Genomic DNA, 72,089 nt, shown 5'->3' with positions numbered 1-72,089 from the left:
CACTCCTGTGATCCCTTTCCTCTCGAACCCATCCTCGATATGTTGGGTCAGGTTCAGGACTTGACCGCACCACGATTTGCCTGGTCGGAAACCTGCCTGCTGTGGGATGATCTGTTGTTCCAGGACGCTTTCTGTGCGACTTAGCGTCAGGCGTTCCAAGATCTTAAAACAGTGACATAGAAGAAGTGGTCATATGACCTGCAGCAACAAATCCCTCTCTAGCATGCATCATCAGTCTGCCATTAAATTGTACCTCGTTACAATTCCATCTCAGTAGATCACCCTGTCCACTCTCTATTATCCTTTAATGCAGATGCATGTAAGTTTAGAGGCATATGGTTCTCTGTTTTTCGGAAAAGTGTCAAATACGGTAGTCAACCCGCGTGTATCACTGTTACCTCCATAGACACATAGTAGAATGCTGCCTCAACAGAAAAAAGAGTGACTGTTTCCCTGGTCCCTTCGCTTACATATCGACAGGTTCCTCTTGCTGTTGCATGCTTGTTCCCATGTACAAGAATAGTTCTGCGCCAACCAGAAGACACACAAGTACATCCTCAATTTTACTTTCCCTCAATTTAAACATATTTTCCGTCATTTTTCACAATTCTATCGATTTTTGTATGCAACTTCTACCCATGCAATCCTGACATAACCTCTTGTTCTGTGTTCTAAAATTGATTGTAAATGTAGTATAGCTGACAACACCTAGCACAAATGCACTATTTTTCTGATCGGGAGGCATAGATTAGTACTGTACTCGATTGCATCCAGTCACCTCCACAGATTCCACATTTGCCGTGCATTTGCTCTGTTTTCTGTATGTCTGTGTACACGAATGTCTCACAAACGGCTCCCAGGACCGCAGTAGCCCCATGTTAGCGTTCCAGTGTGGATCCTTCACATGTTATATCTGGAGTAATGTTGGGATGCGGATCCACAAGATGCCACGTCCAGGATAGGGTTTGAAGGTGGATCCGCTGCACACTATATATCCAGACTGATGTTCAGAGGCAGGTCCACCACTCATCGCATCAGGGATAGGGCTCACAGGTGGACCAACCAAGCGCTACGTGCGAAGCCATGCTCTGCGTTCGGAGTTGGGTCCATCAGCGGGAGGGTCAGGTCATGGGAACCATTCGCGACACAAGCTCATACACAGACATACAGAAAACACAGCAAACGCTACTAGATGCATCTGAGTACAGTGCTATACTACGCCTCCCAATCAGAAAATCAGTGCATTTGCGCTAGGTGTTGGCAGCTGTACTACATTTACAAGAAATTTTAGAACACGGAACGAGAGGTTATTTCATGATCACATGAGTAGAAGTGACATAAAAAAATCGATAGAATTGTGAAAAATGACAGGAAAATACGTATAAATTGAGATAATCTACACCGAAATGCGAGGAAATCGAGGAAGTATTTGCGTGTCTTCTGGTTGGCGCAAAACAACTTCACTAGGTAACAAGTATGTGACAGCAAGAGGAATCCGAGAAAACTTTGACATGCAAGCGAAGAGAACAAGGGAAACAGTCACTTTTCTCCATCGAGGCAGCATTCTACTATATGTCTATTGAGGTAACAGTGATACACACGAGTTGACTACTATATTTGACGCTTTTCAGGAAGACTGAGAACCACCTGCCTCTAAACTTACATGCATCTGCGTTAAAAGGATAACAGAGAGTGGACAGGCTGATAGATTGAGATTGATCTGTAACAAGGTACGATTTAATGGCGGACTGATGATGCATTCTAGAGAGGGAGATGTTGGTGCAGGTCATTTGACCATTTTTTCCGCTGTTCTGTCAGGATGCATCAGTCGCGTGACAAAGCCTGCATTCGACTCGTATACAAGCATGTGTTCTGTATGTTACAGCACTGTCTTCTTGTGCTTTTTAACAGCAAACCTCTCGGTCGTCAGAGAACTTCCATCTCATGTGTGATGAAACGTGGTCACCCTGTTTTGACATATTCCTCTAAATGAACGAAGATTTATGCGATGTTCTCCTTCCCCCTGTCGCATCTTAAGTGAAAAATCGAGACTTCATTTTCATAATTACGATGATTCTAAGTTAGCGATAGGTGTTTGTGAGATGAACAATTCCCGTGTGTAAATCTGGTTGACAGATGTGCTGTTTACAGAGTTAGTGGTGGCGTGACTTGTAATTCACATGTCGGTTGCTGCTGCTATGCGTTTATGTTTCCTGGTAAGAGGTATTCTCCATTACTCATGATCACTTTTATATAGGACTGATGTGGGCATAGTATAATTTCTGAACCATGATCGGATGTGAACAGTGGATGCTACACATCTCTGGAAAGCTATATTGTGCATGTATCAAACAGAGCCAATGTTTTAAGGAAGTATTTTTTTTCGTTTTACAGTTTGTTACCATAGTTTATCTTAGAGAAATCTGCAAGAAGGATATATCTCATGCGCTGGAAATATATTTCTTGCATTGGAATACTAACGGCGCTGCATTCCACATGACTGATAGGTTGGAAACTCAAGCGATCTAACATTATAGCCTGTTTTAAGTGCAGAAACGTGTAGCATTAGGAGTGCATGTGTTTATATTCTCTCGTACCAATATCCTCCTGGTACTGATCCCAGGCACTAGAACAATACTATAAAACTGATAGCATAGTTGATTTACGTAAAATGCTTCGAACTCCATCGGTCTGGAGCTCCATCATCCATAAAAACTACCCATTTCTTGTTCTTCTTAACTGTCTACTATTACGACACTTTCAAATCTGTTACTATGCACCGATGAGGTCTTCTAATCTCCTCGACATGTGCACACCTGGAGAAATCTCGTACACTTGGATGGGCAAGGACTCAGCAAGCGCCATTCATTCATGAGACGCAGAATGTAGCAGCCTACTTCTGGTCAGCTGCACATTAAATTGGTGCTGGTGCTGCAGGGTGGGTTGGTAAAAGGCACTGCGATGGAGTCTTTCAGCCTGTAATTTCATCCTAAGACTGCGAGAATGCTCTGTGACTCCCATCCGCATAGAGATAGATCGTACATTAAGCACTATGCTTGAGGTGCTAGAAATATATCGAGGACTGTCTGGTATACTTTGATGATGTATACATTCGAGAATTAACCATGAATGGACATACTGCACACCTATCTACAGTCGCAATTATACTCGCAAAGGGGAGAATTGGCAGTTTAGCGATGACAGTGAAATTTGGAAACATGCTGTCACATCATTGGTCGGTGTTGAAATTGCTGTAAAATTGCTAAAATTGTTCGCACTATCAACTGTGATGCTTATTTTTACAGCACAGCGACAGTGTCTTCTCGATCTCTTCTGTCCACATAATGATTGACTGACATCGCTTGATTGACATGGAGAAAGAGTTTTCGTGGAGGGGCAACACCTTCTGAGGATAGCTAGCACCGAAACAGTGATAGCGTACATAAATGCGATAAAAGAAACCAGTCGAAATGGAACACAGAGCCATCAGCTATTCCATCATTGTGATAGATGAGTTTAAATCTAGAGGTTGTCAATCATCTTTGGACAGCAGTTTGGAAACGCTCCACAACGCTGCCAAACTTTTCCGGTTTCCTTATGTTGTAACTGTCTTTCTTGACACAGACCTGAAAGTTGTGGCAGAAAAAACAAAATGTATGCCAGTGTACAAAGCATGTTACAGCAGAAAAAACAATGTTTGAAACCACGACACACGGTCACAGGGAGAATCTCTTGCGACTTACAGTATAGTTTGTGGGATATGGTCATCCTCCTACAGTACAGGCAGCACAACTTTACACTGGTCTGTGCAATGGATATTTGTATATTTAATAGGATCGTCACATGCGCTCGATGTTAGCATGCAGACGTATTTGTTTTCGATATATGCAGTAAAAATCTTATCGAGTTCTCTATCAGATGAAGTTAGTGGAGCTTATGTAGTTAATAATTTTTCACTGTTGGATGGTACAGAATAATAATGATAACATGTTGGGGTGACAGACGTGAATGGGCCCTGAGGGATCTGGATCTGCTTCAGACAGCAGTACCTGTATGTAGTTTGAGGACCCACCACAAAGCTGTAGCAAAATCCTCGTCCCTCTTCCAGTTCCCGTACTGTCTTTTACACTCTCATGTTGCAGGAGCAGGTTTCATTTGGCGCTGACTTCACACATTATACACTGTTGGCAGAGCTACGACAACTTGTTCCCATTTCCACTGAATGGTCAACACGCGATCCTGTCACACTAACTCAGGTCACTCTGTTTCTAAATGGGTTTCATAAGGTGGTACATATAGCTCTCTCTGACTTCTGCTCAGTTCCCACTTAAATTGGAACGATTACATGCGCAAAACTGCCGAAATGGCAGCAGTTGCAAGAGGCATATGGACTATCTAAAATTTTACTGTAGCAGATAGGTTCGAAAAAGGTGACTTGTTGTGAGATATGACAGTGCTATAAATATGATTCACTAGTGGCTGTAATCACTAAAGGACTTCTCCATCGGATACAACACAGGTATGAAGTTGAAAGGAAAGACTTTATTCCAAATCATAGACATCATTTATACCAGAAAGCGTAGCACTAGAGATCTGAAAAGCTGGTGTACATTTCTTACGACCTCAATCAGCACACAATCTACCGTTTGTGATCCTTCTCAATCAGCCATCAACTATAACCCAGACGATACATCACCAAACCTCTGACATGGCATCGAGACAGAATGTGTTACAAATACTGGAGAAATATCTAGCGGCAGCGTGAGGGAGTTGCATATACCGGCTTCGTACCACGTTCCTTAGCCGAATCACTTTCTAAATTCGGTGATTTTACCACGAGGTTGCACCGTTGGTGACGTGTAACCGCACTGTTGTTCTGATAAAATACACTCTGGCGATCACCGTCTATATTCAGTGTCGCAGTATTTGTCTGGAAAAACCACTTCATTCGGAGGTAATGCCGTACCTCGATTTATAAAGCTGGTACAGCTTTTAACATGGATACTTGTGTGCACCTGTAGAACCAAGACTGCTTGTGATAGTAATATGGCCATGTTTTTTGACATCTGGCAGATTGTAAGACGGTTACATCTCTCTTACTAAGACACAGTGGTACCACTTACAAAAAAAACTTCTGAGACATCTCCACCCACCGCTGATTTTCGTTCGGTATTATATTTTATCGCCAGTAATCAGTTACTGGTGGAGTACTATACTTAGTAGTAGGGTATGCGTGATAGTTTTGCCTTGAGCATCATTCTTATAAAGTATGTATGTGTGTGTGTGTGTGTGTTCCGACATGGGCAAAGGGAATGACTATGTCCAGTCGTAAAGAAAGTATGGATTTGACTTGGAATACTGTGATAGCAAAGGGGAAAGTATGTCAAGTCATAAGAATGGTAGATATATTTGTATTTCGAGAGCCACAGCCAGCAGTAGCGTGTATTACCAATAATTCGCTCAATGTCAAATGTCATTCAGTTGGGACCGTGAGCGTAATATTCAATTGTAAGTACAGTGATAAAACATATATGGGGCCGGTTTCCTAGGTTGATTCTGTCTGTTCGTTGGCCTGTGGCAGGAATGATTCACATTTCCAGCTAACGGTAGGCGCTGTCCGAATGGAGAGACCTGTCGGGATGCAGGAATGTAGCTGACTTAACCGTGTCATCCTCTAGATGGCCGAATAGCGAACTGATACTTAGTATGTGTTGGATAGCTTTCACGATCATGTGGAAATTTGAGAAGATTCAATATGGACATGTGTTTGCGCTGGACCATTATTCCCTCCCATGTAAATTGTCTGGTTGACTGCTTTTACACATTTCGCACCTCTAGGCATGAGAACCACCTTAGTTCGTTTTGTAAATGTAATTTGTCTGTTACATCACAGACATTGGTATTCGTGAGTGGAAATATCTGTTTCCTCTGTTTTTTTCGAGTTTTCACGTAAAGGTCTTTGCAGACAAGATAAGTTTCTACTTACTCAGTGGTTTACAGCACGCTCCACCTCGCTAAAGTTTCGGGTTTCTAGATAAATAATTTCCAGTCTATATCTTCAGAATTATGTTGTGTGAGCAATACTGCTATGCAAGCGATATTGCTATGTGCTTGATATTGAGAAGTACCACGTATATGGTATAATATTCAGGCAAATCATGTGAAAATACATGTGTTCTTGTAATCCCAGAGTTGGAGATTGGTGTAGAAAACAAGCAGGCAAGTAGGTCGTGGCCAGAAACAGTAAGGCCTTTGAGCCGAGGCGAACCGACCCTGACTTTGTACAACAGTTCTGAGAGTTACTTCAGTCCACTAGGGCGCTCTGGTCACACGTCGGTACCAGATGACTTGTGACCATCGGCTGCGGTGGATGATCGCCCAACCTAATGGGAAACATCTAGTGCAGCGAGGAGTATACCTACGGTGTATGTGCTTATGCTGTCTGTTTTCATGGTGTATGTATGTGTGTCTGGCAGTCGATAGCTACATGCATGATGCAAAAGGGGGAATTTTGTATGGCGAAGGATACGAATTACATGTTTACTATATAGACATGGTATGTGTAACTTGTGACAGATGGTGAGCCTCGTTAGGACCGTCAGGAAGAATGCAGTTGGTGTTATTCTAGGCTATTTTCGTAAACAGCTCTAATTAGGGCAAGAATTTCCATACAGACAAGCTGAGACATCACGAAAGCTCCTGCAAAAGTGACTGTTAACTATTTCTGCAGCAGTTTACAATTTCTGAGAGGTAGACTTGGCTTTTATTTACATAGTCATGTGACGTCAGTATAACATTGAGAACCTTTTAGATGTTCCTGCACAGTTGAGCCACTATGCAGACATCTCTCTCTTGATGCTGCACTTGCAGGTAGACATCAGTCACAGTTAACATGTGTGCGGCTGAAGGCATCTCTCATGTCCCTTTAGGATCACTAGGAACAATGCACCCTGTGCTATTCTGGGAAGCTTTGCAAGAGATTTCTATAGCGTGACCTGTGATGTCAGTATAGCATTGAGAACCTTTTAGCTGTGCCTGTGAGGGTGAATCGCTCGGCAATTAGGTCTTCGCTGCACCACAGGTAGAGGGGCATCACACCAGCAATGGTAAACACTTGCGCGTCCAGAGGGTGACTTCGCTCTCATTTACATAGGCATGTGATGTTAATATAGCTCTCAAAGAATTCTAACTGTATACCCGAAAATAAACGCGACTTTCACCCACTGGCTGTATGCGGTAGTGGACTGACAGTAATATCTCATCCCCCCACCCTCTGCATTAATCTGTCTGGCTGTGGTTCATAGTGGTGGCGGTATGTACGCACATTGGGAGCCTCTGATACATTATGGCTGACAATAGTTCGAAAGTGTTTTTTTACATGCAATGAGTGTTTGTGCACTGTGTTATTTTCGACTGTTTAAGCGTTGTGAGCATGTTTGCAGAGGCTTTTCAATGTATTGTTGTTTGCGTGTCTGTACATCGGTGTATTGCATTATTTCGATGATTTACGGGTAGTTTGCAGGTATGTAGGCTGTGTACTGCATTATTTCGACAGTTTACAAGTAGCAAGTGTGTCTGCAGAGCGTTTTACATACATTATTTTGACAATTTTCCAGTTGTTTTCATGTCTGTAGACTGGGCAATGCATTATTTTCGCAGTGAGCATGTCTGCAGAGCGTTTTACACGCATTATTTCGGTGATCTAAGAGTAGTTTGCAGCTCTGTAGGGTGTGCAATGCATTATTTCGGTAATTTACGAGTAGTTTGCAGGTCTGTAGACTATGTAGCATGACCCCAAGCATGTCAGAGTGAGTGTTTTGTATCAGTGTAATAAATAAACTACATGAAATCCATCCCTAAATAAATTGTTCCAAAATATATAAGGTACACTCCCTTTATCCAGCAGCCCAGAACAGGCTGAGTCCTTTTCCCGCCATTTTTCACACAGACGGCCATCTTGGATTACGTCACATAAGGGACGACAGCACTGTGCACTAGGTTTGTCGGACTCCAGACCTCATGGTGAACACACTGGATGGAGCTACTGTGTCAAATTGTTTAAATAAAGACTGCCTGCAAAATAAAGACTTATGTTCATCCTATCCAGCAGCCCAGCACAGGCTGAGTCCTTTTTCCACCAATTCCTAGGAAGAGGTGGCAGTCAGATGACATAGGTTAGTGGAGGTAGCCCAAGTGACCTTTTTTCCACCAAATTTTGAACTTCCTGGCATTTTCTGGGGGAGGGATGGGGGAGGAGAGGGGGTTTACCAGAGGGGAGAGGTTAATTATTTTATCAATTTAATTAAATAGTTAATCGATATCAAAAGTGTACCTTCAGCAGTGAGGGGGAGGAGGTGAGTTGGATTTTTCCTGGGGGAGGGGAGTGGCAGGGGGATGGGGCAACAATAGGTCAATCAAAAGGAAGGTTCCTTTCAGCAGAACAATATATTAAGCACCTCTCAATTAAAGGAGAGCAATAGGTTAAGTACCTGTCAATCAAAGAACAATAGGTTTGCCCCTGAATGCGTACCTGCCCCTGATGTAGGCAACCCACATTAACAAAACGTGCTGGTACGAAGTTTGCCCTGCTACTAAGGGGACCCAAAACCCAGGGGCAAGGTGAAGCTGTGGAGCCACTAGCTCCCAGGGAAGGAAAAAAAATAGTGTAATCAGGTATTTTTCTTTCAATAAAATGATTTAAAAGTCTGTATTATACACCTTTTTAGCAGGTTCAGAACTGGAACTTTTTCACGGCTACTTACTAGCCGCCATTTGTCTTTCAAAATATTAAAATACATCATACTCCCAGGGTCTAAGCCCCATCCTCCCCAACGTGCTGTCATATTGGCGCCCCTGCTGCCAGGCTTTCTATCTCCTGTTCCACTCACAAATGGAGCGAGGGAAATCCGACTGTCATGTATCTGTACGAGCACTGATTTCTCATATCTCACTTTCGCTGTCCTGGCGCGAGATGCGTGTTCGTGGCCATAGGATTGGTGAGCCGTCTGACGCAAATGCCAGTGCACTAAACTTTCTCAATAGTATTTTGTGACCAGGATGCCTTTTCCTCTACAGGAAATCCCATTTGAGGTTGCGGTGCATTTCCTTATTGATCGAGCCTGCAGCTAACAAATCTAGCAGCATGCCTCTGGAGGGCTTTGACGTCTTTCTTTAATCCGATCTGGTGGGGATTTCAAACAATCAAGTAGTATTTAAGACTGCGTCGCATGTAGTCTCCTTTAGGGCTGAGGTACACGTTCTTAGAATTCTTCCAATAAATCGAAGTTGACCATTCACTTTCTTTACAACTGAAGTGCTCGTTCCATTTCATGGTGTTACGTCCAGATATTTTGACCAGCCTGACTGTGTTGGGTAGCGGATAGTTTCAGTGGCTTGACTAGTGTTTATTATATTGATCAGATAGCAGTTCAACAATCTAAATACATAGCATTTGTTAGTCTTTCAATTAGTTAAATACAATTTTATTTAAAGGTTTTGATGGTGCTGAGCCACAGTCATACTGCCATTTGACTGTATATAAATATTTTTTTTCTGTACGATCTAGATTTTTAGTTTTTACGCCATTTTTAAGTACAATGCTAAAAAATTTTACACCATTAATATGTCATATTTGGTAGAGTCAGTCCAAAGTCTTGTTTATCTGCTTTGGGCTTGCCTTAACAGATATGACGTGTTAATGGTTTAAGAATTGGAGCATTGTACTCCATACCAGCATAAATGCCGAAATCCAGAAAAATGCAGTAACATACAGACCAATGGTGGTGTATTCTTACTCAAGTAAAATGATATATTAACTAAAGTATTAATACCTGGAGTACTCGCAGAATTTTAATTATCACTCTGCAAAATTAAGTTACACAATTAATTTCCTGTTTCTTTGTAGGTGTATGTCTGCAATCGAACAGATTGAAATCCTTGCACCACAGTACTGTAGCATGTCACAAGTTCCAAAGGAAAATGGCGCTGAACAGCGATGAAATGCATTATAATGCAATAATTCGTCTTCGGTAATGGTGGAACAGCTGCAGCTGGGTCAGGCCAATCTATAAAGCCAATTAAGTCATTTGAATTGGCGTGTCAGAGTTGCAACGTTCCTGCTGCTTGTGAAAACCAATTACTCCACAATACTCTGCCACATGTTAATTTCGCTCCTCTGGCGGCGTGCTGAGGTTCTGTGGTGCAAGGATTTAATTTCAGATGGAAGTAAATCATAATTCCATACAAGGCTCTCGTTAACTAGATTAATCAATATCATAGATATTCAATTAAATCGTGAGAATGCATGCTACAGCAGTGCTCTTTTATAGTGAAGTTTCTCAGAAAGTTGCCAGACCTAAGTGTGATCAAACTCTATCCTTCAAAATGTCATGAAATACTGTACTCTTCATTGTTTTCTATACATCTCCCATGTCTCTGGTAATATTCATGTTCATCAATTCTTCATTGTTTTCTATACATCTCCCATGTCTCTGGTAATATTCATGTTCATCAATTTTTTATACAACAGAATGGCATTTTCCAGACAGGGAAATACTCTGCTCTACTCTAAACTACATGGAACAAGAAGAAATGAAATGATGCGAATGAATAAAGGAAGATTAGGGATAGAGCATAAGTTTGGATGGCACAAGAATGCAGAAGGAAATAGGCTGCAGCATTTCCAAAAGAACTATCGGGCCAGACACCGTAATTTATTTAGGAAAATCACAGAAAATCTATATCTGGATGGCCAAATGGGAAGTCCAAGACTTGTCAAACAGATAAGCAGGATGCCCCCTTCCGAAGTCCATAGTAGCAGCAGCAGTTTTGCATTAAGGCGTAATCCTCATGCACAAGAACAGCATAACTGACATTCTTTTGGTATCTTAATACGACTGCATGTTTGCTAAATTTTTGCAGTGGTCCCTTATCCAATGCTGAACGAGCATTCCCTCAGTTTCTATCTAAGGCATTAATGGAGCTGTCCACATTATTTTCTTTGCTGCATTACCCTTTGGCTAGTGTTGCATACAGCTTTTGTTTCAGCTTTGAATTGCATTGTGACCTGCTTAAATTCTTTAAACCAACTGAAATGTATAACACAATAAAGAATGAAATGTCAAACAGGCTTTACCAATTTTGCGATGTACAACTAACATTGTTTTTAAGCTGCAATAATACATGGCGTGAAATTCTTATTTATTCAGATCCATACTGCAGATAACACTGTTCGCACAACCATAACCAAAGACTGAACAACTTTCTTTGAGTAGAAACCATATGTTTTCATATACAGTGTGGTCAGAAACAATCTGTAAAGTTTGTAAAGGTGGTGCAGTGTAGGTTGTGCTGAGAATTAATTGTTAAGAAAAAAAAATTTGATACGTTGTGCCATTGCAGAGTTGATTAGCATTGATGTTGTTAGCCAATCAGGCTATTGCTCATGCAAAATCAAGCGGCCCGCCAGAGATGGGATTACCAAATGTGTTCTTTGTTTGGTTTCCTAAAACCAAATGAGACAGCGATACAAAAATTAGATATGGTATGGTAGTAAGGATCGAACCAGAGCCAAAGACTGAGCAGTCTCGTGCACTACGATATGTATCGAATTGTTTTCTTAACAATTATCCCTTAGTAGATCTATCATGCAACAACCTTACAAGCCTTTTAGACTGTTTCTGACAACGTGTACAAGATTGAATGTATAAATGGATCTCACAACCAAGACATCGACTTTTGTTTGAATGACACAGTACAGTATCAGGGACCCCAGTAAGCTGTGAAATATTTCACGGGCGTACTCACTGTCTGTTTCATAATGCAGATCTTGGTTCGGTAGGATAAATAATGGCAGACTGTTACTCAAAATACCCGCCTCATATTTGGATTGTACGTTCACATAATATGCGAAAATGAAACTATGTGCCAGCATAGAGAAGTTTACTAACCATCTACAATGGACCCTGTATGCACATTACTGTCTTCCATACACTGAAGACACTTTTTGTGTATTGCGTTGTGCCCTGATTGATTTTCACAAAGGATTTTTTCGAATCCAGTTGATTAGCCAATTGTAAAACAAAAATTATTTTCCTGTCTCAGGATATGCTGGAAGATGCAGTTTTCCCATTTAGATGTAGCCCATTTGTAAATCTGGAGAGAAATGGCTTATTTTACCAGTCACTATTTCTACATTCTTGTTGAAACTACCAGACAACTCATCACTGGAGGTTCCTCACTCAGTCTGTCTTGAGCAATACGTAATTAAAAGGTTATAATTTTTCTGTTATGCTAGTCTGGCATGTCCCATAATTAAACATTCACAAAGCCAACTTTCTTATATACATCAACACTATAGGTAATAATGATAGGAATACAATCTTGCACCAAGTGAGCAAAAAGCAAAAATTAGAAACTGAAATAAAATTTTAGATATCTAACACATACATAACGGAAGGAAGGGATTTTTGGCTGTAATAACCCATCAGCTTAAAAGGCAGAGGACAAGCTACAATTTGATGAGACAAGAAAATGTCTGCAGTCATGATGGTATACACCTGTTGTGATTTAGGAGTACCATCAGAAATCTAAATACAACTAGTTAGACCGAAATTTCGCCTCTCAAAGGTGAGTATACCTTCTGAAGTACTACATTTGACACACATAATTCAGTAAATTTACAGTGAAATTCTTATTGCGTACAGATGTACTGGTAGTACATAGGATGGATAAAGAGTAGTGACAGATTTTATCAACAGACATTCACCGTATTACATACCGCCAATATAATCACCCCACATCTCAATCACCTTCCCCTTCACAGATGCAAAACATCACAAACCAGTAGCACATCCATCTCTCTCTCTCGATGTCTCACAAGGACTGCCCTATGGCACAGATGATGTGTCTCTTGTGTTGTAGTACACGCCATGAAGAGTTTCCTTCATTTTGACTAACAGGTCATAACCGCATGGACTTGTATCGGATGAATGCGGAGGATCTTCCAGTAGCTCTGACCCCCATGTACACCACATCTCCTGCATGGGGTTCACCATGTGGCATAGTGGATTATCACAAAGAATGAGGGGGGGGCAGTCGAACAGGGATCCCCATACAGCAGGGAGCTCTACTGTCATGTTGTCCATGGTGAGATGTCCCAAACAAGACAGATCTTGAATGACATCCTTGCCATCCCAAAACACTTTCACCCATATGTAATATGACAATGCCGCACCATCACACAGTCCCTGAAAACGTTGGGCTCTCTGATCCTGGCAGGTTGTCTGTGTTTTGTAAGTGTACTGTTAGGAGCGCTTCACCCGGTCTCCCGCACTTCCAGACAGTACACACTGCAACTGACTCGAACACAGCCATTGCTGCTCACTGCACTACAATTGACCTACTGTGAGCTACAGAAAGTGCACATGCCATTTGATGCACATCCTTCATGTTATAGTAGTGATCTCACTACTTTTTATCCAATCCTAGTATATTAATTCCAAAGCACAGGAAAGGAACTGAACCTGAACATCCAAAGCAATACAAAAACTCAGCAATGAGTTGTGTTTAAAAATGTTGAAATATTGATCTAAAACTGTATTAATACAGAGATAGCTTGTCAAAGTTTAACAGAAACCATGGACTAGAAAAAGTCTGCTTCTTGCAGCAACAAGGCTTAATTCACAGAGCACGGTAGTCATAGATTAAAATATAATTTCTAAAGAAAGTGAGACTGAGTTAAGCATTACAGGAGCTACATTAAACCTACACAGCACACACTTAAAGGCAATCTCCAGGTAGCATATCAATATACAGCAGCAGCAGCAGCAGCAGGAGGAATAGTAGCAGGAACAATAGGAGCAGGGGCAGCAGCATACTATTGCCCCCCCCCCCCACACACACACACACACACACACACACACACACACACACACACACAAATTCAAGCTTTCGCAACCCACAGTTGCTTCATCAGGAAAGAGGGAAGGAGAGGGAAAGAAAAAAGGATGTGGGTTTTAAGGGAGAGGGTAAGGAGTCATTCCAATCCCGGGAGCGGAAAGACTTACGTTAGGGGGAAAAAAAGGACAGGTATACACTCGCGCGCGCACCCCCCCCCCCCCCCCCCCCCCCCCCATACACACACATATCCAAATCGCACATATACAGACACAAGCAGACATATCAACAGCAAAAATAAAAAGTTACCACGCAGTATACAAAAGTGTGTGCCAACCACTGAATTATAATTTAATTAAGAGGCAGGAGTTACAAGGGAAATTTCAGCTCCAACAGAATAAACCTGTAAACTAAAAAGCAATGAGGAAATATATTTAAAAAACAGAAAAAATAACAAACAATAAGGAAATTAAGACCGAAATTTTCTGGACATTTGTAACCAATGAAATTGATTTTCATGTATCTCTGGTACAAGTCATTAATAACAAATTGTTCGTAGCAACCACAGCTCACAGGTCACTTCACACCTATTTGTTGGAAATGTCAGGAATGACCAATGCTGGGTGACTGCACTTACCAGCAGTCAGTATGCCTCTACCTGTAGCAGCAGTGCATGCACATGCGTGTTTGGCACGCTGTACCAGAACCAATGTTTTTGCCATCGTCGTTTCAGTGACAGGACACGTAGGTGCAGATTACTGTGTTCTCACGTCAGAAACAGGAACAGCAGCCTACAATGCCCAACGAGCAAGTCTGCCAGCAGTGCCAGCCTAGGCAAATATTATGACATTTAGTTGAAATGGAGAGGGCCACAAGCCACATTTTCTTGTGGATACCTGCTCAGAGGTTTGTTTCCAAAGCAGCTGCAACTGGTTCACTCATAGGTACATATTGGTTTATGAAGATCATTTGAGTGATGTTTTATTATCGCAGACATAACTAGTGCTATAATCGGCTGTATTTCCCGTCCTATGATCTCTTTCTGGATGTAAGAAAAGCTTCCATTTTGGATTGGGTTATGTTACTGAACAATGCATGCCAGCCCACATAGTGCAGTAACCTGTCAGTACACTTCCTCTTGGCATGGTCGCCACTGGCACAACTGCTGAATGAGTTCTCCCCAGTCACACTATCCACCTGAGTGCCATCATCCTCTCACCACTCAACAGTGCATCACGTCAGGACCACAACCAGTCCTCCCATTTTCTAAAGGCCCAGATGGCTGGCCCCTGATAAACTGCATATCGCAAAAGCAGAATTCGATGTAATGGTCTGCGCAGGCACTGCGTGGTTGCCAGGAAGCAACTAGGCCTCTTCCCTTCACCAGGTACCAAAAAAACTAGACATCTAGCACCCCTGGGATGACTATAGAGGACTCAGTGCCCAGACAATAGTTGACCAGTAATCTGTGTGTTACATGAGAGATCTGGCTTGCCAACTGACGGGATGTACCATTTCCTCGACATTGGACTTGCTGAAAGCCTACCACCAAATATCCATGGCAACAGCGGACACTCATAAAACTGCAATAACTATGTCCATTGGACTATTTGAATACCTATACATGTCCTACAGCTTGCAGCACAGACTTTTCAGCACTATCGAAGTTTTGCAGGGCTTGGTCTTCTGTTTTGCATACATTGATGATGTTTCAGTGGCATCATCACCCTCGGGACAATGTGAAAAACATGTATGCATTTTTCCCCAAACGTTTGAGGACTGAAAAATCTCCACAAATCCAGCTAAATCAGTACTCAGGAAGTGGTGTTCCTTGGATTTCGAGTTACTGCTACTGCTTACCCAGCCCCCAAAACAATGCACAAAGTGCGTTGCAGGTGATAATCACCTTTTAGCAAAATGTTTCACACCGAGCTGCTGAAGCCCAGGTGCCACTCCATGTCATCCTCACTGCCCCCCAAGTGTGTGGTTCCACACTTGTCACTTGGACTGACTAAATGCATGCGGTATTTGAAGCCTGCCAGATGAGCCACAAGCAAGCTATCCTTACGCATACAATCCCTGATGCCCCTTTAGCAGTCATCTCAGATGCCTCATCCTACCCTATTGGTGCTGCTCTACAACAGAATGTAAACAGGCAATGGTAGCCTTTGGGTTTCTCCTCCAGGATTACAAGAAGCAGTGCTCTTGGACACCATTTTACTCAGAGCTGTTAGCAGCCTATGAAGCAGTTAGATCCTCCAGATTCATGGTGGAAGGGCACAACTTAGCTACATGTCAAGGCCATCAGACACAGATTTCCACGTTTTTGCAGCTATAAAATAATTTACAACACAAATTCTGCATATAAGTGGTTTGCAGAATGTCACTGTTGACACCATGTCTAAAGCGGAAAGTATTTCACCTGTGAATTTGATCAGACTGGCAGCAGCAGGAAACGGCGATGAGGAGTTGAAAGACCTGTTGAAAGCAAGACAGCTCTGCACTTGTGTCACATGCCATTGCCAGATACTGAGGGACTGATATACTGTGATGAGTCAAGCAGGCCTACAGCTGCTGTATGTACCCACTCTTCTATGACAATGGGTTTTCAATTCTCTATACAGGTTCAGCCATCTAGGAATGTGGGTATTAGTAATGAGGGTATTAGTAACACAGTGTTTCATGTAGCCCAGTATACAGAAGGACTGCCGTACATAGATTCTGACCTGCATTGCCTGCCAAAAGTGCGAAGTAACACGTCACGTATGAGCTCCACTTGCAAGCCACTGAAATACAGGGCACCATAGGATGCAGAACAACCACTACGATGCAGCAACACAAGTTGACACACCATCCAGTCCCAACAGAATCGTGTTACGGAAGGAAAGTTCAGTTCCATTTCAACCCAGCAGAATTCATAGTTCAGATCAGTAAAAACTTTTTTTTTTTTTTTTCCTTTTCTTGGGAGGGGGTGTGGTGTAGCGACATCAGCTTACAGGTCACTCCATGCCTATCTGTCCGCAATGTCACGAATGACTAACACTGGGAAGATAGCACTCTCCAGCAGTCAATACACCTCTACCTATCGCAGTGTGAACATTGGTATGTGTGCGGTTACCAAATGCACAATACATGGCAATAACAAGAGAGACTGCAATAATACACGTGACATCAGTTTTGTATCTCATTGTAGTGTTGATCAATAAAACGTTATCATCTTAAAGTGAAGTGTGTCGATCAGTAACTACCTACATGTTAAGTAAGTTAAAAAATTACAGATACACATTATAAGAGGAGAGGACGAGGAAGCAGCAGACAAAACATATTTAAGTTGTGAAGTATTAAAATTAGACGAATGACTACATAGAAATAGAACAAGAACAGATATTAAAGTGGTCCGAATAAAGAAAAAAATGACACAGTAAAATAGATGACACTACTGGAGGAAAAGAAAAACACCAAATAAGAAGGAAGTGAAATTGGCACACAACAATTCAGAAAAAAATATATGGGTCTGAGTACACACAACAAGGGCAAGCTATTCACTATGAGTGAATAGTTTAGTTGTATTCCTTGATGTTTCCGTGAGACTAAAATTGGCAATCTTTCCCTGTGATGTGGTGCAAGATACTTTAAGAGACCTTATTGCAGTTGAGATTTAAGTTTCCTTTGCCTGCTTCCACCACTCTATGGTGGTGGAATAGTGTATGCTGAACATCTAATCGCAACTGCAACTATAACTGGATACTTACAACCTCTCCCTAAAGTTTTCCTGATGGGTACATGAGCAGCAGTAGTTCTAATGGAAAACTGCAAGTTATGTAATTTTTTAAGTAACATCTTCTTGTTACTATTAATATATATTGACATTGTCTCATTCCTAATGCTTCCATACTTATAGTATGTACAAAAACACACTGCAGAATCCACAGACGCTGTGTGTACATGCCAGCTGATAGAGGATGCCATACAAAATAACAGATGGGCTGTTTCCACAGAGACAATGGTAAAATAAGAGGACCTGTTTTACAGTGAGGAATAGTAAATAGTCTATGTTTTAACAGTTTTACAAACAATTTTAATACTGGGAATCTTCTCATATGTTTATACATAATATTAAGGGTTACTTTCTTTCTTCTTTCAAAATGTGTTGAATTAAATGCAATTTTTTTGCTTGTTCTGAGGCTGAACCAAATTCTATTGTTTCATTAATCACATCCCAACCATAGCACTTCCAAATGAAATATAAGTCAGGAAATTGATTTAGTTACTTTTATCTGCTTATGGAAAAGATTCAGCTATCTATGTCCACTAGCTTCCTTGAGAACTTGGAAACCTTCACAGCAAGTATACATGGCTATTACAAATGATTGAAGCGATTTCATAAATTCACTGTAGCTCCATTCATTGACATATGGTCATGACACACTACAGATACGTAGAAAAACTCAAAGTTTTGTTCGGCTGAAGCCGCACTTCAGGTTTCTGCCGCCAGAGCGCTCGAGAGAGCAGTGAGACAAAATGGCGACAGGAGCCGAGAAAGCGTATGTCGTGCTTGAAATGCACTCATATCAGTCAGTCATAACAGTGCAACGACACTTCAGGACGAAGTTCAACAAAGATCCACCAACTGCTAACTCCATTCGGCGATGGTATGCGCAGTTTAAAGCTTCTGGATGCCTCTGTAAGGGGAAATCAATGGGTCGGCCTGCAGTGAGCGAAGAAACGGTTGAACGCGTGCGGGCAAGTTTCACGCGTAGCCGCGGAAGTCGACGAATAAAGCAAGCAGGGAGCTAAACGTACCACAGCCGATGGTTGGGAAAATCTTACGGAAAAGGCTAAAGCAGAAGCATTTCTTAAACAGGAGATTGGAAAACCGATGGATTGGTCGTGGTGGAGATCATGATCAACAATTCGTGTCATGGCCTCCACGCTCTCCCGACTTAACCCCATGCAATTTCTTTCTGTGGGGTTATGTGAAAGATTCAGTGGTTAAACCTCCTCTACCAAGAAACGTGCCAGAACTGCGAGCTCGCATTAACGATGCTTTCGAACTCATTGATGGGGACATGCTGCGCCGCGCCGAGTGTGGAAGGGACTTCATTATCGGCTTGGATGTCTGCCGAATCACTAAAGGGGCACGTATCGAACATTTGTGAATGCCTAAAAAAGCTTCGAGTTTTTGCATGTGTGTGCAAAGCATTGTGAAAATATCTCAAATAATAAAGTTATTGTAGAGCTGTGAAATCGCTTCAATCATTTGTAATAACCCTGTACTTTTGCAATTGCACTTATACTACCACTACTAGTCACATCTGCTGAGCTGTCATCTTTCAGTTGTTTCTTAAAGAACTGAACAAAGTTATACCACAATTGGTGGATATACAGCGTTGTCTAATGGACATTCTTTTCTTCAGTATATGAAATCTACCATACAACTTTGATTCCATGAATCTTTCTTTCCCCAAGGCACTCCCCCAGATAAGGCAATTAAGAGAATAATAAAAGCAAATGTGTCACTGGCTGTGATCCTGACATTTAAAAAAAGCACGCACCACTCAACAGATCAGATGAATATGCTATAACGTATTCTGAGACCACTAGAGCATTAAATGTCCAAAGTAATCTATATGATGTATTTGCAAAATATCATATGTCAAGTAACATACAACTCTATGACAAATAAATATTCCTAAAGCAAATTCAATCTAAAGTCTGGTGGCTTATCTCTGTTTATAATAGTTCCTTCTATAAGCTCTTGACAAGAGGAACATGGGGGAACATATCAATATTTCCTTATTTTCATTTTTCAATAAGAAACACATTCCAACAAGATATTCCAATAGGCTTGGATGTGTTGCAGATCTGATGGAGAGAGATAATACGACACTGTTAAAGGAGATAACATTCCCCACATATCATCTAACACTGAAGGAGAATGTGACACAGCCGCTTACTTGTATACACCATGAATAAAATATCATAAATAAAAATAACTAATCAAATTCCATAAATTACCATTTGGCAGTAAACACAGATGCAAAGCAAAGGACCTTTTGTAGGAGAAAAAAGAACCAGTTGGAAAAAAGCATGACCATTCAGACATCGCTTCGAAGATCATTAAGTCTCTAAGAGCCAACAGAGAAACTGTGGAATACAAAAGGTTATCACAGTCAAAGGCTGGAAAAGATCAGGATAAAAAAATACGTAAATTTAGAAGTAGCAGAGGTCAGAGTTAGCTGAAAACAAAGCCGGGACTGATCAGAATGCACACAGATAATATACAGAGTACCCCAAAGGCAAGCAGAAAACGAGTAGAACTATATAAGCAACTCGTCATACAAAATACAAGAAATTCTACAGCACACAAAACTATACCAAATGAAGAGGATAGGCAGTTATAAAACAAGGAGTTATTAGTGTAATTAGATGTCACACAAGTGGCATGGAGTAGATGCAAGAGGATGTTTACAACTGCAAAGTTGTGAGATAGGGCTACTAGTATTGGTGGGAAAATTCACCTTCCCAATGTGGTCAGCAGATACTACACTGAAACCTACGGCATGTGCCCTATAACAGGATATTTTGTGTAACAACAGACATTCTATCCTTTCATTCTTACTGACATCTAAGTAGCTATACACATTGCAAAGTATTCAGTTTAGGATACTCTACTCAGCTACATAATTTTGATCTTCCAGGTTTCAGTGGTGGTGGTGGTGGTGGTGGTGGTGGTGGTGGTGGTTGTTTGTCTTCAGTCCAAGCCTGGTTTGATGCAACTCTCCTCGCCAGTCTATTTTGTGCAGCCCTCTTCATCTCTGCATACCTACATCTACTTGAATTTAGTTGCCATAGCCAAATCTTGTTCTTTCTCTTCAATTTTTAACCCACGTTTCCCTCCATTACCAAACTGATTATTCCTTGATGCCTCAGGTTGTGTCTTATTAACTGACCATCACATCTTTCAGTCAAGTTGTGCCATACATTTATTTTCTTTGTGATCTGGTTCAGCAACTTTTCATTAGCTACCTGAATTATCCATCTTATGATCAACACTTTGTAAGTCACCCCAGCCTTTTCATTCACCTACTTATTCTTTCCTTTGCTTTTCCCTTTAAAGATTTCTACATAAATAATTTCTACCCAATATCACTGTAAAATATATGTGGATGATTAACTACTATTGGGCAGTTGAAATAGCCAATTATGTGTAAGCGAAACGGTTGGACCAAGAGTATCAATGTGCAACTAAAGTATTTGTGTGTGCAAAATAAATCATTTTACTGTGAACAATATTTGACAACAAAATCACTACATATCATGTTTTTGGTGAAACAAATTGTACTGCATCTACTCTGACAAAAATCTGTCCTTGAAATTAATCTGTTTGAAGCAGAAACTCTAACCATCCAATGGACAACACAGAAAATTTCTTGTATCTATATTGCTTCTCACTGTAGAATAGAACACACTGGCAAGCAGCAGAATCAAATAATTGACAGCACACAGTTAACTGTAACCAATGCTGTATCAGTCCTTAGTGTAAGCTTCAGTGCACAGCCCACTTGTGCACACACATGTAACACTGTAGACACTCCAACAGTGATTTCAGAATTAGGTACAGTATACACAGCACTGCCACCAGTCTAATTAGGATTAAGGTAGACTTAAAATTAGCTGCCATATTATATTCACTGCAGAATTATGCACTCAGAAAGACCTCAACAAACGATTACAAATGAGGTTTTCAACATTAACTTTCAGTGGAATTTAAAGCTTGTTTCAATTTTGTTTTAAATAGTTCCATCTTTAATATTTCTTTCAGAAAATAAAACATGTAACAGCACCATTTAGTAACTACAGAATGATTTCAATTACATTTACTTGGCTAAAAATGGATGCTTCTCACATTCTTCTAAGAACTTAAATGACTAGCAGTAATATTCAGCTCTCAAAGTATTTGTATGATCAAATATACACAGATACAAATACCCCAACATTTTTCGTTTAGTTAAACCTATCACCACTGTCCACATAAAAAGTCTTGTGGTTCCTTGTTTAATAAAGTAAACCACCCCCTCTGACTGCCTCTACACCCTCCTCCCCCAACACTACAAAAGAAACTGAACACAATACCACCACTTGTGCATTCAATTTCCCTATCATTTCAGTCATGCTTACAATTTTCATAATCATTTTGGTCTCAATACTAAAGCTACAGGTGATACACACAAACAAGCAAATAGCTTTGTACAGTAGCAAATTTCTCAAGAGACAAACTTCACAAAGCAAGTAGCACAATCAAAGGGTGAGAAATGGCAAATCTTTACTAAAATATTATTTAACAGTTTTACAGAAATTGCCTGCTGTCTTTATGCATTAATCATGTGCTCATCTGACAAAGAAAACAAAAAAGAAGCAAAAGAACAAACAGCAAACTTTTGGAAACATGTTTGTTTGTCTGTCTGTATGCATGAAAACCTTTTTCCATTTCTTACCCAGAATGCCAGAGAGAATGTGTGTGTGTGTGTGTGTGTGTGTGTGTGTGTGTGTGTGTGTGCGTGTGTGTGTTTTAAATTTTTTGGGGAAACAGTCTCAGATAATGTATTCTTATTCATAATATTAACTTACACTTATAACATAATATCACTTCTTACACCGTCCACAAGTCTGCCTACGATAATTTAAATTTGGGTTACATCAATAGAGAACAGCAATAAATGTAAGAGATTAAAGTATTTAATGTAAATAGGTGTTACGGAACCCAACACATCTCACAGAACAAATAAGTATTATATGCACTTGCATTTGCCCACCTTGGTGTTCACTCTAAATAAGAAAACAAAAAAATGCTAAATATAATAACTTGTATTTATGTAACCCAATTTCTTGCTTTTTGGTCACAATAAGCTACAGCCATTGGCTTCATGTCATTACACAACAGATTCAACAGTTACAGTTTCAAGGGCATGAGTATGCTTTCTGGTATAAAAGTCAAATCCGTTAATGTGAGTGTCTCCTCATTAAATCACAAAACAGCTGTGTGAATGCTTCACGGGACATCTAATGTGTCTTTATGAAACTTCTCCCATATGTTCCTTCTGTGCTGATTTTGCAGTACAGGGCTCAGAATTCTGCTCATGTGTTCAATCCGTCTATGGAAACGAATACGGTCACGCGCTATTAGTTCCCATGGTCCAACGCGTGCTGCACGGTAGGCAAAATCCCATGCAATTATTTTGTGAACTGTCTTCAATTCTGGTGTTTTTGCAAATTGGACCTGTACAAAAATAAAATAATCCATACAGTAAAGAGTAATACAAACACAAAACTCACTGCAGAGAGAGAACAGTCAACTATTCAACTTTCAAAAAACCATAGGAGGAAAAAAAGGTATTTTCAGAAATATAAGTTCCTCCATTCTGAAAATGAAACAAAATCGGACTCTTCAAAGTTTAAGACAGAAAATCACTAATAAATATCAAGTGGAGATCATAAGTATAGACAGACATAAAACCCCAAAGAATCAAACTACAATGTACAAAACAGCGTCAAACTTCTGATTACTTTACAAATGAGTTAACGTGTTAAATATTTGGCATTGAGCAAATAACCCAAAAGTTTAAAAAAGGTTTGAAATTATGTTTAAAGTTTGTTGGAAGTTGCCAAGCACTCTCATTATGAAACACTGGATGATAGTCTAGTAAATTTGTGCTATGTTTTAAGCAAAACCTAGTTTTTCATGCATCTCAATGTTTATGGCATCATATCTCCTGAACTACGAGTCATACAATGATATAATTTTGCGAGTATATTCAATAGTGTATGTGTATACTGTCTGCAAAATGTGTGGCAAATAAGAGTTAGTTGTAAAGAAGTAATGAATTAAAATGTCATGCTTGATGTTGAAGTTGTGCTACATGAATAGTGGTATGTATAAGCGATAAACTTCCTCCCTTCCATATTGTTTTGTGGTTGGCATCAGCGGCAAAAAGTTTTGTAAAGGTTTGAAATTATGTATAAAGTTTGTTCAAAGTTTCTAAGTACTCTCATTCTCAAAGACAGGATGAATACAGTCCGCATAATTTGCATGTCATAAGCTATACCACCTGAAGACATATACATAGTTCATAGCTGTGATACCTGTCTTACTGTGTTAAATCGTTGAAGTGGGATAAGATCTCTTAATGACTACATTATGAGAGCATTTCAAATGTTTAAATTTAGTCAACAATTACAGGAAATATTGAAAATCAAACTTTTTGCCCATGGAAGCCGTTGGAAACTACTAACTCCAAAGGCTAAGAATGTTCTTTTGATGTAAGTTACAAGTGAGACAAACATAGTAGTCAATACAGAGAACATGCAGAGACTGGGATGAGCATGAGCAAAGAAAAAAAGTTTACCACTTCTTTTTTTCCATCACTTTATCGCTATGTTCCTTGTCTCCCACTTTTCTTTCAAATTTATCATTACGTCTCCATTTTGTTGCACTTTTATAATATGGTAACTCTTAATTACTCCCTTTTTTATATTCAATGTTTTACTTGTTTTCTGGTTTTCTCATTTGTTTCCTGTTGGTATTTTCTAAAATTCCTTTTCCGGTTTTTCTCCGGGAGACATTAACATTACGGCACTGGCCAAAACTGCAACTCATATTGAACATTCCTCTTGACCAAACTATTGTCAGTGTTCTGAGTTCTTTCTGTTTGCACATGTACAAAGTCACATGCCACAATACAATTACATCACAAGACAAAATCAAGATCAAATATCAGTGGATGCAGAGCCCAGTAAGACGAAAAATTGTCACATTATTAACTATATTAATTCACAGCACACCATTAAAACATTTTTCAATCTTTTCGTAGATACATACTCCTGTGTAACTCCATACATATGAAAGACATTATTCTCTGCATCAACTAATGCAAGAGGTACTTGAGTCTAAGCAGCTGGGCTTGCTGCCATAAAGCGGATCACTTGCAGCAACATGCTGACCCAGCATTGTGTCACTGCGTTCAACGTGCATTAATGTCCACCCACTGGTCAGTGCCCAAACAATGCAGCATACATAACTTCAACAGCCCAAAACCCCAACAAACTAGTTGGGATGTAGATAAATGTATGCTGTCCAGCCAGGAAAGTCGTCAGGCCCATAACCCACTGAAGCAGCAAATCACTGCATCATTAACAGCCATTGTGTTGGCCTCCACCAAGGGGTCAACATCAATCTACAATCATCCCGATGGAACAACCTCACAGGGGTGTCCAGCCACTAACAGACGGGCTAAAGGTCCAAATGAGAACCACCCAGTCACCCCCCTCTGATGGGCAGTTCTCGGCTGCCTCGTTACCCATACAAAGCACCAGTTGGCCACACCAGGATTTGACACAGCATTGTTGCCGAATATTTGCTATGCCAGGTCACTATGCACTCAGGCTTTGCTGAGCGTAGCAGCTACTGCCATTTACACACCAACACTTCTCCACTGAAGGCTGCAAGATTGACACCTGGCCACACCATGTAATATGGATGCTGTGGACTGACACCCAGCTGTGTCACATGATAAGCGTTCCTACCCGTAGCTGTTCTCAGCTTGTTGGGACAACAGAGAATTTACAAGCACGCCATCTGTCTTGTTGCAAGCACCTTACACCTCTGACAGTATGCTGCAGCCCTCGGCAACCCAGTGGAGTCACAATGCGCAGCTAAACACCATCTTGGTAACGGAAAAAACGACCCTTCCACCCCTCAATAGTGCTCACAGCTCACAAGGCCACTACAATAAAAACATCCCACATCTGTTTTAACAAATTTAATATAATGCTTTGCAAGAAACTCTAGCCTACCATCTCTCAAATATCTCAACTACTGACTGACAAATGGTCTCTGCACATGCTACCTAAATACACAACCTAATGTTAAATCTATAATTACTACCAAATTTACATAAAAAAAATATATATAAATTAGTAAACAGTTTTTGGTGTTGCTGAGAAACAGCCATACAATAATTTTTAAATGAACGCACACCATTTGACTGTTGTTTGTTTCATTATGACCTAGGTTTTGGCCTTTATGCGATTTTCAAGTGATTGGGTTTGTGTCCTGCAATATATGTTAATGACAAACACAATCACTTGAAAATGACACAAATGGCTGAAACTTGGGTCATAATTACACAAACAACAATACAGTCAAATGGCAGAGTGTTCATTTAAAAACTATAAATTAGTTTTAATAACAGCCAGTGAACAAATAAATACATATCCATGTATATGGAAACCAGAAATACCTTATCAGATTCCTTTTCTGCAGATGGTATATCTTCATATGCGCTCTTCCACCGTTCATTTGCCTCTTTCAGTTCAGTTTTTGATACACAAATTAGACCTTCAATTTCTGCATCATCATTAAAATCAATCTATATATAACAGAAAACAAACAAGAAAAGTGAATCAGTTGTTTCTGCACATTTTAACTCACTTAAGAGCTACAGCCTCATTTATTGCAGACACTCAAGATTTCAGGATAAAGCTGAATTTTATATGGATTGTTTGGTGGTAGTCATAGAATGTCACTTTAAATAGGTCAATATTTATTTTGAAACTGGCCAGTTAGTACAGATTTCAGGAAGGAAAAAACTAGTAATGCACAAAACATTAACAAACTGAGGGTGTTCAGCAAGCAATGGAGAGTGGGCAAGACAGAATTTACTAAGAGTGTAATTAGGCCATGCTAATGAACTGGAGAACACGGAGTGATACGAAATTGTGAATAAAATGAAAACTAAATGGAAAGTATCCAGGCAAATGGATGGTAGAAGCATCAAGAAAATTTGTTGGATTCCAAGAGATGAGAAAGACAAATGAAAACCACACAGAATGACATTAGCAAACAATTCAAAGCTATAAGAATTTGTAATGCACGGGAAAGTTCAGAGCACATCTTCATCCAACAATGGGTGTCAAATGACTGGTGAATATCCTGAGCTAATGATTTTACACCTTTAATATCTTTCCAGTACACTTTTTAGTCATGCTTTTAAATATTTTTGAAAATATAGCACAAAGTGCAAAATGTGCTTATAGCACTATAATTGAAAAATAATTTCTACAAAGCTTTCAGGGTTTTGATATTAGGTCAGCAAGGAGTCTATGAGTATGTTTTCAATGACTTGCTAAAGCATATTAAATATAGTGTAGTAAACATAGGGGACTTCAAGAATTAACTAAAGAACTTTCTGCTAACAAACACCTCTATAACAGAGTGCCTTTACAGCAATTATCAAATCTGATATGATATTAATGAACTTTTCCATCTAGATTGTTTTCATTATAACTACAATAATTTCTTAACCATAAGTAATTTGTAATACACTTTCTTGAAGAGTAGCAAACGTCTGACATCTTTCCACAATCTGTAAAATGTATGCCGTGGTAACGGCAAAAGAAGGGGACCATCAGAAGAGGACAGTTAAGACGAAAGTGCACAGTGTGCATGCGCAGGACAAATAGTTACAACCCAATAGTAAATGTCAACCATCTCATTGTTAGTGTCTGGTTCTATCCACTGCGGTACAAATCTTCGCTTAACCCATGAACAAGCTCACAATTTTTCGTAACAAGCAGGTGAGCGGCACATTTGGCACACATGTAAAGAATAACTGTCTTTATGCTAGGCTACCAAGGCAAATATGTATGAGCAAAATCAAAGTTTTATCTTAGTTTAATTACAATGTGATACAATAACCTTACATTAAATGACCTAAATCACTGTTTACTTAAACAATAATAAAATAAATATTTATTAGATAACTCCATTTCTATGCACAAGTGTTAACGCACAATAATAACCCAGTCAAAGCATTAAACGGGTGCTGTGGCAAGAGATCCAAGCCATTCGCTTTTTCGTTTGCTAATTATCTCGTAGACAACTGCCTCATTGGGCGATTATGCCGTTAGCTCAGAACCTGGGTAATTTTCTTGTACAGATTTTAAATTTTTTTCGCTGTTCATTTCGTATTACTGCTGATCGCTTGGACATATAGCACAACTTATCATTGTGTTACCTGAAGCAATAATTAAGGAACAGGTACTGGCTTACAACTGTGAAACAACAATGGAATGGTAAAAGGCAATGTTATTGGTCGTTAGCTCACTTTATATATACGCACGCCAACTCAAGGATTTAGTATTTCAATGGCAGGAAGTGGAACTACATTGATATGTGCTTCTGTTTTAGTGCTTCTCCTTTTTGGAAACAATCAACATGAAGGTTAATATCAACTAGTGTTAAAAAGAGCCTTCTCTAGCAGCTCCATATGTAACATAACAATTTTGTCTTCCTAGAACTGAATTAACACTACAATTCCATGCTAAAAGAATGCAGTTTGTTGATATCTAAAGGTGTCAAATACTAATTTCATCTGGTTCTACAGGGACGAGCAAAGTGTAACTGTTTTACTGGCATCAGAGAGTTTTACTTCACCCTGTAAAAATATTTCCCCATTCAAAAGCCTTGATGACAGATGGGGAGAAAACTGTAGGAATTTATTGCTGGAGGTGGTAAAATAAGGACGGAACAGCTCCACAAGAGATAATGAAACTGAAGTGCAATAATGTAATATGAACACGTCTGTAGAATAAAATCCATGATATAAACAAGCAAACACTAACTAGAAAGGTATACTCATTATTTTGTACTAATCAATCATACACAGATTAGCAGTATAAAATGAAAATATTCACCGATATTATTCAGCGGACTACTAGAATTTGTAGAAACCAAAACAACATGGGCACACACATAACCGAAACAGTGATATTATGCATAGTAAGAAGTGCAACGGTGTACAAGAATTATTGAACATTTTTATTCAAGAACAGCATTCAGAACAGCTTCCTACATTTCATGGTACTGGAACTGACATTTTTGGCTTTTAAAGCACACCTGGGAATTTCTACTAGTTATCAAATGAATGCAATCTACTGACTGTACAACAACACATGGTTGTATTACACACTTCACCACATGTAGAAGAATAACACATCCATGTTTTGATAAATGTGAATATATCTTACATGATGAGTGCATGGAAAGGTTATTCTATTACTGGTTCTTTCAGATAAACACATGTACAAAAACAGTCTGTGAAATGTGTCCATGACTAAAAACCTTAAAAGAAAAAATTAGATCACCAAAGGAATGATTTTCCAACTTATTCTTATCCATTCACTTTACAACACTAAGCACTTTTTATAGGCTACAGTAATTCTAATACTATTAAGTAAAAATATCAATTCCATAAACTATGATGTACAACACAGATCCAAAAGCACTTTCCAGCCTTGTTAAGCACTACTTATTCTAGCTGTTTTTCAACTAATTGGAACTAATTTCTAAATCATTTTTGTAAGCAGTTATTAGCCAAACAAGGCCAGTTTCCTTGATTGTCATCACAATGAAAATGTTTCAATACAAGTAACATTTCAGCTCCAATTTGGTGGCTGTCAATTTCCATTTCAGTGTAAAAAAAAACATCTAGATATGAGTTTTTGAGCACTTGACAGCCATAAGAAATAACCAATACAATATGAAAAAATAAATGAACAAAAATGAGCATGACAACCACTAATTTCTTTTTATTGTTTTTTAACTGTTTCTACAACTTCACATTTATGATCTGCAGAACAGAGAAGGCCTAGTGGGATGAACACTAGGCATGCACAAGAAATATAAACAATTATATACACAAGCACTTCTACAGGCAGTCTCATTCACCATGCTCATCCGTCAATTTTGTTCTCAATTAATAATGCCATATTTAATACAGAATAAAAACAGAAAAGTAAACAATGAAATAGTAAACATGTGCACTGTAAATTCATCTTCATTAAAGAAGCAATAGCTCTTAAAAAACATAGATTCTGGCAAAAAACACTGGTTATTCAGTGTTAATAAACCATTAAAAAAATATAAAACCACTGAGTCACAAAGTTCATAAAATTATCCATGTAATACAAGAGAGATATACTTAGCAAATTTGCATTTATACTGCATGTTGAATGAAAAGCTCTGGTTGTGTCACTAGCTAGCACAGAGACATATTATTGGCATTAACGTGAAAATCTGTGTGTACATAAATTTTAACTTTTACAAAAACAAAAGTATCAAATAAAAGCCTACATACCTCGTCATCATCATCATCATCATCATCATCATAGCAGTAATCGTCATCGTCGTCATTACGATCAATGTGTTCTTCAGAGGTTAAGCACTGACTGTTTATGCTTGAAACTTCATCATCCTCACTCTCACTGCTGTCACTATCACTGCATACAGAAGCTGTTTCAGAAGACGTCTCTTCACATGAATCATCGCCACCTGCATCAAACATAATGACGAAACTATCCTCACTATCGATTGAACATTCTGAAGAAATTCTCGTCCTTAGCATTGGGCACCTTGTGGATACAAATATTTCATATTCAGTTAGAGAAGAATCAGAACAAGCAACAGGCTTTGCTGAAGCGTTATCAGACTTCTCTTCTGTGAGGGATGTTACTGGTCTTTCAGGAACACTGTTTTCTTTGTCATTTTCCTTCTGTTCAGTTTCAAAAGTAACAGTCTCTCGTTGAGTATGTGACCCATAGCAGTCAGGGACATCATTACCATAAGAATCTTTCATCTTGCAAGGATCACATAAACTGTAAGGACGGCAACGCCAATTTGCACACTGATCTGAAGGAGATCCCTGATAAGTAGGTGGTGTCATTTTTTTATTTGGAGAACATCTCAATTTGAGGTTAAATGATCCTTTCTTTTCACAAGCCATCAAGTCGCTGTCAAGATCAAGGCAATCTTCTTTTATATCACTTAATAAATCTGAATTTAGTCTTCTTTTACCTGAGAATTTACTATTACTTGCTGTATGCTGTGCACGCCTTGTTTTCAAGTGATTCATTTTCTGATTTTGTGGTGTATGGGGAGTACCTGTACCGTTGGTTGAGTCTGTTACAGTGATGGACTTATGCTGATTGTCACGAGAGAGTGTGCAGTGCTTTCTGTGATGTTCTCTGCTATAATCTGCCCTGTCCCTGTATTTACCAAAATCATTATGGTGATCTCTGTACCTCCAATTATTATTTGGCAAGATGCTTAAGCTCTGTTTCTTCTGACGAAGTTTCACTGGGTCCCTCCGAGCAGACCGCAATATTTTACTACCTGTGCTGCATCTGTCCAGGTCTCCAGTTCCTGGTATCTTGCTTGCTACTTGTGATTTCGCGACTTCTGCATAAGACTGCTTTGGCTCAGCAGTTACTTTTTCTTGTATCTGTTTTTCTACAGGTGATGTTGGGGAATCTTCAGGTGACATATGTTTTGTAGTATCCATTGTCTGCTCTTGATAAATAAAATTATTTGTATTCATCAGATGAAAGCTTTGCGAAAGCAAGAAAGCAGCATCAACTGCTCCTGCTTTGATATATTCCTTTGTACTTTCCTTGGAATTCATTGCAGACATTGATATATATAGGTTATTGTTAGTCCCAATTATGTTGTTGTACTGCTCCAAAACTCTTCCCCAGAAATTGTTCTCCCTATCTGTAGATGAACCTATCAAACATTTACTGCCTATAAAACCACCAATCAGTTTAGAAAAGCTGTTACCTACTGGTAAACGACATCCAAATGGGTTAATAAAGTTATTCTTCATGTTTACAACTTCAGAACCTGGGTCCTTACATTTGAAAAGCGAGAAATTATTATCCACTGTATGAGTATTAACACTGACATCTACAAAACCTTGCTGCATTGATTTTGGGTGTATAGCAGACAACCCAAGCATATGCAACGGGCTAAATCCAATTTGTCCATTGTTTGGCATAAAATAATTTCCCCCACGCTCCATTTTTACAGACTCTTCCCTGCCAGATAGCTGATTAAATGAACCTATTTAAAATTTACACCAACAAGGGCAAGTGCAGTCATGACCAAATAAATAACATTTTTAACTCCTCAATTGCCACTTTTTAAGTATGTCATCGTCACTGTTCCTCTTCAAATTAGAGTTTAAATTCTGATGCACACAACTGTCACTGACTCTGCGACACCAAACAAGCCAACGAGATGTGTGCCTCTTCCTTAATCGTCCAGGTTGCTTGATACCGTAACAAATCGTCTTACAACAGCAAAATTTACACCTGTAAGTTTGATTCTTCTGTAAAACAACCGTTGTGATACTTGATATAACACTTGAATTCGATTTATTAGCACTTATCTGCGCCATTGTGGCAAATATTAGAACACTGCTACATCACACAAGTTAATACCGCCATCTTGGTAGAGAACTGAATGAATCGGACGTCAGCAATGAGCAAAGTCTATTGCGTTATACCAGGAAACCAATGGTAGCCCGTTGCTAGGTTTTCCCCTTTGGTTGGTAGCCCTGTATGTGGAGACAAATGAAACTTGTTGCAGTCGCAATGTATGACTATGAAATCACGGAGAAAATGTGAAGGTGCTGTAATTCGCCGCTACGTGACAGTTAATTCACATCTTTGAAAAAATAAAAAAAATGGAGATTGGCAAGAAGTATACTAATGAAATCACAGCATGGACTCCTTAGATGGGAAAGGATATAAGGATTATTGTGGAAAAATGATAGCAGTTTCAATATTTACCTCAAAAGGTAATGAATTGACAATGCTCCCATTGAATGACTCAATAGGATGTTGAAGGAGGGCTGTGAGGGAGTTGTGAAGGGAAAAATAAACATTAAAATGTTGCAGAATGTGTTTCTGCTGAGTCGTTTACAAGTTATACGGAAATACTATATACTCCATTTGGCGACATAGGGGGTTTGGTATGTAACGGTAGATCTGTCAAATACTGCTGCTGTGAATGCCACAGTTATTGCCAAATTAGGCAGTTTAAAAACAAAAAAATGCAGATAAGAAATGTGCTGTGATGCAATTATATATTGTACAAACATGCAAAGCAGGACGTAATGTGACAGCCTTTGTAGGCCCCGTGGAAGATACACAAGACTTGAAGATGTTCGTTTTTGGAGGGAACAACACTTGCCTGTGTGAAAATGTACGAATTCTATGAATTATAGCGCAATTAAATGAAAACGCACAAAACATTTCTTTACTCAAAACTTAGCAATTATTTTTTAAAGATAACCACAGTTTACATTTTCATATCAGAAACGTAAGAATATACTATCTTGTTTTTGCTGCAGGTATATTCACACGTATTTTCCCAAAATATCTGTGTCTTTCCAATTTCTTACCAAGCCCACAAGAACGAAACCAGTTCCAGTAGCTAACACAAAGTTAACACCAATTTGTATTCACATATTTACTCTTTCAGACACAAATTAATAATACCTCTTGCTCTGGATAGAATCTGAGGCTCTTCTCATGTAGTGGAAATAACAGAGCCTATGCAGTCAAGCCATTTGGAAGGCTCGTCTTGTAATATCTAATCATAGTGAGTTGAAATGGCTTTCCTCTTATCTTAATCCAACAAGAAATTAAATTTAATCATTTTCATCCCTAGTATTGCTTATTACCAGAAAAGCACCACACACTTTGACTACCCTAGCGAAATAAGGTCACAAGACCTCTCTCAAATCCCCAGCACATTTTCTATGTAAAGATTATCAGTGACAGAAATTAATCACCACACAACAGTTGGTAACATGGTAGACAATAGCAAAACAAAAGTCAAAATATTGAATACTGTACTGTCTTCTTCAAATTTTCCTTTTTTTTAAAAAAAAAAAAAAAAAAAAGAAAAAAAGAAAAAAAAACTACCATTTAATTTATTTATTTATTTGTCCACATTAGTTACAGACACGAGATATTAAGACTAAAAACTTTACACCTGTTGGTTTTACAACTTGCAGATATATGTCATTTTAATTTTTATAACAGATTTGATCCATATAATGAATAGTTATAAAATTTGACTATATGCAGTACATTTACAACTTATTTCTACAATTAAAAATATGAATTATGGTACATGTATTCATCCATGAGATGCTGAGGCATTGAATAAAAGCAGTTTTGTAGTTGGTAGGATGTTCCAGAGTTTTTGAATTACGTAGTTTAGAAAAAGATTTTATATGTCTGGGTAATCTTTTGTACAGCATGCATTACATAGCTACACCATTTTGGCACAATCTGCTGTTGCAACAACGAACAATTATGTCACCGTTTGACCTCTTACTGTAATCATGGACAATTTTGTTCTGAGTGAAAAAGTTTCTTACCTTGGTATATATACATTTTTAACATGTATAACCCCCTAAAGTATATAAATATAGTGGAAAGATAAGATTTTTAGCTCTTACAGTGCTTGCTTTATTTATTATTCTTAGGACTACCTTTTGCTTCCTGAAAACTAGTTTACTCTGTGTACTTCTCCTCAGAACATGACATCATTCTTCTGTAGTGAATGTACACAAGCAAAGTACACATTTCATCATTAGTGTTGTTGCTTAGAATTCTGACAATAAAACCCATTTTTGCTAATTTTGAATTTAGGGATGTGATATGATGAGCACCCTACTAAAGATTTCACTGAATATGAATCCCAAGAAAATCAGTTTCAGCAACAGCCCTAATGTTTTGTCATCCATACATATTACAGGTTGTGCTGCATTTTTATTTTGATCTGTACTGGTATGGAAATTTACGTATACTGTTTTCTGGTATTTTCCATTAGTCTTTACTGATAAACCACTCAAACCTTCTTTTGTTGCCGTAGCACTATCACTGTAAACATGAATCACATTGTTATCTGTACTAGAGATGTTGAAAAAAAGAAATACAATGTCCAGTTGCAGAGTCAAGTGGTGGGTGGTGTGGAGCATAGGGGTAGTGACACACACTTTCCCCTTATATTTTTTGTACCCATTAATTTCCAAAATTTTCAACTAACTTTTAGAGAACATAATTGTGTTAAGAAAGTTCTGGTAGAATGAAAATACTTCAGAGAAAAGGAGACCACTCACAGAAACGCAAAGCATTGAGTCATCGACAGGGACATACAAAAAAGAGAGAAAGCTTGCCAACTCGCAGAGTAAATCCTTTCTCATGCTAGAGTACAAATACAAATACACCCCTCTCCCTACTCATACACTTGCCTGTGCCCCTACATAGTACTTGCACAAAGCCAGGATTGCCATTTGGCAGGTGTAATAGGCTGGGGTGGGGGTTGTGATGTTGTGATGGGTGAGATTGTTAGAGTTTGAGGGAGGCAACAAATTTGTTTACTAGGAATGCAGGAAAGGGAGGGGGGGGGGGGGGGGGGGGTCGCAGATGCATGGTCTGGGCCTGGGCATATGATTCCATGTGTTAGAGCTGAGGGAAGTGGCACACAATTAATGTGACATGGAGACATGAATTTGGAGGCAGAGGAAAGGGATGGGCCAGGATATGCCTGTGACAGGCCTGGTGTAGGAAATGCTGGCTGAATGAGTTTGGTCTTGCACAGGGATATGAACGCTGTGGCAAGGGGTTTGGAGTGGGAGTGGCATAGGAATGGGTTAGAATTTTGTGTAGGTTGATGGGCAATGGAACATCATTTTATGAGTGGTGGGAAAGATTTTGTGTAGCATGTCCCTCATTCCATGGCACTATTATAGAGAAGCAAAACCCGGGTGAACGACGATATGGTTCAGTTGTTCCAGTACAGTCCACATTTGATGATTTCGGGGGAGGGAGCAGGGAACTCCTTTGTATCTGATTCTTGGGAAGGGGGAGGGGGTGAAGCATAGGGGTGTTTGAAGATATGACACAGGAAATTTGTTTGTTGACTAGGTTTGGATGGGTGGGGGGAGGGGGGGAGGAAGGGAGAGAGTAATATCTGTCTGTGTAGGTCCTCATGAGATCAGCATACTGGGCAAGCGGGTTCTCATCACTGCAGATGTGCCGTCCATGGGTGACTAGTCTGTATGGGAGGGATTTCTTGCCATAGAAGGGATGACAGCTGTTGAAATGAGGGTAATGTAATGGTTAGTCGGTCTGATATGGACAGAGCAGTGGATGGAACCATCAGAGAGGCAAAGGTCAACATCCAGGAGGGTGACACATTGGGCTGAGGAGGACGAGGTGAAGTAAATGGGAGGGAAGAAGTTCAGGTTATGAAGGAATGATGATAGGGTGTCCTGGCTCTGAGTCCAGATCATGAAGATTACATTAACAAGCCTGAACGATACTAGGAGGTTTGGGACCCTGGGAGTCTAGGAAGATTTTCTTTATAAGGCCCATAAAAATGTTGGTATCAGAGGGTGCCACGCAGGTGCCCATGGTTGCGCTGCAGATTTCTTTATGCATCTTCCCCTCAAAGCAGAAGTAGTTGTGTGTCAGGATATAGTCAGCAAGGTATGTGAGGAGTGAATTAGCAGATTTGGAGTCCTAATGATGTCGGGAGAGATAGTGTTCAATAGCAGCAAGGCCATAGGCATGAGTGATGTTAGTGTACAGGGAGTTGGTATCAGCAGTGTAGAGTAGGGATCTAGGAGGTAAAGGATTGGGGAAGGTGGATAGTTGGTGAAGGAAGTGATGAGAATTTTTGATCTTACAGGCTAGATTTTGGGCAATGTGTTGGAGATGTCAACGAGTGTTGAAATTCCTTCAGTGGCATCACAATAACAAGTTAAAATGGGATATCCATAACTGTTGGGTTTATAGATTTCATTGGGGATTCCTTCAATAACAGCACAGTAACAAGCTGAAATATGGTGTCTAGAATTGTTGGGTTAATGAATTTTGGAGAGCATGTAGAAGGTAGGCGTGGAGGGTGACATTGGAGGGGAGGAGGGAGATAGAGTGGAGTGGGCTTAAGGATTTCAGTAGGAGTTGGAATTATGTCGAACTTCTGGGATGGCATCACTATGGCAGAGTTTATAGGTAGAGGACTCGGACAACAGATGGTACAAGAGTGCTGGTATCAATGGCGGTTTACTGATTGGGCCACCAGATGCACATGATGTGCATAATCAAATGACATCAGCAACTTATACTAGGCATAGCAGGTCGGAAAATTGTGCAAAAACAACAAGTAACAAGTGACAGCACAGTGTTCAAGATTGACCCAGTAATTAATGACAGCTCAATCAACAGCCAGAGAACTGATCATGCTTGCTCACATTATCACACCAATTATTTGTAAGAGGCAAAAAAGCAAGACATTGCTACCTGATCATCTCAGGTTCTCATGCTAGTCAACCAGAATGAGAATGCAGTGGTAGCTATTCCTGTCCACCTTACAGCAGCCAACAATTTGCCCATAGCAACATACAACACTGTTGATGTGGAAGTGGACCTGAGTTTCAGCAGGAACTTCAAATAGAAGTTCATGCTAGCAAATGTGATAGAACTGATATAAGGAGTGGACTTAATTGGTCAACAAAGGCTGGAGATTAACCTCAGTGCACCACAGATGATGATGGATGGTGAAGTCATTACAGGTACTATAGGCAAAGGGGCTACAAATACCATTCCCTCACCATGTTGCTCGATTTTTCAGGAGGCTAGACAAGAAGCTGATGACCAAACAGATGAAGTGTGGCATACCACTTCACACCATAGCAAAATGACACCTGGCCAGCCAGTCTCTCAACAACCGAGAAGATTAGCACCTGATCATTCTGCTTTGCTGCAGCAAGGGCAGAATTTGAAGATATGCTGGAAGCTGGCATTATACACAGATCAGATATTCTGTTGGCATCACCACTGCATTTGATAAGAAAGAAGACCCATGGAGATTACCATTGATTAACAACACATAACATTCCGCCCACTATCCAGTCCCTGATGTAACAGATTTTCCCCCTTGCAGGTCCGGATGTTAGAATGGGCCCGCAGTATTCCTGCCTGTCATAAGAGGTGACTAAAAGGAGTCTCACATGTCTCAGCCCTTATGTAATGGTCCCCTCTCAGATTTGACCTACATATATCAAAATTATTCCGAAGAGCGAGCCAATTGGGGAAGGGTGCCTTACTTGGTGCATTGTCCATCATGCATTGAGATCTTTATCCCCTTTCTTGTTGTCACATTGCAGCCCATTCTCCATCTCTTGGGTGAGGATAAGCTGTTCACTATGCAGTGTCACTTTCTGTGCCGACAATGACCATGGACTCCTTTGTGCCTGACATCCAGCACGGTAGCCAGTCCATTGTGGTGGGGCCACCATGTACCCTGTTGGTTGTAGCCTCCCTGACAACACAGGGATCTCTCTGCTGATGCCTGTGCTGTTAACTCCCACACGTATGCCAAGGTGTAGATGCCTATCTCCCTGGGGCATTGGGACTCCTGGAAATTGCCATCCTGCCACGTTGCCCTTGCTGCAGCTGGGTGGCGCCCGTGGGAGGGCCATTGGTCGGAGTGGTTGCCATCAGGGCAGATGACGCACAATGAAGCGTGGTACATCATCTCTTGCTGGTGGCCAGCCACCAGCAGTCTCTTAAGTGTTTGAGGGCTCAATTTAATGCAAACACGCATGACCTCAAATTGTTCCCCTCGCTGGCCACACCATGGGAGGAACAAAAGGCTAAGGTTGGCAGTGGAGCTTATTCGCCCTGGTACCTAGTATGGATGAGAGCTGACTGGGAGTCTTTCATGACGATGGAGTCTCAGTTCTTTGTCGAGCATTTAGAGGACAAGTTTGGGGAGGTGGAGGGCTTGCCCAAAATGCCCTCTGGGTCAGTCTTAATAAAAACAGCATCCTCTGCCCACTCACAGGCATTACTCACCTGTGACAAGTTGGGGGATTTTTCTGTTACCATCACGCCCCATAAGAGTTTAAATATGGTCCAGGGTATTATATTCCACAGGGACCTCCTTTTGCAGTCTGATGACGAGCTGCGCACCAATTTGGAGTGGCAAAGCATTCATTTCGTCCGGCGCGTTCATCAGGGTCCGAGGAATAGTCAGGTTGCCACCGGTGCCTTTATCTTGGTCTTCAAGGGTGATACATAGCCAGCTAGCTTGTTAAAGCTAGAGGAGGTTCTTGGTTCACTTTATAGGAAATACAAAAAGTTAGTTATATGTGGTGACTTCAATATTAATTGTATAAGTGATTGTGCAAGGAAGAGGATGCTCGTAGACCTCTTTAATTCATATAATCTTATGCAAACCGTATTCTTTCCAACGAGAGTGCAAGGGAACAGTAGAACAACCATAGACAACATTTTTGTTCATTCCTCATTACTAGAAGGGCATTCTGTTAGCAAAAAGGTGAATGGCCTTTGAGATCATGATGCACAAATTTTAACTTTAAAAGATTTTTGTGCTGCAACACGTGTTAAATATAGTCATCAGCTGTTCAGGAAAGCTGATCCAGTTGCTGTAGAGACCTTTGTAAACCTTATAAAGGAACAAGAGTGGCAAGATGTTTATAGCGCTGATACAGTAGAAGATAAATATAATGCTTTTCTCAAGACTTTTCTCATGCTCTTTGAAAGTTGCTTTCCGTTAGAACGTTTAAAACAGGGTACTAGCACAAACAGGCAGCCTGGGTGGCTGACTAGAGGGATAAGAATATCTTGTAGAACAAAGTGGCAATTATATCAAAACGTTAGGAACAGTCAAAATCTAAATGCAGCAGCCCATTACAAACAGTATTGTAAGGTGCTTAAAAATGTTATTAGGAAGGCAAAAAGTATGTGGTATGCAGATAGAATAGCTAAGTCTCAGGATAAAATTAAAACCATATGGTCAGTTGTAAAGGAAGTTGCTAGTCTGCAGAGACAGGTCGAGGATATAGAATCAGTGCGTAGTGGGAATGTCCGTGTTACTGATAAGTCGCATATATGTACAGTATTTAATAACCACTTTCTGAATACAGCAGGTGAACTAAATAGAGCCGGCCGATGTGGCCGTGCGGTTAAAGGCACTGCAGTCTGGAACCGCAAGACCGCTACGGTCGCAGGTTCGAATCCTGCCTCGGGCATGGATGTTTGTGTTGTCCTTAGGTTAGTTAGGTTTAACTAGTTCTAAGTTCTAGGGGACTAATGACCTCAGCAGTTGAGTCCCATAGTGCTCAGAGCCATTTGAACCATTTTGAACTAAATAGAAACCTAGTCCAAACAGGGAATCATATAGCGCTCTTAGAAAAAAGTGTTCCGAGACTGTTACCTTTAATGCTCCTCCATGATACTGACAAGAGGGAGATTGAGTTAATAATTAAATCACTAAAGACCAAGAACTCTCATGGATATGACAGGGTATCTAGCAGAATACTGAAGTATTGTTCTATGTATGTTAGCCCAGTTCTCAGCCATATCTGTAACTTTTCCTTTAGGAGTGGTCGGTTTCCTGACTGATTAAAGTACTCGGTAGTGAAGCCACTTTATAAAAAGGGAGATATTGATAATGTTGACAATTTTAGACCTATTTCTATGCCATCGGTGTTTGCTAAAGTTATCGAGAAGGTTGTATATACAAGGTTACTGGAGCATTTAAATTCACATAATTTGCTGTCAAATGTTCAGTTTGGTTTTAGAAATGGCTTAACAAATGAAAATGCTATATTCTCTTTTCTCTGTGAGGTTTTGGACAGATTAAATAAAAGGTTGCGAACGCTAGGTGTTTTCTTTGATTTAACGAAGGCTTTTGACTGTGCTGACCACAAAATATTACTGCAGAAGTTGGACCATTGTGGAGTAAGGGGTGTAGCTTACAATTGGTTCGCCTCTTACTTTAAGAACAGAAAGCAGAGGGTAATTCTCCGCAATATTTAGAGTGGTAGTGGTGTTCAGTCCCAATGGGGCACTGTTAAGTGGGGCGTTCCCCAAGGGTCGGTGCTGGGGCCACTGCTGTTTCTTATTTATATAAATGATATGCCTTCTAGTATTACAGGTGATTCAAAAATATTTCTGTTTGCTGATGACACCAGCTTGATAGTGAAGGATCTTGTGTGTAATACTGAAACAGTAACAAATAATGTAGTTCATGAAATAAGTTCGTGGCTTGTGGAAAATAATTTGATGCTAAATCACAGTAAGACTCAGTTTTTACAGTTTCTAACTCACAATTCAACAAGAACCGATATTTTGATCAGACAGAATAGGCATATTATAAGCGAGATGGAACAGTTCAAGTTCCTAGGCGTTCGGATAGATAGTAAGCTGTTGTGGAAAGCCCATGTCCAGGATCTTGTTCAGAAGCTAAATGCTGCTTTATTTACCATTAGAACAGTATCTGAAATAAGTGACACTTCAACACGAAAAGTAGTCTACTTCCATTTTTTCATACGCTTATGTTGTATGGTATTATTTTTTGGGATAATTCTTCTGATTCAAAAAGGGTATTTTTGGCTCAAAAACGGGCTGTTCGAGCTATATGTGGTGTAAGTTTGAGAACGTCTTGTCGACCCCTATTCAAAAATCTGGGAATTCTGACATTGCCCTCACAGTATATATTTTCTTTAATGTCGTTTGTTGTTAGCAATATTAGCCTATTCCCAAGAGTTAGCAGCTTTCATTCAGTTAATACTAGGCAGAAATCAAATCTGCATGTAGAATGCACTCCCTTGACTCTTGTGCAGAAAGGAGTGCAGTATTCTGCTGCATCCATTTTCAATAAGCTACCACAAGAACTCAAAAATCTTAGCAGTAGCCCAAACTAAACTGAAGAGTTTCCTCAAGGCTCACTCCTTCTATTCTGTCGAGGAGCTCCTGGAAGAGCTAAAAAATTAAGCAAATTCCAGTGTTACATTGTTGATTTTCTTCATTTAAACTTACGACTTGTCACCTGAATATGTTTTTTTATATTTCATTTTATCTGTTTCTAATATCGTGTTATAATTTCATGTATTGACTCATTCCATGACCATGGAGACTTCTCCTTAATTTGGTCCCTCGGAACAATAAATAAATAAAAAAAAAATAAATAAATAAGAAGGTCAAGGTGATGGTCTACCGCTTTGACGTTAAGCCCTATATCCCTCCCCCAATGCAGTGCTATAAGTGCTGGAAGTTTGTCCATATGTCTTCCTGCTGTACTTCCAGTCCCACATGTCGAGATTGCAGATGCCCATCACATCCCAATACTCCATGTGCCCTGCCTCCCATCTGTGTCAACTGCGGAGAACATCATTCACCTTGCTCGCCAGACTGCAGGATTTTACAGAAAGAGTGGAAAATCATGGAATATAAGAACCTGGACCGACTGACCTACACTGAGGCTAAGCAGAAGTTTTCACGCCTCCATCCTGTTCATATGACCTCCTCTTACGCTGCCGTTACCACTGTTCTAGCCCCATCAGCTCCACCTACAACAGTTACCTCTCAGAGCCGGAAGACTACACCTGCCCCCTTGCTCATGGGGGGCACTACCCTTCCTGTTGCTCCTGCACCACCTACTTCAGGAGCAACACCCCCCCCCCCTCCCCCCCCCATAATTGCCAGAGAAGTGTCCAACTTCAACAGCTCCTCTCACTCGTAAGGTGTCCCTTGGATCCCTCCCTTCCCAGGTCTCCACCAGTGGGAAAGATGGCGCCCACCAGTGGCTGAAGTGCCCACAAGCAGCTGGTCATAGGGCTTCACGATTTTCCTCCATCCTGGAGACTGAATCAACGAAGCCCTCCCAGCCAGTGAAACCCAAGGAGCAGCGAGAAAAGTTCAAGAAGGAGACCTCTAAGACCAAGGAACTTGCGGTGGCACCCACCCAGCCGCTCCCTACAGGCTCTGCGTCTGAGGATGAGATGAAGATTCTTGCGTCCGCTGAGGGCCTAGATTTCGCCGGACTCAAAGACACAATGGATGTTGATTGTACATGTCCTCAATCAGTTGCAGCAGGTGATCCAGTGGTGTAATCTGCCTCCTTGGTCCCTTCAAACCTTTTTTGGCCCTGGACAATGTCATTTTCCAGTGGAATTGCAGCAGATTTTTCCGCCACGTTGCTGAGCTCCGACTACTTCTTCGCCTTCACCCTTCCTACTGCATTTCTCTCCAGGAAACTTGGTTTCCAGCGATGCGAAGCCCCACCCTCTGTGGCTATCAGGGTTATTATAAGAATCAGGCAGCTTATGAGAGGGTATCTGGTGGTGTCTGCATCTTTTATGCCCTTAACACTCTTTACAGTGAGTGTGTACCTCTTCAAACACCTTTAGAGGCTGTCGCTGTTCAGGTGTGGATGCCTCAGGCTACTGTCTGTAGTATCTATCTTCCACCGGATGGTGATGTCACACAGCATATATTGGCTGCACTGATAGCCCAACTGCCACCACCTTTTCTGTTACTCGGCGAGTTTAATGCCCATAACCCTTCGTGGGGTGGTTTGGTGGAACAGGCTGAGGCACTGTCATTGAGCAGGTGTTGGCACAGCTTGACGTTTCTCTCTTAAACAATGGTGCTCCCACACATTTCAGTGTGGCACAAGGCACATACTCAGACATCGACCTTTCGGTCTGCAGCCCTGGCCTTCTGCCATTTGTCCAATTGTGTATGCACGATGACTTGTGCGGTAATGACCACTTCCTGATCTGCCACTGCCACAGTGTCAATGTTCTGGGCGCCCCTCCAGATGGGCTATGAATAAGGCTGACTGGGACTTGTTTGCCTCCATTGCCACTATTAAGCCTCTTTCTAATGACGCCATTGATGTGGTGGTTCACACGATCATCACCGGCATTATTTCTGCCACGGAATCTGCAATTCCCTGTTCTTCCGGGTCCCCTCAACAGAGGACTGTGCCTTGGTGGTCACATGTGATCACTGAAGCGATTAGAGATCACAAGCAGGCCCTCTTACATCCTAAGTGGCACCCATCATTGGAACACCTCATCGCCTTTAAATGGCTCCATGCCTGAGCTCGTTGCCTTATTCACCGATGCAAGCAGGAGTACTGGGAAAGGTATGTCTCCACCATCGGCCTCTGTACCTCTCCATCGCAGGTTTGGACCAAGACTAGGCGACTCTATGGCTATTGGACCCCCATCAGTGTACCTGGGCTTTCCCTGAATGGAGCAGTCTGTTCCGACTCTGACACAATTGCAAAATTCTTAGCTTCTACAAATTACCCACTCGCCTTCCACTCCCTGAAAGAGCAGTTGGAACGTCAAAGCCTATCATTCCATACGCACCACCCTGAATCGTACAGTGCTCGGTTCAGTGAGTGGGAATTCCAAAGTCCCCTAGCCGCTTGTCCTGATATGGCTCCCGGGCTGGATTGCATCCACTATCAGATGCTCAAACAGATCTCGGTGAACTGCCAGCGAAGCCTCCAAGACATCTTCAACTGTATCTGGGTTGAGTATGAGTTCCAATCTCAGTTGCGGGAAAGCATAATCATACAGTGCTGAAGCCTGGCAAGAACCCACTGGAGGTGGACAGCTACCACCGCATTAGCCTCACCAACGTTCTGTGCAAGTTGCTCGAATGCGTGGTGAGCTGGAGGTTGAGCTGGCTACTTGAGTCTCGGGGCCTTCTGGCTCCATCTCAGGGTGGATTCCGTAAGGGCCGCTCTGCCACTGATAATGTGGTCTGCCTGGAGTCTGCCATCCGTATGGCATTTTCCCACCGTCAGCATCTGGTTGCCGTCTTTTTTAACATGTGGAAGGCATACGATACCACATGGCGACATCACATCCTCACCACACTTCATGGGTGGGGTCTTAGGGGCCTGCTCCCCATTTTTATTCAAAATTTTCTGTCGCTTCTTTCCTTCCGCATCCGAGTTGGTTCCTCCCACAGTTCCTTCCAAGTCCAGGAGAATAGGGTCCCACAAGGCTCTGTCTTGAGTGTCTGCCTCTTTTTAGTTGCTGTCAATGGACTAGCTGCAGCCGTGGGAATGTCCGTATCGGCTTCTTTGTATGCTGACAACTTTTGCCTGTACTATAGCTCCACTAGCATTGCAGTTGCTGAATGGCAGCTACAGGGTGCTATCCACAGGGTGCAGTCTTGGGCTGTCATGCGCGGCTTCCAGTTCTTGGCCGTCAAGGTCTGCATCATGTATTTCTGCTGGCATTGCACTGTTCACCCTGAGCCACGGCTTTATCTTGACAGCGAACCTCTTGCTGTGGTGGAGATGCACCATTTTTTGATACCGGTTGACGTGGTTCCCTCATATTCGGCAGCTTAAACAAATGTGCTGGCGCCATCTTAACACTCTTTGTTGCTTGACTCACAGCAGCTGGGGTGCCAATCAGTCTACCCTTCTACGACTGTATCAGATGTGGATTCAGTCCAGTTTTGATTATGGGAACCTGGCTTATGGTTCAGCATCGCATTCTGCATTGCGTTTGCTTGACCCCATACTTCACTGCGGGATACGACTCGCAACTGGAACTTTCTGCACAAGCTCTGTAAACAGCATACTTGTGGAGGCTGGTGTCCCTCCACTGCGGATCCGGCACCTACGTCTACTGGCCGCTTATGCTGCACATGTTTGTAGCTTGTGCAGGCAACCATCTTACCATCTCCTGTTCCCCAACTTGGTCGTCCATCTTGCAGAATGGCAGCTCCGGTCAGGGTGTATGATCATGCTACGCATCTGGGCTCTTTTCTCTGGGTTTGAGTTTTTCCCTCTCCCACCTCTTTTTCTGTGCCCTGCCCATGCCTTCACATGGATTTGGCACAGAGCCCGAAGGACTCAGTCCCTCCTGAGGCCCTCTGCCACTGCTTTCTTTCCATCCTTGCCGCGTTTCACGGCTCTGACGTGGCCTATACCAATGGTTTGATGGTTGCTGGTTGAGTTGGTTATGCTATTACTCTTGGGGATCATTGCTGACTGGCTGCAGTGTTTTCACTGCAGAGCTTGTCACCATTTTTTGCACCCTAGAGTAGATCCGCTTCTGCTCAGGTGAGTCCTTCATTATCTGTAGTGACTCTCTGAGTGGTTTACGAGCTATCAACCAATGTTTCCCTTGCTCTCGTCTGGCGATGGCCATCCAGGAGTCCTTCCATACTCTTTCCCGCTGTGGCTGCTCCGTGGTCTTTGTGTGGGCCCCGGGTCATGTCGGCACGCTGGCCAAACAGGCTGTCAGTGCACTGGCACCTGGGGTGATAAATGGCGCACCCTGCCTTCACCAAACAAACTTTGGGTCGTCAAGGAGACTACAGGTGTGTGGCATTGGCCATACCTGGTTGACGCACAGTCATCTCTTGCGCCACGAGGACCCACCTCTCTGTCACTGTGGATCAGTGTTGACAGCGGTTTGCATCTTGTTGAGCTGTCTGCTTTTAACTGCACTCAGGCAGACATTTGTGCTGCCTGATACGCTCCCTGCACTTTTAACGGACGATGCTGCAATGGCAGACGTACTTTTGAGTTTTATTCATGCAGGGGGCTTTTATCGCTCGATCTAAGGGTTTGTCTTTTTTTGGGTTGAATCTGGCCTTTGGCCTACGGTTTTAGATTGGGGTTTTTAGTGTGTCTCTTGGTGGTTGGCTTTTCCTTTTTTGTTTCCATGGTCAGCCAACCACTGTCACACTCTGTGTGCTTTTAATTCCTTTTATCTGGTCTTTGTCTGTGTCTTTCTTGTTCTGTGTTCTCTCTTGTCATCTCTGTAGCATGTTTTTTTTATCCCTTATGGACACTTCATGGTTGTGGAAATAGGGACTGATGACCTTTGCAGTCTGGTCCCTTCAACACCCACACACCAACCAACCTATAACAGTTTTTACAAATATGCTAGCCAAAGCTACAGTCTTCAGTGAGGTTGATTGTAAGTAGGGTTACAATCAGGTACTGGTGGCAGAAGAGGACATACCCAAGACAGCAGCAATAATATTGTTGGTATTTTTGATGATCTGCTTATGCCATTTGGTTTAAAAAATGCTGCTCTAATATGCCAGCACTTCATAGGTGAGGTGTTAAGGGGTTTGGATTTCTGTTTTGTTTATCTTGATGATATCCTAATATTTTCTCAAAGGACAGCATCACATAAGGAACACATCAGAGCAGTGTTCAGATTGATAAGCAGATATGGGCTAGTAATAAATGAAGCAACATGTGTTCTACACCAGAAGCAGGTAACATTCTTCATACAGTTTTGGCAGCAGCATATATTGCCCCGGAATATTTTGCTGACATTGGTAGTGGATGGGCTCTTAGAATCGCAACAGTCACTCCATCAGGTTGTGTATTACATTAACACTGCATTCCCTTGCAGGGCAGTTCTCTTTCTCCACACATGACGAGAACGTCACATGTTAGTGGTCAATTCACCATTGACTCAAAATATCTTTGGGCTCAATGGTTTTTTTTGTTTTTGGCTTCCAGGTCAATGTTGAAGTGCATATGGTGCCCCAGTCTATTTCTTTTCATGATCTGAACTCTTTACTGCAGTCGTACAGCCCACTGTTTGAGAATATCTAGGGCCAGGCAGAAAATTTCGAGGCATATGTTTCTCTTAAGCCATCAGTGGTACCTAAATCTTGTTGCTTGCGCCCCATTCCTTTAGCCACACATGGCAAGGTAAAGGCAGAGTTGCAGTGTTGGCCGGATCAAAGCATCATTTCTCCATTTCGTCAAGTCATTGGGACATATGTTTGGTGGTGATTCAGAAGCCCAGTGGTGCTGTACGCCTTGGCAGCAAGTTTAAACTGATGGACAACAAGCAATATGTCATGGAATCATATCATGTTCCATGGGAGGCAGAGTTGTTAGAAAAGTTCTACATATGGATCTACAGAAATACTCCACAAGCCACCATATGGTGTGTGGCAGAGGATATCCTGTACCTCTGGTAGTCATTTCCTTTTCTGTTCTACTCACAAATAGAGCAAGGGAAAAATGACTGTCTGTATGCCTCCATATGAGACCTAATTTCTCTTATCTTATCTTTGTAGACATTACACAAGATGTATGATGGCGCAGTAGCATTGTTTTGAAATCAGCTTCTTTCTCTACCTTTCCTCTATAGTGTTCCTCGAAAACAACACCACCTTCCATTCATGGATTCTCATTTGAATTCCTGAAGCATGTCCATAATACCTGTGTGTTGTTTGAAGCTGTCAGTAACAAATCTAGCAGCCTGCCTCTGAATTTCTTCAACGTCCTCCTTTAATCTGACGTAGTGTGGATCCCAAACACTCGAGCAGTACTCAAGAATTGCTTGCACTAGTGTCCTATGTGTGGTCTCCTTTACAGATGAACCACACTTTCCTAAAATTTTCACAATAAACTGTAGTCAACCATCCACTGTATTACAATACTTACGTGCTTGTTCCATTTCAAATTGCTTTGCAATGTTATGCCTCGATATTTAATCAATATGACAGTGTCAAGCAGTACACCACTAATGCTGTATTTGAACGTTATGGGTTTGCTTTTCCTACTCATCTGAATTAACTTACACTTTTCTACATTTAGAGCTAGATGCCATTCATCACATCAGCTAGAAATTTTGACTAAGTTGTTAGGGGCAAGTATGATTTGCACATTAGTTTGCGCGATGATTACCTGTAGCTACCACTGCAAGTGGTTTCTCAGACTTTCCTGGTCTTCATTATCCCCTTTAGTCTTTACCAGTTTAATTGCTTGCCTTTTGGAATCTTATCTGCGGCAGATTTTACCAACAGTGTTTGGAGCAATTGATTTGGGACATCCCCATTGTGTCAAATACCTTAACGACTTCTGATTGTGGGCCTTACTTGGAAAGAGCAATTACAAAACCTTCAGTTGTTTTACAACCCCTCCTGGAGAGCTGCCTTCATTGCAAGCTGTAAAGGTGCACTTTTTTCGTCCCAGAGGTGCATTTCTTGGGTCATGTGCTTAGTAAGGATCATCCCATCACTACGGATGATCACATCAAAGCCATCGACATCTGCACCTACATCTATACTCTGCAAATCACTGTGAAGTGCATGGCAGGGGGTTGTCCCACTGTACCAGTTATTAGGGCTGCTTCCTGTTCCATTCACAGACTGAGTGCAGCATAAATGTATGTTTAAAAAATGCCTCTGTGCATGCTGTAATTAATCTGATTGTTTGCTCATGATCCCTATGTGGTTGATATGTAGGGGGTTGTAGTTTATTTGTTGATTCATCATTTAAAGCTGATCCTGAAACTTTGTAAGTAGGCTTTCTTGGGACACTTTTTGTCTACCTTCAGGAGTCTGCCAGTTCAGTTTCTTCAGTATCTTTGTGACACTCTCCCATGGGCCAAGCAAACTTGTGGCCACTCTTAGTGCCATTCTCTGTATATGTCCAGTATCCCTTGTTAATCCTATTTGGTATAGGTCCCACATATTTGAGGAGTATTCCAGAATTGGTTGCACGAGTGATTTGTAAACAATCTCCTTTGTAGACTGATTCCATTTTTCCCAGTATTCTACCAATTAACTGAAGTCTGCAATCTGCTTTACTCATGACTGAGCCTATGTGATCATTTCATTTAATATGCCTGCAAAGTGTTACACTCAGTTGGCTGATTCTAGCTGTGACTAATTGATATTATGCTATATTTTACAGACTATAAAATGCTGTGGATTATAGGTGCACCTTAATTTTTACGCAATTTGAAAAAAATGACATTTTTACCATTTTTATTATTAAATTGCAAAAGCCACACTAGAAAAAATTGTAGTTATTGATAAACCAAACTGACCTTTAAAATCTCTAAAAATTGTCATCTGAACTTTCTTCATCTTTTTCTTCCTCTTCATCATCATTATGGTCCTTTTCAAATGTAAGATTGTCTTGCCATCAAAATAGTTACTTATGCCACACTTCTTGAAAGATTTAACAATAACGCCTTCTCTCACTCTACAATGACTGTTATATCCACTGATGCACTTGTTTGATTGTAGGTTGTTTTAAAGCTTCCTTCAGCATCAATTCATGTTGGGTTTCATCCATCATCCACTTATTCCACCCCAATATGTCATCTTCTAGTTTTGGCCATCTTGCATTCAGTCCTATTTTTGACATTCAGTCCTCCTCTTTTTTTCAGTTCTCCTTTGCTAGCCTGCCAATCGCAAATGGTTTTCTCTGTTGCTGAAAGGCTGAAATGCCGCTCAGCTGCTCAGTTTCCATGTTCTTCTGCTTAAGCTATTACATTCAATTTATAGCTCGGATCATATGAATACCTTTTATTTTTTACCGTTACGAACCTAACTAATAACAAAAATATTGTACTGTTACTGATAACACAAATCACTTTCAGTTCAAGTTCACTTGCTTTGTAGACAGCAATGATGCATCATAGGCTACATAGTGTTACTGGTTTGTGATGGCGGAGTGACAGGGAGACAGCATTAGCAAGCTTGTGAATCCCCACAACTCATATTTCTCACATCAGTGCACCGACCTGTGAGTTGAATCCAATGTTTCCAGGTAGAGATCGATTTCCCATGGCATTGAATGTATAGCCATGTTTAAGACTGGCAGGAATTTTAAATCAAACTCTGGACATTTTTATGTTAATTTCAAGTATAAGATGCACATGAATTTTGGAGGCAATTTTTTGAAGGAAAAAGTGCATCTTATAGTCTGTCACAGAATACTACATTTTTCATTTTATGAAATGCACTGTTTTACATTTTTGAACAGGTAAAGCAAGTTTCCAATCTTTGCATCACCTTGAAATCTTACCAAGATCTGATTGAATATTTCTGCAGCTTCTTTCAGACAGTACTTCATTATAGATAAATGCATCACATGCAAAAAGTTTGAGGTTACTATTATATCATCATAATGGTCCAACACACTTCCATGGGGCACATCCAATGTTACTTCAACATTAGATGATGGATCTCCATACAAGATGACATGGTGCATCCTCCCTATCAAAAAATCACCAATGCAGTCATAAATTTCACTTGATACCCCATATGGTTATACTTTTGAGGATAAGCATAGATATGGTATTGAGTGAAATGCTTTTTGGATTCAAGAAATATTGCATCTACCTGACTACTTTGATCCAAAGCTTTTAATATGTCATGTGAGAAAAGTGTAAGTAGGGTTTTGCATTAGTGATGTTTTTGGAATCCATGCCAGCTGGCATGGAGGAGGTCATTCTCTTCAAGTTATGTCATTATGTTTGAGCTCAGAATATGTTCTAAGATTCTACAACACATTGATGTCAATAATATTGAATGGTAGTTTTGTGGATCACTCCCACTATTCTTTTTGTGGATGCGAGTGACATTTGCTTTCTTCCAACTACTGGGCATGATTTGTGTTAAGAGGGATCTATGATAGATTACAGTTAACAGAGAGGCTTACTCAGCTGTAAATTGAGTACAGAATCTGATAAGGATCGCGTCAGGCCCTGAAGCTGTGTTCATTTTTTAATGCTTTGAGCTGTTTCTCAACACTGCTGACACTAACACTTATTTCACTCATCTTTTCAATTGTATGAGGATTAAATAGGAGCTTTTCTCCTGGGTTTTCCTTTGTAAAGGAACATTTGAAAACAGACTTCAGCATTTCAGCTTTTGCTTTGCTGCCCTTAGGTTCAGTCTTTATGTCATTCATGAGTGTCTGGACATTAACTTTGAAGCCACTATCAGCTTATACATACGACTGGAATTTCTTTGGAGTTTATGGAAGATAATTTGACAATGTTCTGCTATGGTAGTCAGTGAAGAGTTCACGCATTGTACTCTTGACACTCAAATATGTTTCCTTAGTATCTCTCTATCTGTAGTCTGTGCTTTGTTTTACTCCTATTATGCAGTAGTCTCTGTTCCTTTAGAAGTTTCTTTACAATGTGTATATGCCACAGAGCGTGCCTCCCATTATGAACTGTTCTGCTGAGTATGTATCTATCCAAAGGATGGTCAACTATTTTTTTTAAACTTGAGCCATAGTTCCTCTACATACTCCTGCCCTATGCTGATAGTTTCAAGCTCTTCATGGAGGTATGATACTACTGATATTTTATCTAGTTTACTGAACATATATAACTTTCTACTTGTTTTAGTTGTCCTTAGGTAATGACTGTTGCCACAACTGTAGTCTGGCAGATCTATTTAGTGTGGCAAATCTATTTAACAAGTACTTTATATCCGTTACTGATAGAATGGGATTGTCAGGATCAGTAAATAATGCACTCGAATATCTGAAACTAGCCTTTACAAATAGCTTCAGCTACATGAATATGTCACTCACTTCACCAAAAGAAATAACTTCCATAGTAAAATCTTTGAAAACAAAGCATTCTAGTGGTTACGATGAAATATCGACAAAGTTAATTAAGGCATGTTCTTGTGAGTTTAGTACAATTCTAAGTTACTTGTGTAACCAGTCAATTATAACTGGGACATTTCCTGACTGGCTAAAATATGCAGATGTTAAGCCTCTATTCAAGAAAGGGGATAAAGAGATACCATCAAACTACAAACTGATTTCACTTTTGCCAGCATTCTCAAAAATTTTAGAAAAAGTAATGTACAGGCAGCTTCTCAACCATCTGACCACAAATAACATATTATCAAGAACACAGTTTGGATTTCTGAAGGGTTCTGATATCGAGAAGGCTATTTACACCTACAGTGAAAATGTACTTAATTCATTAAATAACAAATTACAAGCAGCAGGTATTTTCTGTGATTTGTCAAAGGCATTTGATTGTGTGAACCACAACATCCTTTTAAATAAATTAGAATTCTATGGTGTCACGGTCAGTGCTGCAAAATGGTTCAAGTCATACCTAGCTAACAGGAAACAAAGGGTGTCAGTACAAGGGACTAGTGAATTAAGTCATCAGGCATCATCAGAATGGGAAGAAATTACATGTGGTGTCCCACAAGGATCCATCTTAGGGCCATTGCTTTTTCTTGTGTACATTAATGATCTCTCATCAGTTACACTGCCAGAAGCAGAGTTCATTTTGTTCGCAGATGACACAAGTATTGCAATAAATAGTATGTTGAGTGTAGTTCTAGAAATATCTGCTAATGATATTTTCATGGATATTAATAAATGGTTTAAAGCCAACTCATTAACATTAAACTTTGAAAAGACTCACTACATGCAATTCAGAACCTGCAAGAGGTTTCCACCCAGCATATGCATAAAGTATGAAGAAGAGCAGATAGAAGAGGTTGACAGTCTTAAATTCCTGGGGTTACAACTTGATAATAAATTCAGTTGGGAGGAGCACACCACAGAACTGCAGAAACGCCTTAACAAATCTGTATTTGCAATTCGAGTGTTAGCAGACATAGGCGACATAAAAATGAAAAAGCTTGCATACTTTGCCTACTTTCATTCCATAATGTCATATGGTATAATATTTTGGGGTAACTGTTCAAGTCAAACAGAAGTTTTCAGAGTCCAAAAGTGTGTAATATGTATTATTTGTGGAGTAAATTCACAGACATCATGTAGAAACCTCTTCAAAGAACTGGGTATACTAACCACTGCCTCTCAGTATATTTACTCCTTAATGAAATTTGTCCTAAATAATATATCTCTTTTTCCAACAAACAGCTCAGTTCATACATACAATACCAGGAACAAAAATGATCTGCACAAAGATTAAAAGCACTTACTTTAGTTCAAAAAGGGGTCCACTACTCAGGAACACTCATCTTCAATAATTTGCCAGCAAACATAAAAAAATTTAGTTACAAATAAAGATCAATTTAAAAGGAGCCTGAAAGACTTACTAGTGGCCAACTCCTTGTACTCGATTGACGAATTTTTTAATAGAAACAAAACTGTATAACAAACTACCTAAAGAAATTAAGGCAATAACTGGCATGCATAAATTCAAAACTGCAGTGAGTGACTACTTGCTACAGAATTGTTACTATAGTGCTAATGAAATTTTATCTACAATGTAAATATGTGAAAAATTTAAATAGTTTATACAATTAAGGCCAAAATAAGAAATGTGTACATTAGATTTATCTGTGTATTATATGTGGTCTATTACGTATATGTGTGTGTCTGTATAATCAAGGCCAAAAGTATGAAATGTGTGCGTGTAAAATTTACTTGTGAAATGTCATTCCCATGTGTTAAGAGTTATATTGCTATATACTGAAAACCATACAACAGCTTTTTTCTGTTAAACTTTATTGCAAATTATTTGACTCATCCTATATCATTATGTACCCCTGTACAGTGTATGATTCACAGGGCCAATAAATATACAATACAATACAATACAATATATTCATACTATTAGTATTGTTATTTCAGCTAAAAAAAAGTTGACATGTTCCACATCCACAAGGATCTCCTCAGCTTGGATCTATGGAACGAAAAACTAATCTAATCTAATCCCTGATACCAGTTTCGATGTGGACACCCTCAAAGAGGTCAGGTTTATTCATTGCCATTAGATCCAATATATTTCCATCATGTGGGGTTCTGAGCTATCTATTCTAAGTAGTTTTCAGAGAAGGCCTTTAGTAATCCTTCACAAGATGTTTTACCATGCCCACCATTAACAAAACTGTAATTTTCCAATTGATTGTTGGATGTATAAAGTCTCCACTGAAAATTACCTTATGTTAGGTGAATTTATGTACCAATTAACTATGGTTTTCTTTGCAGTTTTCAGTTACATCATTATCAAACTGCCAGCACCCAAGAACCTGAAGGAGCTCCAGTCTTCTTTGGGTAAGATTTCGTATTCTGCTATGCAAATCTGCCAACCTCTCAATTGGCTTGACCAGAAAGGCACAAAGTTTGCCCGGCAGGCTTTTCAGTCTCTCAAGCAGTGCTCGAATTCAGCTCCCTGTCTGGCTTCCTTTACACTGGATAAACTTTTAACACTGTCTTGTGGTGTGGAAGAGAACAAGCTGGCCGCATTCCTTCCATACTGTGGAACAACAATTAGCAAGACAGGATTTGTGCTGAAGAGACATAGACTGAGACTGGTGTTCTGGCCTGCCTCCAAGAGATTTGTTACACACTATTAAAGACAACATAAGTCTTTGAGTTCCTGGCACGTAGGGTGCCCCTGTAAATGGAGGAATGTTTACATACGACAGACTATTTGCACTTTTGTTGAGTGTTATGCAGAGCACTCATGACATTATTAAATAAAAGGAATTTGATAAGTCAGTTTTGGCTGAATGCTGGCTATAAAATGGAGATAAAATACAATTTGAAAAGATGAGAGTTTTTACTCAGATATCTATGGAGATTCTGATATTAAAGAAGTGGTCAAAATTAGAATAAACAGCAACAGTTTCGACAGAGACCAGGATTAAACACATAGTAGGGCATGGGGGCAGGCACTGGACATCAACTGAAAGCAAAGATAAAGGATTGATGCTTGTAGGGAAGTAGGAGCAACAGTTTCAAACATAATGCTTGCCTCTCATGCCACCTGATGGCACTTGGGCATCTTTATAAGCAGAACAACTTGCCAATCAGTGATTTTTAACTCATGATGACAATTGGCAGAGACAGCTGTCAAAAGTGTAAGTATTTTATTCATATTGATATGGATTGTAAATGAAGAAGATTTTATTGAAGCATGTCACTGAAAGACTTCAAGGACAAATAGGTTAGCTTTGATTGGGGGATTGGTGACAAAGAAGTAGGCATCAGGAGAAGGAGAATAGGTTTTTGGCAAGTCCAAGATGGTTAAACATGGTTGTGGGGCTGAAGGTGAGGCCTTTGGATAAATCTGAAACTTCTGTGGGATTCAGGTTGTTGGTGGAAAGGTTCAAACATTGTTTTCATTTTGTCTGGGTTCTGGATTTCGTGGAGTGCTGGGAGGAAGTTTGGGAGGCTGTGGCAAATTGAAAAGTTCTGTTCATTGGGCAGGGACTGTGTGGTGGGTTGATAATGGGTTTCACTGTGAGCAGTGACCGAGACTCGAACTCGGGCACACAGTTTTAATCTGCCAGGAAGTTTCATATCAGCGCATACTCCGCTGCAGAGTGAAAATCTCATTCTGGAAACGTCCCCCAGGCTGTGGCTAAGCCATGTCTCCGCTATATCCTTTCTTTCAGGAGTGCTAGTTCTGCAAGGTTCGCAGGAGAGCTTCTGTAAAGTTTGGAAGGTAGGAGACGAGATACTGGCAGAAGTAAAGCTGCGAGTACCGGGCGTGAGTCGTGCTTTGGTAGCTCAGATGATAGAGCATTTTCCCGCGAAAGGCAAAGGTCCCGAGTTCGAGTCTCGGTCGGGCACACAGTTTTAATCTGCCAGGAAGTTTCACAGGTCACACCTGTCTATAAGAAGGATACTAGAAGTGAGCCACAAAACTATTGTACGATTTCCTTGACATCGATTTGTTGTAGAATTTTAGAACATATTCTGAGCTCAAACATAATGAGGTATCTTGGAAAGAATGTCTCCTCAGCGCCAACTAGCATGGATTTCGAAAACATTGATCATGTGATACCCAACTCACTCTTTTCTCATATGATATACTGAAAGCTATGGATCAAGGCAAACAGAGAGATGCACTATTTCTTGATTTTCAACTTTGCTTATTGTCAGAAGTACAATTGTATGGCATGTCAACTGAAATTTGTGACTGGGTTGAGGACCTTTTGGTAGGAAGGGCACAGCATGTTGTCTTGAATGGAGAATCATCATTGGTTGTAGAAGTAACTTTGGTTGTGTCCCAGCGAAGTGTGTTGGGACCTTTGCTGTTCAGGTTGTACGTCAGTGAGCCCACAGACAACATTAATAGTAACTTGAGACTTTTTGCAGATGATGCCATTATATATGATGAAGTATTGCCTGAAAGAAGCTGCATAAATATTCAGTCAGATCTTGATATGATTTGAAAGTTGTGCAAAGATTGGCTTTAAATGTTTCTTTATATGTTCAGAAATGTAAAATTTTGCACTTCACAAAATAAAAAACTGTAGTATCCTATGATTATAATATCAATGAGTCACTATTGGAATCAGCCAACTCATACAAATACTTGGGTGTAACACTTTGTATGGATATAAAATGGAATGATCACATAGGTTCAGTTGTGGTTAAAGTAGGTGGTTGAATTTGGTTTATCAGCAGAATATGGGGAAAGTGCAATCATTCTACAGAGGAGATTGCTTACAAACTCCACGTGTGACCGGTTCTAGAATATTGCTCAAGTGTGTGGGACCCATAACAGAAAGGACTAACAGGGGATTTTGAATGTACACAGAGAAGGCCAGCATGGATGGTCACAGGTTTATTTAATCCACAGAGATTCTGAAGGAACTGAACTGGAAGACTCTTGAGGATAGATGTAAACTATACCAAGAAAGTGTATTAGCAATGTTTCAGGGACCAGCTTTAAATGATTACTCTAGGAGTTTGCTACAATACCTAATGTATTGCTAGGAGTCTGATACAATATCTGACGTATTGCTCACATACGGATCATGAGGACAAGATTAGAATAATTACTGTACACACAGAGGAATTCTTCCCACATTTCATCTGTGAATGGAACAGGAAGAAATCCTAATAACTGGCACAATGGAATGTACCCTCTGCCATGCACCTCGTGGTTTATAGAGTATAGATGTAGATAATTTACTATAGGTGCCTGAGCCAGAGAGCTGCTCCCAGTGTCTGGAAAGCAGCATAGCTTAGAATTATCTACAAAAGAGACGACAAAACTTGTTCTGAAAACTAACTTATCTTCCCTTGTAACAGAATTCTGAAATATATTATGCGTTCATAAGTAATTTCACACATCCATATGTTTGAAAAGGAGAAAATCCAAGAGGTGGATCATAAGGGTCATGAGCCACCCCCTCTACCCAAAGGCCATTTTACGGTAATTATTCCTACTTTTACAAATATCAGTTTCCTGATTTCTTAGGTAACTTTTGGAGAATGAAGTGACATAAAAACACAGTCTTGAAAATGGCCACGAGTGCTAGAAAACTACGAGATATGTTTAAGATAGAGTCATAATAGGTGTCCGCAAGAGGGAAGGGGAGGGGAGGGGAGGAGAGGGGGGGGGGGGGGGGGGGGGCAAGAGGGCACTTCGTCGCTCCTGGAATTTAGGTACAGCCCTCATATTCATCACTGAAGTCACATGAATTTCTAGAGATCATTATCTGCAATTCCACTAAACTGCAGATTTTACATTGCCAACTGTGACGAGAAATACTGCAGCTTTCGCACTCACTATATATATATGTGGGGTTTCTTAGTTTTTACTCTGTTCACAGGAAGTCATGGCAATTCATTCCTGCACCCACAGTTTCAGTACTGATTTGCTGTCAAGATGGATATGAACCTTTGTAGAACTGTGCCAAAATACTTTCTTCAATTTTTTCCTGTTGCTTCTTCATTCAAGCCCTACTGAGCTGCAGAAAGGAAACATTCACACATTCTTGCACACAGATTCCATCCCTGATTTGCAACACACAGGCATGACACAGTACATGTTTTTGGTGTTTCTTCTGTAATAAAATTTTTCTGCACCGAATTCCCCCAACTTCTTATACTATTCTATCATCCCCCACTTAGAGGTTATTAGAGAAACATACCAGCGAGAAATTGTGAGTACATCACCCAAAATTGCTCCTGGTATGTGACTGCGTCATCCTCAGTTGTTAGGTGGTTGTGCCCACTAGGAATTTTGACTGCATCATCCTCGGTTGTTAGAGTGTTGTGCCTGCTAGGAATCTTGATTGCGTCTTCCTTGGTTATTCCAGGGGTGCCCCTACCTGTCCTCATGACTCGTCCCGGCTCGCCCCAACCTATTCTGACTTTACTAGGTGGGAATTGGTACGCATATTATCCCTGAAATAAGATAGATTAAATCTGCCTAGCCAGCCATTCTCTCCCACGGTTTCGATTGTAATGTCGACAGCAGCCAACGCCATCTCTACGTACAGTTAGGTTTTATTTTTGCCTGAATTAGTACTTGTAAGTAATCTCTTCACCAGTTTTCTGTGCAAATCTGTGGGCAGAAGTCTAGGTAAGTCAACATCATTAAATTTGTATATTCTATTAATATGAATCATAATTACAATGATTCCAAAAATGGTTTTCTAGAAAGCTGCCTGGTAATCCTTTTTTTGTCGCATAGCTCTAAGTAAGTAAGGAGAACCATACCTGGCACATAATTTTCAAAATAATTTCTGAATTTGTGAGAATACCATTCTTACACTGAATGTAAGATAATCGAGTTAAAGTAATTGAAGCATATTTTTCTTAGTAAACTGAATGGAATATTATATTTGTGGAAAGCATAATTTGTGTGACTAATTAAATGATTGTGATAATGGAATATATAATTTTATACTTGGTAAAGAATATTTTATACCTTTTATGAGATGGGACATGGACGAGAGGGTTTGTATCGATGTCAGAAGGGGGGTGGGTAGTGTAGGTAAAAGCATGATTTATACTAACAGATAAATCATGCCTAACACAAAACACACATCACACCTTTCAAACGACCCGCACAAACAAGTGTGCCTGAGTCTTCATTTGCTGCTTCCATAGGGTTGCTAAGATTTTTTTCGGGGACCTCAAGGCTGAAGGTGGGAATGTCCGTTCTGTAGGAGACTATTTAACACCATACCTCCTTCGGCTTCTCACTCAAGTACCAGCGAGGTAGTGATTCTGGGGAAAGGGGGTGGGAATGGTTTCCTGTCTTTGGGGCTGTCTTCTTTCTCTTCTTCGATATTGGCAACCACATCTACCTTTTTTCCTTTCTTACTTCTCATTTTAGGACCAATCTATTTTTCCCTCTTTCCACATTCATCTACTCATATTACAGAAGTCCTTCCTAGTTTCCGTAGTTTCCAATAACCTACAACTTATCTTCAGATAAGAAGGCCGAAGAATTAGACTACACAAAAACACTTCTGCATACAAAAAAATACAAATACACAAACAATGAAGTTACAGATTAAAAGGATGTAAGAACCGCCAAGGGTTGTAGGGAAAGAAGATGTGAGTACATCTGGAAAGATGCACACATTGTTTTTTTAAGTGACAGTTCTACATTGTTCCTTTTTTTTGTCTTATCTTGTATATACGTACATGTATATGTTGTTGTTGTGGTCTTCAGTCCTGAGACTGGTTTGATGCAGCTCTCCATGCTACTCTATCCTGTGCAAGTTTCTTCATCTCCCAGTACCTATTGCAACCTACATCCTTCTGAAGTACATGTATATAGAGGTGTGTGTGTGTGTGTGCGCATATATATAGTTATAATAGAGGGAAACATTCCACGTAGGAAAAATATATCTAAAAACAAAGATGATGTGACTTACCAAGTGAAAGTGCTGGCAGGTCGACAGACACACAAACAAACACAAACATACACACAAAATTCAAGCTTTCGCAACAAACTGTTGCCTCATCAGGAAAGAGGGAAGGAGAGGGAAAGACGAAAGGATGTGGGTTTTAAGGGAGAGGGTAAGGAGTCATTCCAATCCCGGGAGCGGAAAGACTTACCTTAGGGGGAAAAAAGGACGGGTATACACTCGCACACACACACACACACATATCCATCCACACATATACAGACACAAGCAGACATATTTAAAGACAAAGAGTTTGGGCAGAGATGTCAGTCGAGGCAGAAGTGCAGAGGCAAAGATGTTGTTGAAAGACAGGTGAGGTATGAATGGCGGCAACTTGAAATTAGCGGAGATTGAGGCCTGGTGGATAACGGGAAGAGAGGATATATTGAAGAGCAAGTTCCCATCTCCGGAGTTCGGATAGGTTGGTGTCAGTGGGAATTATCCAGATAACCTGGACGGTGTAACACTGTGCCAAGATGTGCTGCCCGTGCACCAAGGCATGTTTAGCCACAGGGTGATCCTCATTACCAACAAACACTGTCTGCCTGTGTCCACAACAGTTTGTTGCGAAAGCTTGAATTTTGTGTGTATGTTTGTGTGTCTATCGACCTGCCAGCACTTTCGTTCATTAATTCACATCATCTGTGTTTTTAGATATATTTTTCCCACGTGGAATGTTTCCCTCTATTACCACCAATAGCTTTATTATGTTTCATGTGAGTTTACAAGGGTTGAAAAGAACACTTTTATTTGCCCAGAATTCCTCCAGGCTACAAACTACTATAAATAATGATACTAGTGTGTACTAAGGAAAAAATAGTACAAGGAATTAGAATAAAGTACTCTAGTGTCATGAACACCTGGAATTTACAATTGGATAAAGAGCAGAAAAAAGAAAAAAATGGTCCTCACAATTTTTTAGACATTGAAAGTGCTAACTCCAACATTGATTGAAATATTCACGTTTTATTTAAAAAAAGGGGGAATAGCTAAATAATAAGAAAAAGGGTAGTAAAAAAAAAAAGGAATAGCTAAATAATAAGAAAAAGGGTATTCCCAGTTATTAAAAGAAAAAGGTATATTGTTGAAACATGAATTGTTATCATATATGATATAAATGTACATAATGATGGTATATAAAATATTGGATGTTCAAACTGAGGGGTGGAATATGTAGTGCTTCAAGAATTTCTGCGTAAATTCTAGAACCACTTGGCCTTCCTCCATCACGGATCCACGATATTTTAAATAGAAGTGTGAGAGAGATGAGTCCAGCCTACTGCACAGTGCATGTTTGTGTGTGCAGGTCTAAAAACAGTCACGAGCAAAAATGTGGACATGGCAGCCGACAAGTACCTGCTGTATGATCCATAGAGTTTCAGTGTATGTTTAGAGAAGAGCCTGTGCTATTCTATGCTGGTTTAGTGACTGTGATGATCGTTAAGAACAAATGAAGAAATGGGATTAGACTTTTAAGTATTTCATGTGTTGGAATTGCTAGAAGCAAGACATGTTCATATTTTCTGGTGGTTATTAAACCAACCCTGTTGTAAATGTATCATAATAGAGTCTAATGTTTGACAACTTGGTTAACTCGCACGAGTTTGAATATTTATATGAGAAGTGGTGAATTTGTTTTTTGTGGAAGTTGAAATATACCATGACTGAACTAAAAGTATTCTTTGAGTACCAAATTATTTTAAGAGTAGAGAGAGAGTCTGATAAATTCCCTTAACCAGCATTATTTTTCAGAGAAGAAGTTTTTGAGATCGATGTGGCCAGCTATCCAGAGAGGATGATTGACTGTGTGTACCAAGTAAGTCAACCTATGGGAGAGAGGTGGGAAGTTTGAAAATCAGCTCCACATCGGTTCTTGTCATCTAAGGCTGTAGACAACTACCTCAGTCCTCATTTCCCCTCTCTTACCAAAAATTTTGGCTTGTGAACATACGCACATCAAAAAAAGTTTTGCATCACCCCTGTTCCCAGAACTCCTGAAGATGGATGTTGACTGTGGATATTGTATCACAGATACAGTACCTTTGACTGTTCAGAGATGTCACTAAACCCACCCAAAGATGTAAACAACCATGCATGAGCAGTGCCTATTAGACGGAAGGGGTCTGGCAGCCGATTTCCAGTCATTCCACCAGCAAGTAGGTACATGGATCGTGTTGTCTATAGTTCAACCATGCCTAGACAGTCAACACTGCGGTTCGATGACGTCCACATTGTGCCAGGAAGGGCTCTCAACAAGGGAGGTGTCCAGGCGTCTCGGAGTGAACCAAAGCAATGTTGTTTGAACGTGGAGGAGATACAAAGAGACAGGAACTGTCGATGACGTGCCTCTCTCAGGTCACCCAAAGGCGACTACTGCAGTGGATGACCGCTACCTATGGCTTATGGCTCGTAGGAACCCTGACAGCAACGCCACCATGCTGAATAATGCTTTTCTTGCAGCCACAGGGCATCCTGTTATGATCCAAACTGTGCACAATAAGCTACATGATGCGCAACTTCACTCCTGACGTCCATGGCGCAGTCCATCTGTGCAACAACACCAAACAGCACAGTACAGATGGCCCGAATGACATGCCAAATTGACCACTCAGGGGCATCATGTTCTTTTCACCAATGAGTGCTGCATATGCCTTCAACCAGACAATTGTCAGAGACGTGTTTGGAGGCAACCCTGTCAGGCTGAATGCTTTATACACACTGTCCAGTGACTGCAGCAAGATGGGTTTTTTTGAGGTGGCATTATGTGGGGCCGACGTACACTACTGGTGGTCATCGAAGGCGCCATAATGGCTGTATGATACGTAAATGCCCTCCTCCGACTGATAGTGCAACCATATTGGCGAGGTATTTGTCTTCAGAGATGACAATTTGCACCCCCGTCATGCACATCTTGTGAATGACTTCCTTCAGGATAATGACATCACTCGATTAGAGTGGCCAGCGTGTTCTCCAGGGTTGAACCCTATTGAACATGCTTAGGATAGACTGAAAAGGGCTGTTTAACGGACGACATGACCCACCAACCGCTCTGAGGGATCTACACTGAATCGCCATTGAGAAGTGAGACAATCTGGACCAACAATGCCTTGATGAACTTGTGAATAGTATGCCATGATGAATACAGGCATGCATCAATGCAAGAGGACATGGTACTGGTTATTAGAAATACCAGTGTGTACAGCAATCTGGACCACCAGCTCTGAAGGTCTCACTGTATGATGGTACAACATGCAATGTGTGGTTTTCACGAGCAATGAAAAGGGCAGAAATGATGTTTATGTTGATCTCTACTTGAATTTTCTATACAGGTTCTGGAACTCTCAGAACCCAGGTGATGCAAAACTTTTTTTGCTGTGAGTATTTGCATTCTTTTAACACAGAAGATTCTAAATCTTTATACCAAATCCTGCTTTCTAATGAAGCCTTTGTACTCAGCATCTTCCTCTCAATGCCACTGTCTGTATATGTCTCTCTCCCACTGTCTCTTTTTTTGCTGGCACTTTCCCCTGTCTGTCTCTCCTCCAGTCACTGTCTTCATCCCTTTCTCTTGTCATTCCTTACTACTGTCTCCTCTGTCCCTTTCATTCTCTCTCTGTCCCACTGCCATTGCCTTTGTGCCATTCTTTTTCTCCCCCATTGGCACTGTCTCTTTCTTTCTTGCTTGCAGTCCACTGTCTTTCTCTTCAACTACCATTGTGTCTCCACCACACATGTTCTTGTCCTTGAGGATGGTTTGCTTGGGGGTTTTCCCCTAGACCAGGAAACTTTAACATATGAGTATAGGAAATGGGGAAAAGCTGGCAAATTTTTTTCATATTTAAGTTGACCAGACAGGGAAGGGGATGATTCCAGATTCCTGCCCCCCTTCCCCCCTCCCAACCATATGATGGTCTCCGTTCATCTCTCTCTTCCACTTCCACTGTCTCCTTTCTCTCTTTTGCTCCCACTGCTACTATGTCCAACCATTTTTCTTTCTATTTCCTTCTCCCACCATCACTATCTCCTCTCTCTTTTTCTCCCACTGGCAGTGTCTCTCTGCTACTCTCTTTCAGCACAAAAAAGCACAATACATTTACATGCCAAAATCTTTGATGAAGAAGGTGAAATGTGGGTTGAGGCAGCTGATTCCCAATTTCTCTGTTAGAGTCTTTTAAGGAGGAGCATATTTGCCTGTTTTGTGCTCTGACAGGAGCATTTTTCAGCTGGTTCATTTATCTTCACTTTTAAAGAAGGATGTGTTGTTTATATAGATCGAATTCTGCAGGTCAGTAAAGTTTTAACAGTTTATTTATATATATAAGCCCATTTACAAACTTTGACACATCTAAACAATTAATAAGTATGCATAATATAAGGTTAACAAAAAAATTTGCCTCCTATCCAATGCAAGTTCACTTTACACTATCTTACGTAACACTGCACACCATTTTTAGGCTACACCTACAGTATAGCAAAAAAAATGCAGTGTTTGATTGGAAAGTACAAAGAATATCATAAAACAAAATAATTTTTGTAAGAATGCTTACACTGGCAGTTGGCACCATCTAACAATTTCAATGTCAGGACAGCCTGTACAGGCACAAAGTGCCCATTATGCAGAGACAACACTTTATTGCTGAAAAAATGGCGACTAAAAACATAGTTTGGTGACCTCAGAACCTTTGGGATGACCCAGAACCTTTGTCATGTGTTCATTCACTATATGTCAGTTAAAACTACATTTGTGCCTCAGACTAGCTATTAGATGCATAACTATAGTAACTTTGAACCTCTGGATCATGGTAACAGATAATGATATCGAAAAAGTTTCATGGTTCGCTGAGAACACCATCTTAAGAATACACAGTAAAAATTTTGACAGTTTGCTATTAACAGAAATTATAAAAGTGACCTTCCCCACAGTTGATACTTTTGATGTCCAAAAGTTTTTTTTTTCTTCCAGGAACCACCCATGAACAATTGGTGCTTCTATAAGCCATCTAAGGCCCACACTGAACCACACGTAATGCAATTGAACCAACCAATTCGCTCAATTTGCCTGGGCTGGAGGAAGTGTGTAATGTTTAAATCTTGACCCTTCACTGCAGGATATGTCCATTCTACCAATAGGTATACAAATGGTTGCTAGGCTAAGTGCTATCCAAAACAGTTGACTACTTTTCTCTGCCATCAGTGGATGCCAACTGATGACCGCCTGAAAAATCACAAGTTTGTGTGTGACTTTGGAAATTTTGTGGTGCCCATATAGATATGCTCCTTCATGTCTTCTAATAATATGTCTGGTATTTGACTTTATCATTTGCAAGCATTCCTAGCTATTTGGTTGTTTTAACAGTTGGGAAATTGTTTTGAGCTAATTGCAGTGTTTGATTACTTGAAATTCTGTACCTAATGATTTTTATTTATTTATTTCTTGTTCCGTAGATCCAGTTAGTGAGTCAATCACAAGGATATGGAACGTGTCAAATTGTACAGGTTTCAATTTAAACTTACAATAAATACAAGGGCATTTCAATGGCAAATTGTACATAGTTTAAGTAAGACATACTATAAATACAGTAACAGATACAATGTCAGCTAGATAACATAACTACCATTTGACAGAAAAAGGAGTTTCAAATAAAGGTTAAAGATAAGAGCACAAAGTTAAATCAGATATTAGGCCTACAAGAGTAAATACATGTACAGCCAATCTGTTGTTACAAAAAGTGTGTTAATGCCCAAATGCACAATAAAATCAATTGAACTACTTCTAGACATAATACGTTTAGTGATGGTATACATTTTCTTTCAGGTATTCATCCACAGTATAATAAGATTTCTCTGTCAGGTAATCTTTGAGAACTTGTTTAAATTTTGGCAGTTCTGTATGAACACATTTGATATGTAGTGGTAGAGCATTGAACACCTTAATGCTGGAGTAGTAAACTCCTTTTTGTACCAGAGTGAGACGTTTCATTTCTAAATGTAGATTGTTTTTGTTTCTGGTGTTATAACCATGAAAATAATCACAGTGAATTTATTAGCAGATGTTTTGAGGCCACTGTCTATGAACCAGTCATAGAAACAACTAACAGCTACATCAATTTTTTGTTGTCAACAATTTAATTTTTTAGCTTCAGCATATATAGATATGAGTTTCAGTAACTGGATAGTGTTGTAAAAACATTCATGAAGAGTAGAAAACCAAGACCAATCCCTGTGAAAAAACTTTGCTAGTTTCTCTTGGTCATAGTGTATTTCCATTTTGTAAAATGATTACTTTCCTATTGCTCAGGACTGACAAATGGTTTTGGAGATTTAATTTTTTTCCATATTTTGCTCCAAGGCCAATATGACAACATTACTGTATGCTAGCTTTAAGTCTATGTATGAGGGCAGGAACTTTAATTGTGACAACTATTTATTTACAGCTTGTACAAAATAGTTATTTGTTTCAAAGTTTTACTGACCTTCAAAATAGTCACCAATTGCCAGCGATGTGGAAGTATTAGGATACTCTTAGCAGTGCCAGTTGTGTTGACAGTTCGAGCAGCGTGGTCTATTGCCTGATGAATTTGTAGCAGTTCTGAAGCGAATGCCATGAAGTGTTTCACTCAGTTTAGAAACTGAGTTGAATTCATGAGGGCTTACGTCAGGGGAATGCAGTAGGTGGTATAGCACTTAGCAGCCCCATCAGTCAAGCAAATCACTAACAGCTTGCACTGTACGTGCTTGAGCATTGTCCTGCAAAATGACGGACAGATCCTGCAGAAAGTGTCATCACTTCTGTCTCTAAGCTGGTTGTAGATTGTGTTCCTATTTTGTTAAAAGGGATGGTACAGGTCAATTTTGAGTCTTTGTGTCCAGGTCTTATTATAGATTTTTAGCAACAACATTTTCCTGTTAGTACGGTATGTCTCTCCATTTGGTAGTCAATATAATTGGGGCCAGATGCAATATTTTACAATTGGGATAATGCAATCTGGAGTTCCTTCAGTGGCAAGGGTTATATAAGTTTGCTGTTGTCCTCTTCATATTCAGTTTCATCTTCTTTATCTGGTACATCAAGTGGAGCAGTCATACACAGGAATAATTCTGACAGTACATTAGATAGTGCATTTTTCTAGGTGTTTGCCATCATGCTATTTTATGTTATTTATTTCATTCAAAATCTGGGTTAATCATGTTTCTTTGCTGACTTTAGCATAGATTTTTTTAAATTAAATATCACTTCTTCTTTGGCTTATGTTATCTTATAGTTAACAAAATCAATGTCATTAGGGACTCATGTTTTCGAGAAATTTCCCTTCCCAGATGGGAATGAGAGTCATCATTGACACACACAATTACAGTTACAGCAGTAAGTAAAAATCCATGTGAAAACTGGAAGAGTAAGGACCAATTGCAAATGCCCTTGTCCCATATTCTTCTTTAAACAAAGCAAATGTGGAGGCCTATGTCCTGAAGTTTTTTACTACAAAACAGGTTGTCATAAGCTTGTCAAGAGTAATACGGTTCAGCCTATCTAAGTTATTGTCTTTGCTGTCAAATAATAAAACAAAAGAACCTTTGTTATTAGTTGTATACAAGTTGGCACTGAGAACTGCTGTGGTATCTTCTTGGTTGGTGTCATTGCATAGGAGTTTCTCCATTTTACCTTGTTGGCTGCCGAGTCCTTCCTCTACCATGCTGTCTCATTAATTGCTTCTGGTAATTCATGGCTGGGGCTGTCATTGTCTCGAAATGCTGAATTTTTTGTGGTAGCACTCCCTCATTGACACAATGATTACATTACCAATCACTTCCATAACAGCCTGATGTGGCATTTCTGTCTCCATTTATGTGCTACATTGTTTCCTTCCAAAGTATGTGTAGCATTCCTGCTACAATCACCACCATACATAGTGGTGACTGCAGTGTAACAATATGAAAACCACTTCATGAGCAGTGACCAGGCAAATTTATCACTTTATTGCTGAAACTGAAGTCAAAGAAAAGCCTGAGAATACCATTGCTTTATGTGGGCATTTTCTGCATTATCATGAATAGACAGTAAGAAAAGGAGTAAGTACTTCTGTAGTAGTACATAAAATGCAAGTGGAAAAACTAGAGAACTTCAGATGGTCATTTACTGCATGCTCTATGTCTCCACGACTTGTGTCTATATTCAGTGGTTAAAGTGTTCTGACAGCCAGGAAGAATATTCAGTAGAAGACAAAAATATATACATATTATTCTGCATGTGGGTCTTTTTACAATTCTTCTTTGTACATAATGTCTCTTTACTGTTTTAAATATGCAACTTATTTTTATCTGTTTACTTTCTAGGTCTGAAGAGGAGTTGGAGCAAATGACCAGAGCACTAAAGGAGGCTGCCAGCAAATTTGGGCTAAACATAAACGAAGCCAAGACAGAGTACTTCGTTGTGACGCATGGTCAAAGTGAGACTGCAGAACCCTCATTAACAGTAAGTTCTCCAAGGCACAGTCTGTTGAATGGAATTTTCAATATATATTTCATATGCAGTATGATAGATACAGATTACAGGAAATTTATAGAGACTTTTGGGGAAAAAAAGCACCTGTGTGAATATTAAGAGGTCCCACGGCAAGCCCGTACTAAGAATGGAATTTTGAAAGCTAGAAGACATAGATAGAAAGTCTGTATAAAGGAAATGATCTTGAAGACAATATTACGGAAAGTGAAGAGGAAGAAAAGGAAGATGAGATGGAGATATGATAATAGGAGAAGAATTTGACAGAGCTCTGAAAGACCTAAGTTGAAACAAGTCAGCTAGAGTAGAGGAGATCCTCAGGAGAATCAGCGATGAAAAAACTATTACGAGATGATCCTCGGATGAATAAAGATAAAAACAATAACTGCTCTTGCAAGTTCTTTGCCATCTCTGGCAAGGACCGTGACAAAATATAAGAGGATCACAGTTGCAAAAATCACTACAGAACTGAATGTTGAACTTGTATCCAAGGATCATCTCACAATGAAATAGGAACTGTCAGTGTAATATAATACAAATCAATTCTTAGAATATACAACACACAGAATGCACACCATGCTTTATGAGAACAGAGCAGACAGTCTATCAGGACAGGACAGGTGGTCAGGCATGGCCTTGATTAAGGAACCATCCACGTATCTACCACAGTGATTTAGGAAAACCATGGAAAATCCAAATCAGGATGGCCAGAGAGAGCAACTCCATCCTCCAAAATATGAGCTCAGTCAGTGTCTTAACGGCTGCATTGCCACATTCTGTTGGTCCCTAGTGTACAATGATTCTACGTTTACACACAATCTGTTTGACACAAATCAATATTTAAAATATACAACACATAAAATACACAACATGCTATAGTTCTGTTCTTTATTGCAAAACAGACTGATGACACCTGCAAGAGACTCCTGAACTGAAATCAAAAACATCTAGTGGGTATGATGAAATATCAACAAAGTTAATTAAAGAATGTGATTCTGAGCTAAGTAACATATTAAGCTATCTGTGTAACCAGTCGTTTATCAGTGGAATATTTCCCGAATGGCTGAAATATGCTGAAGTTAAGCCACTGTTTAAGAAGGGAGATAAAGAAATAGCATCAAATTTCCGTCCAATTTCACTGTTGCCAGCATTCTCAAAAATTTTCGAAAAAGTAATGTACAGTCGTCTTTATAACCATCTTATCTCAAATAACATACTGTCAAAGTCACAGTTTGGATTTCTAAAAGGTTCTGATATTGAGAAGGCTATCTACACTTACAGTGAAAATGTACTTAATTCATTAGACAAAAAATTGCAGGCAACTGGTATATTTTGTGATCTGTCAAAGGCATTTGACTGTGTAAATCACAATATCCTTTTAAGTAAACTAGAATATTATAGTGTAACAGGAAATGCTGCAAAATGGTTCAAATCTTATATCTCTGGCAGGAAACAAAGGGTGTTATTAGGAAAGAGACATGTATCAAGCTATCAGGCATCATCCAACTGGGAACTAATTACATGTGGGGTCCCACAAGGTTCCATTTTGGGGCCCTTACTTTTTCTTGTGTATATCAATGACCTTTCATCAGTAACATTACCAGATGCCAAGTTTGTTTTGTTTGCTGATGATACAAACATTGCAATAAATAGCAAATCAAGTGTAGTCTTAGAAAGATCAGCCAATAAAATATTTGTAGACATTAATCACTGGTTCCTAGCCAATTCTTTGTCACTAAACTTTGAAAAAACACACTACATGCAGTTCAGAACTTGTAAGGGGTGTCCCAAGAGTATATGTCTAACATATGATGACAAGAAGATAGAAGAAGTGGACGGTGTTAAATTCTTGGGATTACAGCTTGATAATAAATTCAACTGGGAGGAGCACACCACAGAACTGCTGAAGCGTCTTAACAAATCTCTGTTTGCAATGCGAATTTTGTCAGACATAGGGGATATAAAAATGAAAAAGCTGGCATACTATGCTTACTTTCATTCCATAATGTCATATGGGATTATTTTCTGGGGTAATTCATCAAGCCAAGCTAAAGTTTTCCGGGCACAAAAACGTGCAGTAAGAATTATATGTGGTGTGAACTCAAGAACATCCTGCAGAAGCCTGTTTAGGGAACTAGGGATACTAACTACAGCTTCCCAATATATTTATTCCTTAATGAAATTTGTCATTAAAAATATATCACTTTTTCAAACCAACAGCTCAATTCATGGAATCAATACTAGAAATAAGAATAATCTTCACAAGGATTTAAAGTCACTTAGTCTTGTACAAAAAGGTGTGCATTATTCAGGAACACACATTTTCAATAACTTGCCAGCAGCCATAAAAAGCTTAACAACCAATGAAATTCAGTTTAAGAGAAGCCTAAAGGATTTATTGGTGGCCAACTCCTTCTACTCCATTGATGAATTTCTGAGGAAAACCAACTGATTTGTATATAAGTACAACATAACTTCTGCACAATTTCAGTGCAGTAATGTGTTCACTGAAAATTTGTGTGTGTGTGTGTGTGTGTGTGTGTGTGTGTAAGTATAATCTAACTTCTGCACCATTTCAGTGCAGTAATGTGTTCATTGTAAATAAGTATTACAGTAGTTGTATTACATGTTTCTTACCTTATAAATAAATATAAAACTTTTTTATTTTAAATTCAGTGCAATAGTATTTGTAAAATGACTCTTAGTGTTCATTAAAAAATGACGATCATTCCACTTGGGACCTGTGGAATGGTACATTAGCTTATTTGTTTTAGTTTAAATATTTGTCATGTATTGTTGTTTTTCTGACATGTTCCACATCCTGGAGGACCTCCTCACTACGGATCAATTGGAATGAAAGTAAATCTAATCTAATCTAACCTAATCTGAAGATACTGCTGCGCCCCTTGGACCAACTCCATTCTGTTCAAAAATCAGATTCCGTGCCCACACACATTCAGCTACGCTCCTCAGTCCACCTGAAAAACTGAGTCAGCATCCCTCCATGATGAATGAGATGTTGAACTCAGGAGAAGACATTAGAATCATGCATTTTACAGTTTGGCACACAATTTCCTTGTAAAAGCAATAAACCATGATTACATATTGAAATGTAACAGTTTGTTTTATTTATACCGTTTCATTACTACCCACTACTCTGCATATTCTAAGTAATCTTTAATAATTTCATATACTTTGCTTATGAAGAATGTTGTAACTGTCCTTTTTAACAGATACATTTTAGTAATCTTTTTCATTTGCTTTGGCAGTGCATTATACAATTTATTCCCTGTTAGAAAATGCTGTGTGGGTTTTTGTTTGTTTTTCTTTGGTAAATGTCAGTCCAAAATTCTCATGTTCCATGATTATGTATAGAACTATAAGTGGAATACTTGATAAAGTTTTATGCACCTCAGATTGGAGATTTACCAAACAAAAGTGCTGGCAGGTCGATAGACACACAAACAAACACAAACATACACACAAAATTCTAGCTTTCGCAACCAACGGCTGCTTCGTCAGAAAGAGGGAA

At 40.0% G+C, this 72,089-nt stretch overlaps 2 protein-coding genes across 4 annotated transcripts; one reads left to right on the top strand and one right to left on the bottom strand.

Annotated features, from left to right (window-relative positions):
- Window positions 1-22,619: 22,619 nt before the first annotated feature.
- LOC124544594 lies at window positions 22,620-32,282 on the bottom strand. Of its 3 annotated transcripts, none has more exons than XM_047123183.1 (3): window positions 30,093-32,282; window positions 26,196-26,324; window positions 22,620-23,176 (listed from the first exon to the last, which is right to left on the bottom strand). In XM_047123183.1, the coding sequence occupies exons 1-3, from the start codon at window positions 31,809-31,811 to the stop codon at window positions 22,949-22,951; spliced, it is 2,076 nt and encodes a 691-aa protein (XP_046979139.1). In that variant the 5' UTR covers window positions 31,812-32,282; the 3' UTR covers window positions 22,620-22,948. The 3 variants fall into 3 exon arrangements, with proteins under 3 accessions (XP_046979139.1, XP_046979142.1, XP_046979140.1); XM_047123186.1 differs by having other exon boundaries at window positions 26,196-26,326; window positions 30,110-32,282; XM_047123184.1 differs by having other exon boundaries at window positions 26,196-26,326; window positions 30,104-32,281.
- Window positions 32,283-32,975: 693 nt separating this feature from the next.
- On the top strand, window positions 32,976-71,648 carry LOC124544597. The gene is made up of 4 exons (XM_047123190.1): window positions 32,976-32,998; window positions 68,392-68,530; window positions 69,460-69,491; window positions 71,444-71,648. Coding segments are annotated over exons 1-4 (369 nt in total). The 5' UTR covers window positions 32,976-32,996; the 3' UTR covers window positions 71,640-71,648.
- The last annotated feature ends 441 nt before the right edge of the window (window positions 71,649-72,089 follow it).

The sequence above is a fragment of the Schistocerca americana genome, chromosome 8 (assembly GCF_021461395.2).
Source record: "Schistocerca americana isolate TAMUIC-IGC-003095 chromosome 8, iqSchAmer2.1, whole genome shotgun sequence".
Taxonomy (NCBI): Eukaryota; Metazoa; Arthropoda; class Insecta; order Orthoptera; family Acrididae; genus Schistocerca; species Schistocerca americana.
Note: the sequence above shows the minus strand (reverse complement) of the source record. Positions and strands in the feature narration are given on the sequence as shown.

Excerpts from the sequence above, each read along its gene's own strand:
- LOC124544594 (XM_047123183.1), bottom strand. The coding sequence starts at position 31,811 with ATGGAGCGTGGGGGAAATTATTTTATGCCAAACAATGGACAAATTGGA. Across the intron at positions 26,325-30,092 it reads ATGATGATGATGATGACGAG|ATTGATTTTAATGATGATGC; the intron begins GTATGTAGGCTT and ends TGTTATATATAG. Across the intron at positions 23,177-26,195 it reads CAGAAAAGGAATCTGATAAG|GTCCAATTTGCAAAAACACC; the intron begins GTATTTCTGGTT and ends ATTTTTGTACAG.
- LOC124544597 (XM_047123190.1), top strand. Across the intron at positions 68,531-69,459 it reads CTGCAGAACCCTCATTAACA|ACTGATGACACCTGCAAGAG; the intron begins GTAAGTTCTCCA and ends ATTGCAAAACAG. Across the intron at positions 69,492-71,443 it reads TGCAAGAGACTCCTGAACTG|TGAAGATACTGCTGCGCCCC; the intron begins AAATCAAAAACA and ends TCTAACCTAATC.